The sequence below is a fragment of the Hylobates moloch genome, unplaced genomic scaffold, assembly GCF_009828535.3.
Source record: "Hylobates moloch isolate HMO894 unplaced genomic scaffold, HMol_V3 SCAFFOLD_8, whole genome shotgun sequence".
NCBI lineage: Eukaryota > Metazoa > Chordata > Mammalia > Primates > Hylobatidae > Hylobates > Hylobates moloch.
The window spans coordinates 56422225-56494313 of NW_026652283.1; the positions used below are offsets into that span (position 1 = coordinate 56422225).

A 72089-nucleotide genomic window follows, 5' to 3' on the forward strand; every position below is an offset into this window, starting at 1 on the left:
TTGAGGTTGGGAAGCATCCAGCATGGGAGAAAGATGTAGGCCAGGAGGCTAGGCCAGTCTCTCTTTTCACATTTTTCTGCCTGCTTGTATTCTAGCCATGCTGGCAGCTGATTAGATTGTGCCCAACCAGATTGAGGGTGGGTCACCCTTTCCCAGCCCACTGACTCAAATGTTAATCTCCTTTGGCAACACCCTCGCAGACACACCCAAGGATCAATACTTTGTATCCTTTAATCCAATCAAGTTGACACTCAGTATTAACCATCATGGCTATCAATAGTTCTTTTCTATCAGAGGTGATGGTAAAAGCCAGAGTGCTTAAGGGATTCATAATAAACACTTAGCTCTCTACTGGCAGTGTTAGGTCATAAACACCAGATTCCTGACTCTCACTCCATTGTTCTTCCATAGGACCGATGGGGGCCTGAGAGCAGAGACTCCAGGAAAAGGTAACATCTAATCTGTTGATATCTGTGGGAGTTGAAGAGCCCAGCTCAGGAGGATCTATCCCTCTTTTCCCTTTCTCAGAGGCAGAGTGAAAATAAAGCCTGATTGTGGGGGCAGAAATCTCCAGAAATGCTCTAAAGAGCCAAGATAGAAATGGCTGCACATGACTGTGGATGCCTTTGTCTTCACCATAAAGCAGGAATGCTTATGGCTGGAGAAGCCCAATCTGTGCTCAGAAGCCAGAGGGTTCTAGACTCTTCCATCAGACCCTCTCTTTTTATCTTCTACCAGCATTTTCCTTTTTTCCCTTTTCTCTCTTCCTTCTAACCTCCCCTCTATACACACCCTTGGTCTTTCTTGCTATTGGTTCTTAGCCCCATTTCTCCAGAGCTCTAAATTTATCTTGGGGTTTAGCTTTATCATAATCTTACATCTTTTAACTTCCACCTTTCAACCTCTTACCTTGATAGCTCTGAGCTTCTCTTTGCTTTCTCACAAGTTGTTTTACTCTGCCTTTTTCTTTTTCTGCTTTGTTTTTAAACTCTTTTTATTATTATTATACTTTAGGTTTTAGGGTACATGTGCACAACGTGCAGGTTTGTTACATATGTATCCATGTGCCATGTTGATTTCCTGCACCCATTAACTCGTCATTTAGCATTAGGTATATCTCCTAATGCTGTCCCTCCCCCCTCCCCCAACCCCACAACAGTCCCTGGAGTGTGATGTTCCCCTTCCTGTGTCCAAGAGTTCTCATTGTTCAATTCCCACCTATGAGTGAGAACATGCAGTGTTTGTTTTTTTGTCCTTGCCATAGTTTACTGAGAATGATGTTTTCCAGTTTCATCCATGTCCCTACAAAGGACATGAACTCATCATTTTTTATGGCTGCATAGTATTCCATGGTGTATATGTGCCACATTTTCTTAATCCAGTCTATTGTTGTTGGACATTTGGGTTGGTTCCAACTCTTTGCTATTGTGAATAGTGCCGCAATAAACATACGTGTGCATGTGTCTTTATAGCAGCATGATTTATAGTCCTTTGGGTATATACCCAGTAATGGGATGGCTGGGTCAAATGGTATTTCTAGTTCTAGATCCCTGAGGAATCCCCACACTGACTTCCACAATGGTTGAACTAGTTTACAGTCCCACCAACAGTGTAAAAGTGTTCCTATTTCTCCACATCCTCTCCAGCACCTGTTGTTTCCTGATTTTTTAATGATGGCCATTCTAACTGGTGTGAGATGGTATCTCACTGTGGTTTTGATTTGCATTTCTCTGACAGCCAGTGATGATAAGCATTTTTGCATGTGTTTTTTGGCTGCATAAATGTCTTCTTTTGAGAAGTGTCTGTTCATGTCCTTTGCCCACTTTTTGATGGGGTTGTTTTTTTCTTGTAAATTTGTTTGAGTTCATTGTAGATTCTGGATATTAGCCCTTTGTCAGATGAGTAGGTTGCAAAAATTTTCTCCCATTCTGTAGGTTGCCTGTTCACTCTGATGGTAGTTTCTTTTGCTGTGCAGAAGCTCTTTAACCAGGAAGAAGTTGAATCTCTGAATAGACCAATAACAGGCTCTGAAATTGTGGCAATAATCAATAGCTCACCAACCAAAAAGAGTCCAGGACCTGATAGATTCACAGCCGAATTCTACCAGAGGTACAAGGAGGAACTGGTACCATTCCTTCTGAAACTATTCCAATTGATAGAAAAAGAGGGAATCCTCCCTAACACATTTTATGAAGCCAACATCGTCCTGATACCAAAGCCTGGCAGAGACATAACCAAAAAAGTTAATTTCAGACCAATATCCTTGATGAACATTGATGCAAAAATCCTCAACAAAATACTAGCAAACCGAATCCAGCAGCACATCAAAAAGCTTATCCACCATAATCAAGTGGGCTTCATCCCTGGGATGCAAGGCTGGTTCAACATATGCAAATCAATAAATGTAATCCAGCATATAAACAGAACCAAAGACAAAAACCACATGATTATCTCAATAGATGCAGAAAAGGCCTTTGACAAAATTCAGCAACCCTTCATGCTAAAAACTCTCAATAAATTAGGTATTGATGGGACGAATGACAAAATAATAAGAGCTATCTATGACAAACCCACAGCCAATATCATACTGAATGGGCAAAAACTGGAAGCATTCCCTCTGAAAACTGGCACAAGACAGGGATGCCCTCTCTCACCACTCCTATTCAACATAGTGCTGGAAGTTCTGGCCAGAGCAATCAGGCAGGAGAAGGAAATAAAGGGTATTCAATTAGGAAAAGAGGAAGTCAAATTGTCCCTGTTTGCAGATGACATGATTGTATATCTAGAAAACCCCATTGTCTCAGCCCCAAATCTCCTTAAGCTGATTAGCAACTTCAGCAAAGTCTCAGGATACAAAATCAATGTACAAAAATCACAAGCATTCTTGTACACCATTCGCAGACAAACAGAGAGCCAAATCATGAGTGAACTCCCATTCACAATTGCTTCAAAGAGAATAAAATACCTAGGAATCCAACTTACAAGGGATGTGAAGACCTCTTCAAGGAGAACTACAAACCACTGCTCAATGAAATAAAAGAGGATACAAACAAATGGAAGAACATTCCATGCTCATGGGTTGGAAGAATCAATATCGTGAAAATGGCCATACTGCCCAAGGTAATTTATAGATTCAATGCCATCCCCATCAAGCTACCAATGACTTTCTTCACAGAATTGGAAAAAACTACTTTAAAGTTCATATGGAACCAAAAAAGAGCCTGCATCGCCAAGTCAATCCTAAGCCAAAAGAACAAAGCTGGAGGCATCACGCTACCTGACTTCAAACTATACTACAAGGCTGCAGTAACCAAAACAGCATGGTACTGGTACCACAACAGAGACATAGATCAATGGAACAGAACAGAGCCCTCAGAAATGATGCCGCATATTTACAACTATTTGATCTTTGACAAACCTGACAAAAACAATAAATGGGGAAAGGATTCCCTATTTAATAAATGGTGCTGGGAAAACTGGCTAGCCATATGTAGAAAGCTGAAACTGGATCCCTTCCTTACACCTTATACAAAAATTAATTCAAGATGGATTAAAGACTTACATGTTAGACCTAAAACCATTAAAATCCTACAAGAAAACCTAGGCAATACCATTCAGGACATAGGCGTGGGCAAGGACTTCATGTCTAAAACACCAAAAGCAATGGCAATGAAAGCCAAAATTGACAAATGGGATCTAATTAAACTAAAGAGCTTCTGTTTTTAAACTTTTAATGATGCGAAATACTAAGTCCAAATTTAATCTTTTTCCTTGTGTAACTATTTTAACTCAATTTAAAGATTTCTGGCCTTTTATTTTATTTTCCAGACTATCTGTTTAGAAATTCCTTTTGTTCTCTTTTTTCTTTTAATTTCCATGTCACCATTTGCCATGTTCTGTGATGATGAAACAAAATATCAGCCTGGGGCAAGTATGATGTTAAGAACCCACATTAACAAAAGAAAAATGAGGGGCTTTCTTATGCCAGATGCCACTCTAAATGTGTTTTACATTTCTCTCAATGGATTTTCTAGCTTAGTTGAAGATGACTTTGCAAAGAATCTCACCCTAGGAGATGGGAGACTTTTGGATAGAATCTGCTAAGAGCCATGATGTGGTTTGGCTCTGTAGCCCCACCTAAATCTCATCTTGAGTTGTTACTCCCATAATGCCCACCTGTTGTGGGAGGGACCTTGTGGGAGATAATTGAATCATGAGGGCAGTTTCCTCCATAAAGTTCTTGTGGTAGTGATTAAGTCTCATGAGATCTGATGGTTTTATCAGGGGTTTCCACCTTTGCATCTTCCTCATTTCTCTCTTTGCCTGCTGCCATCCATATAAGATGGGACTTGCTTCTCCTTGTCTTCCACCATAATTGTGAGGCTTCCCCAGCTACATGGAACTATAAGTCCAATTAAACCTCTCTCTTTTGTAAATTGCCCCGTCTTAGTTATGTATTTCTCAGCAGCATGAAAATGGTCTGATACAGTAAATCGGTACCAGTAGAGTGTGGTACTGCTGAGAAGATACCTGAAAATGTGAAAGTGACTTTGGAACTTGGTAACAGGCCAAGATTGGAATAGTTTGGAGGGCTCAGAAGAAGACAGGAAAATGTGGGAAAGTCTAGAACTTCCTAGAGTCTTGTTGAATGGCGTTGCCCAAAATGCTGGTAGTGATATGGGAAATAAGGTCCAGGCTTAGGTGGTCTCAGATGGAGATGAGAAACTTGTTGGGAACTGGAGGCAAATGTGACTCTTGTTATGTTTTAGCAAAGAGACTGGCAGCATTTTGCCTCTGCCCTGGAGATTTGTGGAACTTTGAACATTAGAGAGATGACTTAGGGTATCTGGTGGAAGAAATTTCTAAGCAGTAAAACATTCAGGAGGTGACTTGGGTGCTATTAAAAGCATTTAGTTTTAAAAGGGAAACAGAACATAAAAGTTTGAAATATTTGTAGCCTGACAATGCCATAGAAAAGAAAATCCCATTTTCTGAGAAGAAGTTCAAGCAGGCTGTAGAAATTTGCATAAGTAACAAGGAGCCAAATGTTAATCCCCAACACAATGGGTAAAATGTCTCCAGGGCATGTCAGAGGTCTTCATGGCCGCCCCTCCCATCACAGGCCCAGAGGCCTGGGAGGAAAAAGTGGTTTTGTGGGCCAGGCCCAGGGCCCCCACGCTGTGTGCAGCCTGCATACCAGGGACTTTGTGCCCTGAATCCCAGCCACTCCAGCCATGGCTGAAAGGTGCCAACATAGAACTTAGGCCATGGCTTCAGATGGTGCAATCCACAAGCCTTGTCATCTTCCATGTTGTGTTGAGCCTGCAGGTGCACAGAAGTCAAGAATTGAGATTTGGGAACCTCTGTCTAGATTTCAGAGGATGTATGGAAACTCCTGGATGCCTAGGCAGAAGTTTGCTGCAGGAGTGGAGCTGTCATGGATAACCTCTGCTAGCGTAGTCTGGAAAGGAAATGTGGGGTCAGAGCACCCCACGTGGAGCTGTGAGAAGAGGGCCTCCAGACACCAGAATGGTAGATCTACCAACAGCTTATGCCATGTTCCTGGAAAAGCTGCAAACACTCAATACCAGCCTGTGAAAGCAGCCAGGAGGGAGGCTGTACCCTGCAAAGCCACAGGGGCAGAGCTACCCAAGACCAAGGAGACTCACCTCTTGCATCAACATGACCTGGATGTGAGACATGGAGTCAAAGGAGATCATTTTGGAGCTTTAAGATTTGACTTTGGCATTGGATTTCAGACTTGGATAGGGCCTGTGGCACCTTTGTTTTCATCAATTTCTCCCATTTGGAATGACAGTATTTATCCAATGCCTGTACCCGCATTGTATATAGGAAGTAACTAGCTTCCTTTTGATTTCACAGGCTCATAGGTGGAAGGGACTTGCCTTGTCTCAGATGAGCCTTTGGACTGTGGACTTTTGAGTTAATGCTGAAATGAGTTAAGACTTTGGGGGACTGTTGGGAAGGCATGATTGGTTTTGAAATGTGAGGACATGAGATTTGGCAGGGGCCAGAGGGGAGTGATTGGTTTGGCTCTGTGTCCCCACCCATATCTCATCTTGAATTGTATTCCCATTAACTCCCACATGTTGTGGGAAGGACCTGGTGGGAGATAATTGAAACATGGGGGTGTTTTTCTCCATACTATTCTTGTGGTAGTGAATGTCTCATGAGATCTGATGGTTTTATCAGGGGTTTCCACCTTTGCATCTTCCTTATTTCTCTGTTTGCCTGCTGCCATCCATGTAAGATGAGACTTGCTCCTTCTTGCCTTCTCCTATGATTGTGAGGCTTCCCCAGCCACGTGGAACTGTAAGTCCAATTAAACCTCTTTCTTTTGTACATTGCCCAGTCTCAGGTGTGTCTTTATTAGCAGTGTGAAAACGGACTAATACAAGCCAAAATCCTGCTGTTTAGACAGCATGGTGCACTTGCTGAGTGTTAGTCATTTATAGCTCATGCTACCTGGGCACTTTTGGAAAAGTGATGTTTTAAGATCAATAGAATATTATGAACACCTCTATGCACTTAAACTAGAAAATCTAGAAGAAATGGATAAATTCCTGGATACATATACCCTCCAAAGACTGAACCAGAAAGAAATTGATTTCCCGAAGAAACCAATAACAAGCTCTGAATTTGAATCAGTAATAAATAGCCAACCAACCAAAAAAAGCCCAGGACCCAGTGGATTCACAGCCAAATTCTACCAGATGTACAAAGAAGAGATGGTACCATTCCTACTGAACTAGTCCAAAAAAAACTGAAGAGAAAGGGCTCCTCCCCAGCTCATTCTACGAGGCTAGCATTATCCTGATACCAAAACCTGGCAGGGCAGAGATATAAAAAAATAAAAGAAAAGAAAAGTAAAGTTCAGGCCAATATCCTTGATGAATATCAATGCAAAAATTCTCAAAAAGTCCTACTTGCAAACTGAATCCAGCAGCACATCAAAAAGCTAATTCACCACGATCAAGTAGGCTTCATCTCCAGGATGCGAGTGTGTTCAACAAATCAATAAATGTGATTCATCACATAAACAGAACTAAAGACAAAAACCACATGATTATTTAAATAGATGCAGAAAAGGCTTTTGATAAAATTCAACACTCCTTCATGTTAAAAACTCTCAATAAACTAGGTATTGAGAAACAAAGCTCAAAATAATAAGAACCATGTATGACAAACCCACGGCCAATATCATGCCAAATGGGCAAAAGCTGGAAGGATTCCCTTGAAAACCAGCACAAGACAAGGATGCCCTCTCTCACCACTTCTATTCGACGTAGTATTGGAAGTCCTAGCCAGAGAAATCAGGCGAGAGTAAGGAATAAAGATCATTTAAATTGGAAGAGATAAAGTCAAACTACCTCTGTTTGCAGACAACATGATTTTATATCTATAAAATCCCATAGTCTTGGCCCAAAAGCTCCTTGAGCTGATAAACAACTTCAGCAAAGCTTCAGGATACTCAATCAATGTATAAAAATCACTAGCATTCCTATAAACCAACAATAGCCAAACCGAGAGCCAAATCAGGAAGGCAATCCCATTCACAATTGCCACAAAAAGAATAAAATACCTAGGAATACAGCTAACCAGGGAGGTGAAACATCTCTAAAATGAGAATTACAAAACACAAAACACTGCTCAAAGAAATCAGAAAAGACACAAATGGAAAACATCCCATGCTCATGGATAGAAAGAATCCATATTATTAAAATGGCCATACTGCCCAAAGCAAATTACAGATTCAATGATATTCTTATCAAACTGGTAATGACATTCTTCACAGAACTAGAAAAAAATTATTTTAAAATTCATATGGAACCAAAGATGAGCCCTAACAGGCAAGGCAATCTTAAGCAAAAAGAACAAAGCTGGATGCATCATGTTAGCTGACTTCAAGCTATACTACAGGGCTACAGTAACTAAAACAGCTTGGTATTTGTACAAAAATAGACACATAGATCAATGGAACAGAAAAGAAATTACAGAAATAAGGTCACACACATATGACCACCAGATCTTCCACAGAAGCTTCTTGTGTTATCTGAAAAGGGCAGTCACCTGCTTGCATGATGTATGAGGAAGACAACTTAACTATGGAGTCCAGATTGGATTAGAGAAGGAAGTAGTTGAGCTGGGAACTGGCCACGTGCTGCCACAGTCCTCAGGAAGAGTGTAGCATCTGGCTTTGGGTGAGGAGAGAGACAGGAAATGACTAAAGAGATGATTTCAATTCTGCTTTGATGTGGTGACACTGAGTAATGAGGACAGAGAAGGGAGAAAGGCAACCATGCAGTTCTCAGCCTCACAAGACTAGTCTCCAAAAGGGGCCTCCAGCAGCTATTTAGTAGAAGTAGCACTAGCCAGGCATCTGATACATGGCTCCACTCCTGGCCGTTGGAACTTAAGAAAAATAAGTTTGCTACAACCCTAGCTTATTTATCTTAAGAAGAGGCTGTTCCAGCCTTAAATGGTCTATGATTTACAATAGTACTTTGGTGAGAAATGTATGTGTTGGGTAACATAAATTAATGATATACTAAATTATACTGTTGATGGCAATGAGGACTGAGATTTGTACACTGCTTTACACTTCGCAGAGTGTTTTTGCATGTACTGTTTAATTTGATCTTCACCCAAACCACTGAGATAAATATAAACATTTCATCCATATTTTATAAATGAGAAAACAGAGACTTCGAGCCTTATCCTAAGGCTACAGGGAAGTAAGTGGCAGAGCCAAGACTCAAACCCTCCAAAATCTTGACCTTCTCTAATATGTAGGGACTTAAAGGTCTCACTTATTTACCATCAGCTGTGAATTTTTGCTGCATGGAGGACTGCATTAGATGTTATCATTATACTATTATGATTGTCTCAGGTCACTTCTTTATTCTTTGATGCACTTGTTAATCATACATTTACTGATCAACTACTATGTGCTAGGCATTGGGAATACAGCAATGAATAGAGCTTGGTCCCTACTCAGAAGAACCCAATCTAGTGAAGGAAGCTACAATGGGAAAGTAAGTAAATATTTACAATACAGCATGCTAAGCATCCTATCTCTGAAGCATGAATGAAGAAATGCTGTGAAATGGTATATGTCTAGCTCTATTTTAGAGCTTTGTATACTCTATTTTAGAGTATATGGGATTTATGGTATTTGTCTAGCTCTATTTTATTTGGGGATAGCACCATCTCATTACATTCACAGATAAAACCTTTGACAAATGGTTCAAGACCCCTCTCCTTGGTCAAGGCTCCTCTGACTTCAGGTCACCATACCCTGTTGTTCTTAGAACCCTAACACACTCTCTCCTGTCACCATCTATGGTGTATTAATTTTGTTCATTCATTGTTTACTATATGTTTTCAGTACTTCTTTGGAGAGCATTATGGTAGATACACAGTAGTTTTATCAGGTGAGTACCATAGGTAATATTTATTATTTATTCACAGCACTACATCTGAATGTGGTAGTCAATCAATAAACATTTGTTTGATTGATTGAGGTCCCCAGATTAAGAATGCACATGGTTGAGAGGTATCAAAATGAATCTCCTAAAAGTACTTCCATTAAACCAAGAAGGTGAATTCAAGAGCAGCTACAATGCTTCCCTAGAGTGTTTCAATTTGATAAGTGTAATCCACAAGCCCACCCTTGATCCCCCTCCATCCATAGTGTCAGGGGCTGCAACAAGCACATTCAGATTATGCAAGCTCCCTGTTGTTGGGGAGAAAGGAAGACTTTGACTCTTTAATGTCATTTTGTGAAAAAGATCTTGATCCAGCAGGGAAGATGTTAAGAACCAATAAAAAGAATTTATTGTTGGTATTTTTACCTGCATCCTGTTTCTGGCTGTGCTGCCTTCTGAAGGGCCTTGGCACATATACTGCTTCTAAGTGCCAGTTTTCCCATCTGTAAAATAATCCCTGTCCTTGATTCTCAACTCACAGGGGTGTTTGGAAGCCTAGGGAGGTGATGTCTGTGCTGTTAGTGCAGGTTTCTGGACAAAAGGCATTGTATAAATACAGGATCTCATTTCTATTTATAGTGTACACAGCAGTTCAGAGGTGTTTAATGCCCTGTCCCCTTTCCTTCTTCACCCCAAAGTCTCACCTCTGCTTATACCCAGAAGTAGAACCGTTCTGATCTATCTGTAGTCAGATTAATTGAACAGGACTCTTTGAAATCTCAAGTAGTTTACGCAGCCTGCCTGTCTTTCAGGGCTCTTGCAAACTCTTCTCTTTATTGAGAAAGGGAAAAAAGACATCAGTTGGGATGGCAATTCCTTGGTTCCTTTATCAGGTCAGCTTTTTCCTGAAGGGTCTCCTTGCCCCTCAAGGCATCTCCTCATCTGAAACTCACTTCACACTGTGATGGCTGGATGCAGGGATGCTGTTGTTCTGTTGCCTTGGTAACAACTTCTGTTTGTTGATAACGAAGTTTACTGTGTGTTTGTCATTGTTTTCCCTCTGCCTCATGGTAAAAGAGGGGTGAATAAACTCTGTGGATTAGGTGAAATGAAGGGAGCCATCTGGTGAGTGACAGGGAGAGGAAAGAGGAAGAACAGAAAACCTCTAGAAAGGCCCCTGTTCGGTCTTTGGGTGCTACAGAGTAGTTACGCATTTCACAAAAGCTATTAAACCAGGAATTACTTTATCTAGAAGAACTTACAGGCAGGTAAATAAGGACCTTGACACGACAGACCAATTCCTACGAGAATCATAAGAACAGGGGACTCCAGAGAAAGTGCTGAAAATCTCTTCAGGGTAGACTAGACAACCACATTTCATATGTTTTCCTAATCCTCAATGAACTGAGATGTTATGGATCCACTGACATTTACTAAGGGCCTACTCAGAGCAAGGCTCTACGATTAACAGCACAATTTGGCAAAAACCTTCCTTAGTGTCCACATATCACATGCATCCTTAAAGCACAAGTATATTCAAATGGTTTTACTTAACATTAGCTTAGTATATATCCTTATTTTTATTTTTCTTAATTTGAAAGATTTGGCATAGTTGCGTCAAAAAAGACAACTTCCAGACTTGTGATTTTGAGAAAGAGGAGCATTCTGTTCCATTTCAACTGCTAAGCTTTGAAACCTGCATATGTAAGTTACAGTTAATTCTTTGTGTTGTCACCAAGTACAACTCTTACAACAAGAGCAAGGTGGGTTGAGTGGGGATAATTTAGTTTGAATGTCAACTACGGGTATAAAAAATGTACATTTATAGCTTTTTCACCCTTTTATTTATGCATTTATCACATAATTATTGGATTCTGAGTATTTGCCTAGTGTACAAGACACTAGGGGAATAGTAGTGAAGAAAACAATAGAACATATCTGCCTTTATAGATGCTGTAATCTCTTCCAGGCCCATAATCAATGTTGATGCTCACATATGTGCTGCTGGTAGTAGCAGAAATTTGATGTAGGATATAGAGTTGCCACCCCCAAAGTTTACCATAAAACTACACAACTTCAGAGGAGAGTCTTCAGATACCATTATCGCCAACCTCGTATTTAAAGCAAAAGTTTGTTTCAAGCATCCCTTGAGATGCTTACCACCTTCCACCTATTCCTTCATCTCTCACTTCTTATCTAGCAGCGACTCTACTTAAAGAACATTCCCCAAATCTTCTGCCCACATCTGTTATCTGTCTCCGTCTAATAGTCTCCTAGCTGGTCTCTCTGCTTCCATTCTTTTCCTCCTTCAAAATCCATTCTCTACACAGCTGACAGAGTGATCTTTTAAAAATGCAAATCAGATAATGTCTTCTCTTCTTAAAACCCTCTGAAGGTTCTCGGCTGCACTTAGATTAAAAATTTAACTTTCCACCCTCCCCATAAGCCCCTGACCTGCTTAGGTCTTCACCCACCTCTCTGACCTTGCTTGCCTGCCATCCCGGCACAGCACTCATTACTACCCGGGGCATAATTGCATGACTGATTATTTCTGTGACTTCCCCCAACCACCACACACACACACACACGCATGCACACACACACACACACAGACACACACGAAAACACACACTAAAAACTAAGCTCCTTGGCAGCCATTGCTTTGTCTGATTTATTTCTACTTATTAAAAAAAATGTCTTGCAGAGTAGGACATTCATAATTATTTGTTAATATTTTTAAAATGTAGCATTTTTAATGCCTCTTTTAATGACAAGAACTATCTGTATTATAAGGTCCCCAATGTATTAAGAGTTTATTTAGTTTTTTTCATATATTGTGCAAAATTTTCTTCCTACTTATGTGAAATTAACCCATTTCCTATCTATGTAAGCTCTTTAAATGTTGCATGGAGCTTCTATGCCTTACTACATTTTTTGTTTTCCATGCAAAACACTAACAGTTGCTTTAACCATTTGACCTGTGGAGATTTTCAAATTCTTTTCTCTTTTGTTTCCTTTTCTCTTGAAACTACCAGTTTGCCTAGTTTCGTCTTAAAATGTAGGGATTGGTTTAGTTATATATCACAGCTATCTAGGGAAGACAAGATGAGTCAATTAACAGGAAACATTTGGCTGGTGAAAAAGAAACTTGATCCGATGTTATAAAATGTCTATTGATCACTTATATGAAACTAGTTTAATGTCTGACCAATTAAACCTAAATGAAGTCTCTGCTCTGCCAAGCCAAGTACACCTTCTATTGGATTTTAAGCAATGAACAGATGTGCATATAGTGGAAGGAACTGCAACCAATCCTCTGTTCTTAACTGCTCTGAATACATGCTGGTGCTCAATAAATATGATATCAAAATAATTATAATAAAATTATGTGAAATCCAAGATGTGGTAATTAATGAAGAAGTATTTGAACTGTCAGTGGCATCTTGAGCCCTAGAGGGAAAAATAATAACCCGACAATATAAGTGAAATATGAGATCAACCAATTAATTAGCAGAATAATTTAATCTGATGCTCTGAAAGTAGGACAATTAAAATTCACTGTTACTATTTAACATTGATTAAGCAAGGTGCTAGATCCTGAACACAGTTTGAAAATAGACCTATTCCTACCTTCAGGGAACTTAAAGCTAATTTAAGCAGCTGTATATGAAAGGACAAAGGAATAGGAAGTATGGCGTTGATTTGATTTACTTACTGGAGCTCCTTCCTCTGGGGAAGGAGCAGCGGAGGGCTGTCATCACCACTGCACTCTTCCAACCTTCTCTTCTGCTCATTCACACCAGTTCCATCCTCATCTGACCTACACAGGAGATAGCAGAGGTAAAGTTAGGACAGAGAAATTATTTAAAAAAACAAAAACAAAACAAGCTTTCCAGAAAACGTGAAATCTTCTACACTTGTGCTAGTTACTGGAAAAGAGAAACCCAGATATAATTGGTGATTTGATAATTCATTAGGAATAATTTATCAGCTACTAATGAAACAACAATAACAATAAATACGAAAACAACTGAAACCATCTTGCCTTCCAGCTTACTTAAGGGAATGCATGTACCCACTCAAATTTAATGATGATACAAGAATAATTCATAAAGTAGCCCATTAACTACTCATTTAACCTTAATGAATTCTGATCTCTGAAATAAGTAATAATAGTCTAAATGCATTTATAATCTGCAAAATGTTCTTTAACTTATCATAAGCCTTCTCCTTGTGAAATACTTGAGTATTATGGTCTCCCTCGAAGACCTCTGTTCACAGTGTTGTGAACAACATTTGGTGTCATAACACTGTCCCTGAAAAGAGAATTCCCTATACCTTCCATCTTACTAGAAGGAAAACAGGAGAGGAACCTCCTTTTTTTTCTTTTCAGAACTGCGTGGATAGTGTTTGGACACTGAATTGCCTCTCTAGGAGTTCCAATAGATTATGTTGAGGTATTTATCCTGTTCTTTTCTCCTCGGCAAGCATTTGCATTCCTATGGAAGATGTTGGGGACGACTAATTCTGGCTGTACACTAAACAAAGCTGTCTGTCTCAAAAGAGACTCACCCAAGATGTAGGACTGACAACCATCACACTTTCATTAGAGCATTCATCAATGTAATAGGCCAAAATGGATGCTAATTTGCCAAAATGTGTTGTAGGCTGTGCAAACACACTTAATTATTGTGCTTTAGGACAAAAGAGCTCTGGATTCATCTACTAAAGCTATTACCAACCCACAGAACAACATTTACCAACATCTATATTCCACTTACCTGTTCATGACTCTTGAGTTAAGAAGTACAAGTTTGCCTAAACCAATCGCACTGCCCATAGCTTGAGCAGATTTCTTGATATGTATTTCCATGAAAACAGAATGGTAACACTAATGAAAGCTATGAGTAATTGAGCTCTTACTAAAGTTTACTAAAGCTCCATGCATTATTTCATTAAATCCTCACAACTTACGAGGTGGACATTACCATTAATTCACATTTTATAGAGATAAAGAAATTGAAGCCTAAAAGTTAAGTAACATGGTAATTATCAGACAAAAACGCGTAAGCCCAAGCCTATCTGGTATGTTCTCCTTTCTGGGATCCTGTGTGATTTATTTTTCCTTGGGAATAATGTGCTAGGGTATAAAGGCCATAATCATTGCTTGAACATACATGTTTTTGACAACATACATATCATTGCTCTGACTACACATCAGTATGCTTAGCCCTTGTGTCCACTGACTTAATCTCTCCTTAAATCTTTATATGCATTGTACATGATTAGTCTAACAATTTTACAACAAATTTCTGAACCTGAGGGTGCTAACATCTCCATGGTGATCACTCTTTCTCCACTGTGTCCATGGTCACATTTGCACTATGTGAAAACATCTAGTTATCTTATATTATTTTCCTCATCAGCCTAGTCTAAAATTAGCCATTTGAACCTCCACCTCTGCTCAGAAAGAATAGAGAAGAAAATCAAGGTTTGTTTTTTTTTTTTGATAGTTGCTATGTATCACTTTGTCTTGAGACTTAAAAAAATAAAGTTTTAAATTGTAGCAGATTAAGAACTCTGGACCAAATCTATTTTTTCCTCCTCAGTTTTCTACTCTTCCTTGAAATTTATTGGGGTCTCCTATTTATTTAGTGTTGCAAGTCTGGTTTAAAGTCTGGCTGCCGTATGTAACCTGTACAAAAGTCCCTCTCTACTTTAGTTCCCCAATCCAGTGACCAAGGGCCACACAGCCGTAGGAAAGCTTTTGTTTGATTTTTACCTGGCACTCATGATTTTATATTTCTTCCCACTCAGAAGGGAAAGGTCTAGTGGACAAATGACATGGAACATCAAAGTAATTATCTGAGTGTTTGGGGCTAGTGAGCTCACAGTGTACCTAGATGACAGTGAGGAAGTGATTTTGCCTAACCTGACCCAGACCCCTTTCTCTAGAATGACCCTGGTTCCTTTGTCATTCTAACTGGGGGTGTTCTGAGGGCTGGGGAGATGACATGATCCATCAGAGTTATACAACGAGTTAGCCACAAGGCTGAGATCAGAAACCTGTTCTCCTAACTTCTGCCTCATCCACCTTTTTGGCCTTCTCACCATACTCTTTATCTGAGCTAAATTCAAGAAATCCAGACTGTGAAAAATAATGACTCTGATGCTATCTTTCCCTCAACTGAACCTAAGAGAAAAGTCCTCAATGATCAAACATACCGGGCACACCCTTACCACCATGTAGGTAGCCAGATAACCAGGGAATGCTGCTGGGTCACAGGAAGGGTGAAGGTGAGTCATCATTCTGATTGACAAACAGACACTCCTCCCTGGTCTGGTGAGTTTTATAGACAGAGTGAAGCAGAGCACCAAGGTAATTACTTCAATTATGCAAATCAATGACCCAAATAGGAACTTCCTTTTGTACAGAGTCCCAGCATTCACAAGCCTGGTCAGCTGCTCAAATGACCAAATTTTACCTGGTTTCATTAACATGTAATCCTTAAAATGCATGTTCACCCAACTAATGTAATAGCTTGGTCTCTGTAAATGGAATTCTTCCCAAATGTGTAAGTGGCTCTTAGTAGTTTAAAAAGTTTTAAAGGCACAGTAAGTGCTTTATACATAGTCTGTTGACCGTTAATAGTTCTACAAAATGGAAGTCAGCAGAGAGGACCATTCAAGCGCAGATGGCACAATTACTGACTGCCAACCTGACTCTCCCTTCTGCAGGATTGCTGCCCCTTTGCCAACCCCACTGTGGTTTGAGGAAGCTGACATATATTCTTGATTATTTGGTGCAGTATTAGGAAAGGGAGATATTCCAAGCCACATCTTTATATCCAGAACAATGCATGAGGTTGAGATACTGCCTGATTATTAAAACAAAATTGAAGCTGGCCTTATATTTGCTCCTCAAATCGATAATTGGGTTCTGACTTTATTTTTGCCTCCTCACTTAGTTTCTTGTAGTATTCACCCACTACCCCAATGGCTTCTTCTTTTCCTAAATGCAATTTCATGATGAAAATTTGAAAATAATGTGAGAGCAGTTGATCGTCAGGCAAGGCAGCTGCCACTGCCTCTTTCTTCTTAGAGATATGTCAATAAAACACTATTGAACGTTTTTGTTTTAAATAGCCAGAGAGAAAGATGCATATGTAAGGAAATCGATATGTCAGATATGTAATATACAATTATTATACCATGTTTTTAATCAAATGTATATAGTTTAAATTTATATACATTGTATTTATAATGCATATTATATTTAAATATACAATACAGTATGAGGAAAACCCAACAATATATTTTAGAAAATTAAATGCTCACTTTAAAAAAGCCTATCATTTTTGTACCTATGGGATACTTCAGAAAGTTAATTTTCTCTACAAACTGCAGTAATTGTAACAAGAATATCCTAACATGACTCAGATGCTCATGAACAACTTCCGTATATTGAAAACTGGTTCTGAAATAGGATTTTAGGCTGTCATTTTCATAAATGAGATTACATTTTGTGCACATAGTTCTGTTTTTAATAATTTTTAAATATGAAATTAATATAAAAACTCCACTGAAATTTTTTTAAGGTCAAAGGCACTGCTTCTCTTCATCTGATTGCTTCACTCCATAAAATCTTCCGAACACTTCATCTAGGCATCGCATCTTCCAGCAGCCATATTACTGTTACTCTGTTAATGTATTTTATGAAGACAACAATACTAAGTATATAGATTTGCTATAGGCTGGAAGTTGCCATCTAGGAACAACTAATTGAACGGCAAGTCATATCTTGTTTCTGAAAACATCATAAATGCTATTAAAGCATTATTTCTGAGTTTGTCTGTGAGGGTGTTTCTGGAAGAGACTGGCATTTGAATCAATGAACTGAGTAAGAAAGATCCACCCTTACCCAACCTGGCAGGCACCATCCAATTAGCCCAGATGGAACAGAAAGGCAGAGAAGAGACGAATTATCTCTTTCTCTTCTGGCACTAAGACACCCTTCTTCTCCTGTCTTTGGACATCAGAACTCCAGGTTCTATGGCCTTTGGACTCTGCAATTTATATGAGCAGTGCCCCCAGTTCTCATGCTTTCAGCTTCAGACTGAGAGTTACACTGTCTTCTCATCTGGTTCTCAGGCCTTTGGACTTGGACTGAGCCGTCCTACTGGCTTCCCTGGGTCTCCAGCTTGCAGTTGGCCTTGTGAGACTTCTCAGCCTCCATAATCCTGTACGTTATTTCCCCTAATAACTAACTAACTTCCTTCCTTCCTTCTCCCCTTCCTTTCCTTCCTTCTTATCTTTCTCTTCCTCCTTCTCCTTCTTCCCTTCCTTCTTTCTTTTCTTTTCTTCCCTTCCTTCCTTTCTTCCTTCCTTCCTCCTTTCCCCCCCTTCTCTCTTCCCTCCTTCCCACCTTCCTCCTTTATCTTTCTCTCCCTCCCTCCCCCACTCTCTTTCTCTTTTTTTTCTTTCTTTCTTTCTTTCTCTTTCTTTCCTTTTCTTTCTATTGATTCTGTTTCACTGGAGAACCTTGACTAATACGGAGCCCTTGGAATAATTTTATTTTCTTCCAGCCTCCCAGATTGCCCTTTCTCAGCACGATATTTTACTTCTACCCACATGAAATTAGATGTTGCCCTCAAGAGTCTGTCTATGTCTCCTTTTCTTTTTCCTTATGTTCTTCCTTAGTAATCTTAAGCTCACTTAAGGCTATTTACTATTATCTTATGTAGAGCTTTATCCTTCTCAATCTTCAGGGCCAAACTTTCTCTAAATTCATTTTTTTTTATTTCCATGATGGGCATCTTCATGCATACCAAACTAAGCATATCAATTATTCCAGAAAAGTTTGCCACTGTTCTATGTTCCTTATTCAGGTTACTATCAGAAGATTTCTCAGACATTTAGATTTAAAACTTTTGAGTCATCCTTAACTTTTCCCCCTCGGCCTGGCACATCTAATCATTTGGTGGTCTCTTAGCTAACTCCATGTTTTCTTTCACTCCCTTCTTATCCACCCAACTAAACATTCATTCTCTTCTCACCTAGGTTATTAAAATGGTCTCCTAACCATCCTCTCTGCCTTCATGCCCACCAACGTAGATGACACACTTAAATTGCAAAATACCCATTTCTGATCATATCTCTCATTGACTAAGGTTGTTAAGGACACACATAATCTAACAACTAAGGATTTCAATGCTCAGGTTATATTTGAAGCCTCTCCTACTTACCTTTCCAATATCAAATCAAATACCCACTTTTATTTACCCTTTACCCCATTAAGCAGACTCATTTGCTGCTTCCCCTAGACATCTAGAATTTTTCTGTCTCTTTTTTGATTAGAAAGCCCTTGTTCTGCGCAACGAAACATGACCCCTCTTTTAGGATCCAACCAGAAGTCAGCCGCCTTCACACAGCCTCCCCTTGTGTTGTGCTTTTCTGTCATTTGTCTTGTTCCCTCCCCAACCTCATGTATTACTGAAAGGTAATTCTCTCTCTTCTGAATTTACACTTAATTTTTTAATTAACCAACTTCTCTGTGTTTTTCCATTTATAATCCCATGGCATTTTACCCATAGCTCTTAGGGCAATTATGCACTTTGCATTGATTCTGGAGATGTTCCTCCATAAATATCTGGTGGATGAATGAGTGCAGCCTTTATAGATTTTTTTTTCCTCTAACAAGTGTGATTTCACAGACTCTAAGTCAATTGAAAAAATATTATACGTGAAGTGAATTTATGTATGCTTGCAACAAGTTATTTTAAAGGATAATTTGAAAGGGTGCTTATTTCTGGTGTGGGATTGCAATTCTTAATATAACTATAAAAAGAAAAAATAAGCTAGTGATGGGATGGTTTTGTGATATTCTCTTACAGAATATTTTAGTCAAAATTTTGTATAATAAGGCAGAGAGTGAGCTCAGCACAATTAATAGCAACAGCATCAATAATTTAATAAGCGCTATTCACTGAGAACCAAATATGTGCCAGAAACTGTTCCATGTAATATGTACATATTATTTCTATTTTTACATTTTACAGATTTGCAAATTGAGGCTTAAAGGGATTAACTTTAATTCTCTAACTACTCAAGCTTAACATTTAAAATCCATACTTAAGTCTTATTTTTCTGGATCAGAATCTACTCACCATATTACTCCAGGAACTTCCCTTTTCTCTTGTAAATTCTGTTCCATTTTTGGCCAAACCATGGTTTGCCTCTGCTGCATTCGTGTGAAGTCATTTTTTTCCAGACATTGTAGTGGTAGTTCCCAGATGTCTAAAAAGGTGAAGTTATCAGGGCACGAGCAGCCAGGGCTTTTCTTCATGTTGATTCACCTTAGGACACAGCCCAACGATGCCTGCAACTGAAAGTCATGTGCATTAGCACAGCTCTGCCTCAACCACGAGCCCAGGACACAGAGCTGTGCACCAAGCATGATTCTTTCTGTTAATATTAATTGGCATAATTTAGCTTAACATATTAAATCTTAGAAGTGTAGTAATCGTCAAACAAAAATGTCTACACTGACCTATTAGAATGGAAACTTCCATCATAAGAGCCACTCTTTGGAGCTTTGCAAGTTCACTGGTATATAAGCTTACTTGAGGTAGTTCCCTATGGGTAATGTAGTAAGAATAAAGAACTTGGGGTTCAAATTGTGACTCTACTGCTTAGAATCGTGGCTTCTAGGTGTCTGTTTCCCTGTTTCTGTAATAGGTGGGAAGAGGGGTAAGGAAGGAGATAACATCTACTTTTAAAAATGGTATGAGGACTGTAGGAAACATATGGACCTGGTATAGACGAAATGCCCCCAAAATGGTAGTTATTACTGTTATTACTCTCACAGGAAATTCCTATCCTCTAGCAGAAGAAAGCATTCTGTATTAGTTTCCTGTGGCTTCTGTAACAAATTATAATAAACCAGGTGGCTTAAAACAACACAGTTAGCTCTTGCACACTTTTGGAGGCCAGAAGTCTGAAATCAACCTGTTGGCAGGATTGTGCCTCCTCTGGAGGCCCTGAGGGGAAATCTATTATTTTCCTCTTCCACCTTCTGGTGGCTGCTGACTTGCTTGACTTATGCCCACATCACTGCAATCACTGCGTCCAGGGGCACATTACCTCCTCCTCTTCTGTCTGTGTGCTCTTCCTCTGCCTTCCTCTTATAAGGACACCACTCACTTAGGACCTGCTCATTTAACTCAGAATGATGTCATCTCGACATCTTTAACCTAATTACCTTGGCAAAGACTCTTTTTCCAAATAAACTAGCACTCACAGATTCTGGGATTAGGATGTGAACATGTTTGTGGGAATGTGAACAACTCAACTCACTACAGGTCCTGAAGGACTAAGTTTTTTGTTGATTTTTTGAAGGCAAGTGGAATACATGTGTGGTACACAGGATGCTGCGTGGGATAATGCAGTGATGTTATTGACAACCAGGGGGCAGCATACGAGGCCAAAACAGATTCTGAGAGTGGGGAGTAAGGCTGAGGAACCCAGAGAAACAAGCTGGAACAATAGGAGATGCAGGAGGCCTGGGTCTGGGGAGACCTAGGCTCTAGGTGTGGTCTTTGCCCCAATTCACAGTGTAACAGAGGGCAAGACATCTCTATGGGCCTGTTTCCCCATATACAAAATGAGAAAGATTGGACTGGAGCAGGGATTTTAAATTGACTGCTTGCAGGCTGAACGCAATGTGCCTGTGTATATCAATTGTATCATCTAAAAATCTGAATATTTTTAAGTTGGCAGCCATCATATAAAAATTAATATAGCTTCTCTCAAAAATCATATGTAACAGGCACTGGACATGCAGTCTCCGATGCTGATGATGCGTTGTAGGAGGGTGACCCTACCATTCAGCTTGGCACGGACCCCCTTGTGTACTACCTAGCCCACCACACCCCATTGTCTTCTGACTTTGTGGTTGACTGCCAGTGCCCTTTTGTCATCCCCTCACACTGCAGATTCCCTGATGGTCAAGATATATTTTTCTGTATCCAGGTTTTTGTCAATAGTGAGATCCAGGTGGATGATTTTTCCTATACCTAGTTGGGTTCACTCAACTTATATAACCTGCATGAGGCCTCTAGAGTTTTGCCTTTGTGACCCCAAGTCAGAAGACTGAGACCACTGTTCCTCTCTAGGATGCCAATGACCTCAGTGCCAGAAGGGAACGTCAGGGGGTGGTGCTAGAGACTAGCTTGATCTATGTCTGCAAATAACTCTCCAAGTGCCCACCCAGGTATGTGAATCCACCAGGTGTGTGAATCTACGTGTCTTAGGACTACTTCACAATTCATAGGACAATGTTCTGGCAACTCTTACTGCTCCTTTCCCCAATTTTCTCCGTTCTCAGACTTCTTTCCCTCATCTCTCTGTACACATCCATGGGACTCTGCTACAGTATCTTTTACCCTTCAGCTCCTGCCATCGAGTCCCCATCCTGTGGTTTGTTTTCATTTTTTTTTGGTAGCAGTTCCTCCTTCATCCTAGACTTTCCTGCTCTCTCCTGCATGATTCATGACTTAGTTCTGCAGAGCATTTTTAGAGCCTTGTTTGCAACGGAAGAGAACTAGGGAAACTAAGCAGCATATTGTCTTCAATCTGGTCCCTCTCATAAGGGATCTAAGCTAATTCTTACGATTATAATCCTGCAGTAATGGACCATCTGAGAAGACAGTCTCTGTCTCAGTGGGAGCCTCCTATGACTTAGGAAAGAGTCACGTCCTCAGGTGTTGCCAGGGCTGAGCTTGCCTGCCCACTCTTCACAGAAGCTGCCCACACCCAGTCCCCTGATCTCAAGGTCTCATTGTTACTTGTGCTTACTCAGAGTCCCTGTCTGACACAGAAGAGTGATGCCATCTCGTCTCCCCACCTTCCCAACAATTTTTAAACCTCTAGGTGCTGCTACCAGCTTGCCCGGAAGGTGGGGTTCTAATAATGACAATTAGCTAAATATGCAAAGAAAAGAGAGGGGCAAGGTCTCTGCTAAGCAGGAGCCGCCCTGCTTTTATTTTTATTTCTGTTTGTGTGTGTGTGTGTGTTTCTAAACTTCCCAACAGCTATTAAGCTAAGAAAGTTTTAAATATACATAAAAACTACAGAAAGGCTTTCTCTCTTTTGAATCTTTAGCTCTGTGCAGTTCAAGTCAACAAACAGCTAGTGGTGTCTCCTTGGTGCCTTGGCTATGCTTGTGTTCAGTTTTGAGGCAACAAAATGTGGAGATAATGCTAGCTTTATAGTAAGGGAACACTTGATCAGCAGGGAAACAAGCACAGCTCGAAAAGGCAGAGCGGAAGGAACAGTTTGGTACGTACAGAGGAAGGTGGATTGAGAGGCAGGAAAGGATGATTGAGGCAGAAAATGATATTCTTGCTGGTTCATTTTGGAGATGATGACAATCCCAAGGCTTCTGCAGACTCCAAGGACAGGAAATACTTCTTAAAGATCCACGTGGTTCCCTCAACAATGTGTGCGCATTTCGAATTACGTCCTATTATACCTCCCATTTTTCTCCATTTTGCGTGTGAATGGATGGTGCCGCTGTTAACCCAGTTGCTCAAGCTGGAGGTACAGATTGCTCCTAATCCCCACTGCCTTCTTCTCTCCTTTGCCTTTTTTAGTCACTGGATCAGTGGCTTCTGCTTTCTCAGTGTTGACTCCATGCCCACTTCTCCCCCTCCCCTGCCCTTCCAGGTCTATTGCAGGGCTTTCCTAACTCATTTTAGCCTCTAGTCTCTTCCTGTCCCATTTCTCCTTTATTCTACCACAACTGCCAATTGGATCATGTTACTAATAGGCTTGAAATATTAAAAACAAATCTTCCAAGGCTCCTATGAAACAAAATTCCCAATCCCTAGCTGGCATGCAGCCTTGATATTTTCGTGTCATCTCTTCTCCCCTTTGATCTATACACAAAACGACCTGCACACTAGATTCTGCAGCTCCTTGCTGATGCCATACTGTTTCCACATCAGCGCCTTCACACCCCCGTGCCCTTTTCCAGACTGCCCCTTACTTCACTCCTGCACCTGCAAGCTCTGTTTGTGCCAGGAAATCTCAACTTGTCCTGAAAGTACCGGCTTACTGTGACATCTTCCCTAGGTTGCTCTCTACCTGGCTCAATGCAAAGCACACCCCTCCCCTTCCCACGTCACTCTCCGAAGACTTCATGGACCTCTGCTGGCCCTTTATCACCTGTACTCCCATCATTTGCATGCAGGTCTGATCCTACCACCACCAAGGGAATTGAAGAAAGGGTCCAGATCTCATTTATTTTCTTCTCTCTAGCCCTTAGCAGAATGTCAAGAGCGTATTAGATTTTCATTAAATACACCCATTCACTGAACAAATATTTCTACGTCATCTACTCTGTATCAGGCAGTATTTAAGGCCCTAGAGATGTAGCAGTGAAACACCATGGGGGACAGTTATCTGCCCTCATGGAGCATACATGGTGGTATGGGAGCCAGAGAGTAAACCAGATAAACAGTAAAAACATACCATGTTACCCGGTGATGAGTGCCAAGGAGAAAACCCAAGCCCACCTAGAGGACGGATGTGAAGAAATACGTGCTGAGTAAATGAGCTGTTCCTTCTCCTGGGGAATTTTATAAAATTGCAGGACAAGGGAATGGAGGGATACACTTGAGATGAATAAATTTGAGAGAAGCAAGAGATGTAGATAGTACTAATTAATGTTTGAAAAATCTGGTATTGACCCTCCAGTGAGAGGGGTTCAGAAGAACCTATGGTCTGTGAGCAATAGAGTGAGCAAATGTTTATCTATAATAAATGATTTTGCAAACTGCCTGCAATACCAAAATCTTGCAGCTTCTACCTGAATATTAGCATCTAGATCTGTGCATTTCTTTCCCTCGACGAGACTGAAGGCTTTTTTTTTTTTTTCCTGTGTTCCTCTCTCACATGAACACCTGGGTCCTCCTCATTGCAGATGCCTCGCCCTGCCGCCTGCCCTCCCCAGTAATCTGTGGTAAAGGTGGAAAGGTGATTCAGGCAACCTGGCCACTGTCATGATTCCTCCTAGCACCACACACACACACACTCTGTCACACACACAACACTCACACCCACACAGTGCACACACAGTCATTCACTCACACTACCCTCACACAATACACACACTAACTCACTCAAACAACACTCACACAACACACAACACTCACACATACTCATTCCCTCACAACACACACACAGCACATACCCAGCTCACACACATTCACACACAACACTCACACACACTCACATAGCACACACAATGTACACACACTTATTCACTCACACAACACTCACAGCACACACACAACACTCACATTCACACAACACCCACACACACACTCACATGCCACTCATGTACACATTGACTTTCACACACACCCTTATACACACAACACACTCACACTTCCTTACACTCTCCTACATGCATGCTCACTTGTTCACACACATACACACACAGACACACCCTTTCACAAACACACTAAAATCCCAGCAGCAGAGGCTCCACTCTCCTTTCTTACTTTTCATCAGACCCTGAAGAGGTTCGCTTAGGCTGCCACAGCACACAGTCCCAGCTGCCACTGTTTCTCCCCCCAGGCACTTTGGAATGGGGTAACTTAAGGCCTGTTGCTGGGTCACAGGTCAGTTTTTTTTTTTTTTTTTTTTTTTTTTTTTTTTTTTTTTTTTCCAGCCTGGGCGACAGAGCGAGACTCTGTCGCCCAGGCTGGAGTGCAGTGGCGCAATCTCGGCTCACTGCAAGCTCCGCCTCCCGGGTTCAAGCAATTCTCCTGCCTCAGCCTCTCCGAGTAGCTGGGACTACAGGCGCCCGCCACCACGCCCGGCTAAGTTTTTTGTATTTTTAGTAGAGACGGGGTTTCACCTTGGTCTCGATCTCCTGACCTCGTGATCCGCCCGCCTCGGCCTCCCAAAGTGCTGGGATTACAAGCGTGAGCCACCGCGCCCGGCCACAGGTCAGTTTTAAGGAAGTAACCTCCAGGCTGTTTCTGCTTACATTGCTGTCCAAGAACTCTAGGTTTCCTCATTCCAGTGTCTGTGGGGGTGACTGCTAGGGGCTGAATTGTATTTCCCCTGCCTGCCTCAAAAAAAAAAAAAAAAAAAAAAAAAAAAAAAGTCACACACTGAAGTCCTAACCGTCTACCAAAGAATGTTACTGTATTTGGAGACACAGTCTGTAAAGTGGTGATTAAGGTAAAGTGAAGTCATATGGATGAGCCCCAGTCCAGTATTGCTGGGGTCCTTATAAAAAGAGGAGATTAAGATATAAACAACACACAGACAGAGGGCCGACCTATGAGGATGCAGGAAGAGGGCAGCCCTCTGCAAGCCAAGGAGAGACCTTACCAGACACCAACCCTTCTGGCACCTTGACCTTGGACTTCCAGCCTTCAGAATGGTGAGAAGATAAATTTCTGTTGTTTCCCTACTTTGTTAGTGAGCCTAATACAGCTGACTAACACAGTGACATTTTCCTTTCTCATCTGCAGCCACCTGCCCTTAGTGCACTGACCTCCTCTTTCACAGTGGATGTGAGAGGCAGCCTGGATGCAGCCTCCTCACAGGAAAACAAATCTTACCTTGTAGAACTCCCACGACTTGTGATGGGTGGGGCAGCTCTCCAGCGCGACCCCACGAGGGCTTTGGAGTAAGCCTCTGTTCTCTGACACAGGTGTGGCTCTATTCTCCTCGAGTAGAACACCCATTTCCAGATCCCCCTTCATGTCCTCACCCTGCCCAGCAGGGAGGAAGCAGCCCTCTAGGAGGGCAAGAACTTCTTTGATCTGACCCTGTGGCCCTGCCTGGTATTCTCCAAAGAAACTCGCTTCATTAGACATGTTATTGACCAGTCAAGGAAGAAATTAAATTACTCCAAATCAGAAACTGAATTAATTAAAACGATTATTACTCTCATCTGTAGGACCAAAATGGGGTTGTTAAGATTGTGTTTTCCCCGCCTCTAAGAGAAAAATCTTCTTTGCTTTCCATTTTGAGACTCAATAAGTAGAAAAATAGCAGCACGCTTCTGAAAAGGGCTAGAAAATGAAAAAAGAATGATAATTCATTATTCAGTAATCAACTCCAACTGCAAAAGCAGCAGATTCTGCTGAGAACATAGGGCTGTGGAGAAAGACAAACCCAGACCCTGCCCAGCTCGCACCCTCTGGGGCAAATCCTCTCCACAGAGACCTTATTAAGAGGAGAAAGATGGGGAACCAGCATGGGGTACCACAATTTGCAGCCTCTCTACCTTTGTACAGCACATTAACATGCAGAGTCATTGTTTTGTGGGCCTTGCACCCCTCCTTTCCAAACCCCACCCTCAGATTAAGACGTATTGTATAATCATCCGCCTTAAGGTTCCAGTACGCATCCCTCTCCACTGGGGCCTCTGAATAGAGAAGCAGATAAAGTCTCTGCAAGAGAACAAACCTGTGGAGCAGCTTCTATTTGTCAGTCAGTCCTTGCTCTGTGCTTTCGTGGTAGGCAGAATTCTAAGATGGTCTGCAAGATTCCCACCTCCTGAGGCACACACACCTTCTCCCAATTATCCAGGCAAATACTAATCTAGGTGCTGCCATGAAGGAATTTTACAAATGTAATCACCTGCCAAATGAGTTGACTTTAAGGAGAATATCCTGGCTGAGCCTGACCTAATCAGGTGAGCCCTTAAATGAGAGTGGGTTCTTCCTGAAGTGTGAGAGGGATTTGACTCCAGGGACATTCTCCATTGCTGGCTTTGGAGATGGAAGATCCATTGGATGAGAGATATGGGTGACTTCTAGGGACTGATAGCAGCCCCCAGCTGTAGCTGACAAGGAAACAGAGACCTTGGCTCTCCAACCACAAAGAACTGAATTCTGCTACAATCACACGAGCTAGGAAGAAGACCTTGAGCTCCAGATGAGGAAGCAGCCAGACCAATACCTTGATTTTAGCCTTGGGTGATCCTGAGCAAAGAACTCAGTCCTAACTAATATAGCTCTCAAAGATCCCTACAGAACTCTGCTGACAGTGCTGAACCACTTACATAATCTGCTCTGCAAAGTGTTTTCAGGTGTGCATTTGTGTTCTGGCTCCCCCAGATTTGGAGCCCCTCAAAGGCAGGGACTATGGATACCTCACCTGTGAGAGGGAGTACCGTGGAGTGGTTAAACGCACTCAAGTCAAACAGAACACCTGCTCTACCAGCTACCTTGCGCAGATTCATCCCCTGAACTTCAGTTTTGCTATTTCTAACATAAGACTAATAGCATCTACATGTTGGGATTGTTGTGAAGAGTAAATAAGAAAATCCATACAAAACATTTAGTACTAGGCTAATGTGAGGTAAAGGATCATTAAATTTATGGCTATTATCATTATTTACTTTCAATCATAAGCATGCAATGAACAACTACTTTGTGACTGGCTAGGTGCTAGGGATATGATGACAAATACCACCAAACCTTGGCCTTCAAATATCTCACAATCAATTTGGCCCCTACAGTGACTCTAGGAGTATTGTTTTTGAAGAAGAAGCTTCATATTTGTGGGGTGAATAGCACTAGGGAGTAGGCTATAAGCAGATCCCGATTATGCCTAGATTTCCTAGGAGGTACCATGGAAGAGTTTATGTGCTCTTTCCACAATCCCACGCATGTCCTGGAAAATCAATCATGCTACAAGAACCAAGCCAGGATAAAGATGCACTCCCAGTCTTGTTTGAAACTATGAATTATGTAGAGGCACTTAGTAAAATTCAGATCTAGGGCTCCACCCACGACAGACAGAGGAGTGCCTGGTGTCTATTTCACATATACCTCACACTCTGATCCTGGCCAGTTTTCTATTCCTGTGTAACAAACTACCCCAAACCTTAAAGGCTCAAAGCAACAACCATTTTGTTATATCTCAAGATGCTGTGGTCAGAAATTTGGGCAGAACATAACTGGACAATTCTTCTGTTCCATGTGGTGCTGATTGAGGTCCCTCGAAGTATTCAGCTGGCAGACAAGCTGGTCTGGAAGGGTCCAAGAAGGCTTCACATTACATGTCTGTCTCCATATTGGGGATGCAACTCAAGGCTCCCAGAGACAGTATTCCAGGAAACAGGGTGGAGAAACTGCCCATTTCTCAAGGCCTGGGCCTCAAAACTGGACGAATACCACTTTCCAATATTCCACAGGACAAAGCAGTCCCAGGGCCTACCCAGAACCAAGAGGAAGGGACACAGGCTTACCCCTCAATGAGAAGAATGTGTAAAACTTCTTTAATCTGCCTATGCAGAGTTAGTAAACGATGTTTTGCTGCAGAGTATCAAATAGCTAAGGCTTCCAATCTGAACAGTCTCTGAGTGTTCTAGAACTGGGGTTAGCAAATTTTTTCTGTAAAGGGCCAGATAGTAAACATGCTCGACTTTGTGAGCCACATATAGTCTCTGCCACATTCTTGTTTTATTTATAATCCTTTTAAAAATGTGGAAACCATTCTCAGCTTGCGGGCTATATAGAAATGGCCTGTGGGCCAAATATAGCCCATGGACTGTAGTTTGCCAGCTCATATTGTAGAATAATCTTCCATGACACACAGTCTGGCCGAATTGTAGTTATAGTAGCAGCTTCTACCCAGCGTATCCCCTGAGTAGCAATAATTCAGAGAAATAGCTGGAAAGGACCTCAGAAGTCGCCTACTCTAATCCTAATGACGTGGAAACTGAGGTCCAGAGAGATTAAGAAACTTGGAAGAAGTACCATGGCTGACTAAGGGTAGACCCTCAGAGATCCCTAGGTCTTCTTTCTTCTAATCCAGTGTTATTTCCACTGCAACAGACCATATCTCAAAATGCTGTGTTTCTAGTCAGCAGAAATTGTAAGTATCTAGGAGTAAGGTAGACATAGCAGCAGTGAAATATGCTTGGACCTTTGGACCTTGGAGGGTGTTTACTCCTGGCTGGCTGTGGTCCAGGGTCTAAGTGGAGACCGATCTTGTGGCAGCGCTGCTTGGCCTGGGTCTGGTCACTGGCTGGAAAACTGGAGTGCAGGTTGTCACCCCTATCAGGATGGATCATCAGTGTGGGAAGGATGCAGAACACACACAGAAGGAAGGGAGGTGTGGGGAGGTTACATACAGATCTGCAGGAGGTGGGCTGGGCTGTCAATGCCTCCCGCTGGAGAAGAGCAATCAGGGCAGAGGGCTATAGAATCACTTGTCATCTCCTTAGTGGGAGGTGCTATTTATCAGGCTTCTCACTTTGCTGAGTTCCTCAGGAAGCCTCTTATTTACTAGTATTTGCTTGTATGTCCCATATTTTTTCATGTCTCCATGCCTTTGGATATGCGGTCCCCTCTGTATGAGATCCTCCCAGCCCCGCACGCCTTTCTGGAAAAGTTAAATGTCATCTCCTCTGAAGAATCTTCCCTCAGCTTCTCAGGAATATTAAGACACTTGTCCCTGGCTCTCACTTCTTTTTTATTGTATGTAAATAATGTCAATAATCTGGCCCCAAATCACCTAGTCTGTTTGCCACAGATAGTAACTATTTCTGTTATACATCTTTTTATTCCATAGATGTTATCTAATTGTGCTATAATTGTTTACTTTTATGTCTGTCAGGAATCATGTCTTTTTTGTTGTTATTTTTGTTTCCCAGTCTCTACTATAGAGCACAGAGTGGATGTTAAAATAAATGTTTGCTAAATGAAAGAATATATGAATTTAGGAAAGTGGGCATATCTGTAGTAATCAATAATACATTCCTCCTGGGGTCAGGGTGCTGGATGACTCTGACTGCCACATTTTCTTTATTACTGGCTCTGAAGAGTTGAGATCAGTTGAAATAGTTACCATGAGGAGCTTATGAAGTATTTTCCTTTGGGACTCAAATGTTAGAGCTATTTCTTTAAAGAGTTGGTTAGGCACAATTTTGTTCAGGTTACCTTGCAAGGTCTGTCTTGATGAGTATGATGAGTATATCCATCCCTCTTTTCCAGTGTCCTAGATTTCTGGACCAACCATATGTTCTGGCTCTTTCTAAAGGGTAACACACAAGGTCAACAGTTGGCTTTTGGTAGCCTGATTCATGGAACATTTAGAACGTTTGCTTAATATATAAATCATACTTTGGAGAAATATAATTACATACCCTAAATGGAGTCCTCAGCAGCCCAGCTACTCTTTGCGTGACCATGTTGTTTTGATTCAGAGTAACAAGACACTGGTTGATCATAATCCCTTTCCACATATCAATTTATTTTCTATCTTGACTCCTGCCTTTTGCCCATGTAACATGAAATTTTAGCAAATCCATCCTGATCCTTTTGCCATCACAATGCAAAGTAGCATGGTATTGTTGTTTTTCAACTGTTCTAGTAGACCCGACCAATTTATTTAACACTGATGTGGATTCTAGGCCCCTGGAAGAATGCCTTATTTGTCTGCTTGCCAGGAAAAAAGATACTTGCTGATTGGTCTAGCCCTTTCAGGCTGCCCATTGCTATAGCTATACTGCTGTTGTTTTGGTGACGTGATAAAAAAATAACTAGTTGGAGATAGAGTGTGGGGTTGCAGTGATATTAGACTATGCAGATAAATTTAAAATGCATGGACCTGTTCCAAATTTCACCAGCTCTCATAAACCTCCCCTTGCTGATTGGTTTCTTTGCAGGCAGGGATCATTCAGTAGGGATCATGGGTCACGGGGAGAAGACGAACACAGAGCAGAAAATAACACTTTGCATTTTTCACGTACAACGTGCTGTTATTTGTAGTTCTATAGTTTTGCTTGTTTTAGATCTAGTCTAATTTCTCCCACCCCTAGGATCTGGGGGTCAATGTGGATGATGCTTAGAGTATGATGTTAAATTAGCCAGTGCAGTTTCATTTTGGCAAATATTATGGCTGTAGAAACCTAAGAATACCCACCAAGGACAAATAAAATCACATATACTCACACAGGACTGTGGTAATAGAGACAAAATACTGGTAAATACAGAGAAGTCATTTTGATTTTCTGCTGCAGCTGTATCTCACGTTCCAATTGTGGGTACACTACTTTCTGATTTTGAACCTCAGTGTCCCTGTCTGTAAATTGGGGATAATATAACACCTTGTGTGGCCTCTTGCACATCATTTAGCTTTTATAAATGTTGATAGCCTATAGAAGTCAGGGCTGACCTGAGGCAAAATTATATTCCATGCAATGTTCTTATTTAACAGACTTAGAGGTCTACTTCCAAATTTGTCTCTGTGTTTGTGGGGGGAGAAACATGGAGATGGAGATACAGCCAGCCTCTGAATGACTGCCTATTGCCTCCTACTATGATTTGAATGTGTCCCCAGCATTCATGTGTCAGAAACCTAATGCCCAATGTGGCAGCGTTGGGAGGTGGGAACTAATGGAAGCTGTTTAGATAATGAACAGAGTAATGCCATTATGAAAAGGGCTCACAGGGGTTCTATGAGTGGGTTCCCTTTTTGGCACTCTTGCCCTTCTGCCATGGCATGGTGCAGCAAGAAGGCCCTCACCAGGTACCAGCACCTTGATCTTAAGAGTTCCCAGACTTCAAAACTGTGAGCCAATAACTTCTGTTCTTTATACATGACCTAATCTCAGGTATTCTGTTGCAGCAGCTCAACACTGACTAAGACATCTCCCACTCCCAAGCGCAGAGTGGATGTTGAAGCAAATTCCGGGGGTCCCCAGCAGGGAATTGGTATGTGACGAAAGGTGGTTGTTAGTCCCTGTATTTTGTGATACCCTATTCAGGGCTTCAAATTACTAACCTTTTCTCCCTCCACGAACTCCTCAAAATGTTGGCTCTGATTGTATTGTAGAAGAATTTAAAGAAAGATCACCAAGCTAAAATATCAGTTATGTGAAGGCTCTTTCTCCTTTCCCACTGTGCTGGTTGTGATTGTTGTTTCCAAATAGGAACAAAGAATTCTTCTGGAGGCAAGAAGCAGCTTTTTTGATGAGGGTGTACAGAAAGCCATTTTCTTAGTGGCATTTTCTTGAGGAAGTAACAGAAATTCCCACTCTAAACAACAACAAAAACAACACACACAAAAAACATGGACTCTAATCACAGAGAGAGTGCATCTGGTATATTGGTAAGCCCTTGAAATCTATTGGAGGTGGTGACAGGTAGAAGCTGAGAGGTGCAGAAACGAAAGAGAGAAAGGAGGTGAAGGGGGCAAGGAGGAAAAGGCAGGCCAAGAAAGAACTCATACAGTCAGTAGACGCCTTCAGTAAAACACTGAATCAGGGGTCAGCCAACTATAGCTCATGAGTCAAATTCAGCCCACTGCCTATGTTTGTATGGTCGATGAGCTAAGATTGGTTTTCGCTTTTAAAATGCTGAAAAAAAATCTAAAGAAGAATATGTTGTGGCATGTGAAAATTATATGAAATTCAAACGTTAGCGTCCATAAATAAAGTTTTATTGGAACACAGCCACGCCTACTGGTGATTGCCCATGGCTGCTTTCATGCTGCTGCGGCCGAGTTGAGCAATTGCAACAGAGACCATATGGCCCACGAAGCCAAAAATATTTACTGTCTGCCCCTTCCTGGCAGATTTACTCTCTGCTGACCCCTGCTCCAGATAGTGTTTTAAACACTGGCCTGTAAATTTGGGTTAGCAGTCTAAACCTCCCCAACAAGAAGCACTTAGCAATTATTTGTTATTGTGTCTGTTTTCTGATAAACCCAGGGCCACAGCTGCAAAGGCAGGTAGAGAAAGACCTTTCCCACTTTCTCTCCAGCTCTGTTTTGCCCCTCAGCCACCTGCACAACTCCACACACATCTCTCGCTGCTCTTTTTGGAAGCCAACCTACCCTAGTTGAACTCAATGTACACAAGATTTTTATTTGTACCATCACATGAGAACTACATCCCACTTTTTGAAATATCACAGAAAAAGTTATAGATGGAAATATTTGTAAAATGTGTCACACTGATTTCCATATTTTACAAAGAAACTATAAGCACAGCACAGCCATATTTGAATGATTAAATTTGTATTAATCAGTATGATATGCAATGCTATTTTATCATAACAGTGAATGTTTTATGTCATATGGTATTGACAGTCTGGCTAATTAATTACATTTGTGAAATATATTTTATATTGCTACAGTGAACATTATCATATTTCACAAACCCCTAGTGAAATATGCCACCTGAAGCACATACTAGGTATTCGCAGATGTGTGTTTTCCCCAATGGCATTTTTTATCCCATTAGCACTTGCAAAATGACTGCTGGACAAGAAACTAACTTTACCCAACCTAGAACTGTCTTTATCTCCACTGCTTTCCACCAACTAGATCTTTCCTTAATTAGATTCCTGTGTAAACTAGCCATTTTTTGAAATATATGTATATTTTTATTTTGGCAGTTTGCTTTACTTCTAAGTGACTGCCTGAGTCCTCATATATTCCCGAAGGAACTTGTTACATAATCCAAAGTCAGGTTTTAACTCAGGGGAATCTAGTTCAGTTGGAAGGACAGGAATATATTGAGAGAGAGACAGAACAATAAAGTAGTTATAAGAATGCCTCACGAACAAGCTTTCTTTGAGTGCCAGAAAGGGTGGGGGCCACTGACTTGGCCACTGAGAGTGGAGGGAGATGTGGAAGCAATGGTGGAGGCTAGGGTCTGGAGAAGGGACAGAAGCAGAGATGTTTTTCTTTTTTCTTTTTTTGAAGGAAGATGGGAGCAGGTTCAAGGCTGGGAACATGACATGGAAAATCAATGTGTTTAGAAAGAATGTGGATGGAAAGAAGAAAGAGGCTGTGGGTGAAGCCATGATCTGAGAGGGAGTGTGAGTGTTGAATAGGTGTGTGAGGCTGGTTTCTCCTGCAAGTTGCACTCTGAGAGAGCCATTGTAAGGACAGAGGAGCATGAGTAGGGAGGTGGGTGGGTGTCAGGGAAGGAGCTTGTTGAAGAGCATTTAAGAGAAGGCAAGGGATAGAGTTGGGTTTGTATGCGTGTCCTGTGTGGGTGTTGGGAGGGATGGAAAATTGAAGGACAGGGAAACTGGGAAGGCATTAATTGCTTGCTGCCTGTTCTGTAACCTGACCATAAACACAGTTTCTCCATCAGGCTTTTTAATGGACTCTAGAGGTGAACCGTGTGGCTCTGTGCCCTGTCAGGAGTGATGGTATTGAGGCGGACAGCCCTGAGGCTCTGCTTTCCCCCTGCAGTTCATCATGTCTGAGTTTACAAGGGAATTGTTTGGACAAGCCTGTTAAGTGAATGTTTTTCCAGCATTAGTAGGAGAGCTTACAGAGCTCCCATTGGATGGAAACAGCATCCAACCACCCCGAGCTATGCTGGGAGAGAAAATTTATATAATAACATTCACACAGCATCTTTCCTTTGCTTCTTTGGTTTCCTGCATTCTGATTGGTCGAAGGCATCTGTCCAAACCTCTGCTCAGGTAGAACTCAGCCTGCATCTATCTCCTAAATTGTCCCAAAGCATGAGACCTATCTGGGCACTCTAATTTGGTTCTGTTTCAGCAAGATTCACCTGTGTGTGTGTGCACGTGCATGCACAAGCATGTAGCAAGCGAAGAGGGGGGAATCCTGGTTATGAGCTCTCCCAGCAGCAATTGCTATGAGAAAGTAAGTTTTCAAGGAAAATGATCTGTATGCGTTTTTTTGCTTCTCTCTGTAGGAGCTACCCCAAGCCACAGCAATCCCAGATCCTGGAATATTACCAGTTATTCCGTTTCCAGTTTGTTTCCAGCAGAAAGCACTGGAGAAACCAAAGTCATGATAATAATGAGAATTGTCCAAGCTTGAGTTTCATAGGAAAATAGGCTAAATCTTAAATAGTTTTGGGATCTATTCGTTGGGAAGGGGAGGAAGAAGGTAATGGGGAAGGAGGTTAGCTACCCACCTAAGGCAAAAAAGTGCTGGGATTCTTTTGTGTCTCAGAGCGGTCCTCTCTGAGGCTGCCTGGCCTGAGGCATCTGTACACCTTGGCAGCAGGGAGGCCTGGAAGGTGATGCCCACGTTAGAGCTGGAGAGGAATCTTCTCTGCCAGTAGAGAAGGTGGGGCCAAGGAGGAGAGAAATTGTTGCCGTGGCCAAAAGCGTTCCTGGGTTCTGTCTGCCCCATTAACTCTGTGGAGGGAGGGACTCGGTGGCAGCCAGTGCAGGTGTGAACACTCAAGTCATCACTTGGAAAATTGGGCCCTGGAGGCAGGAGCTGCCAGCTGCTCAGTGATGGGCTCTCATGCATTCCAAGTCTGGGCTGTGCCCAGCATCACTACCCCGCTCCCCTTTCCCTTTCCCGGCAGTGTACGCGGCCCCCCACTGCCATCTCCCTCCCTCAGATTCTTTGCAGTTTCCCATGTAATTTGCTTGTAACAAGCCTCATAAAGTTTGATCGTGCTTGCTAGGACTGCAGACGCACAAGTGGAATGAGCTCATGTTTCTGGCAATGGAGCACTAGGGTTAATGCGAGTCCCAGAGGGAGCTGCTTGCCTGGGCTTTTTCAGGAATGGGAGGCAATTTCACAACCTTCAGACTTTCAAAGTGTCAGAAAAGTAAAACCTGACATGCTTTTGGTGGGCTATATATTCCTGTTCTCTGAATTCTTATGGTTGATCAGCCCCCTTTTACTAGTCCAACCCCCTCTCTCCTCTGCCCCCATCTCCTGGGATTTCCGAATTACCATAAGACAAAACGTTTATTGTCATCTCATTTCCCTGAACTGTTGGGCCCATCCAGTGTTTTACTATCTCTTCAGTCACTCTCCATTCCCCCAACCACTCCCACATCTCTTCCTATTCATCGTCAAAACCCTCCTCTTCCTTCCCTTCTAAGACTACTTCTTACCTCCTCCTTCCATGCTCCCTCCTCCTCTTCTCCCTCCTCTTTTTATTTCTCTGTCTCTCTCTCACTTCCTTTGCAGTTTTCTGAACCTCTGCCATAGGACTTATTGGCTTGATATCTCAGTGGTGCATGGACAGATGGACGGATACCACAGGAATAGGGTAGGCAGTTTCCCAAGGTGAGCTAAAAAGCTTTGTTCTTGATTCTTCCAATCCACCCAAGGCCCTTATTAATTTAACAAACATGTATGGAGCACCATTATGTACAGCCACCATGTTGAACACTAGGACTGTCTTTACTGTGTACCTTGGAACTTGCTTGGATCACCATGGCCGTTATTACTGACATTATGTTTTTACAAATAGTACCATTATTAATAACTACATTTGCAGGCTTATTAAATAACTGTCTTATATATTATTCAAATAAATGCATCTTTGTGGGATACCTTATTTGTGTCAAACGTTATGCTGAGCTTTGGGGATCTAAATTGTCTTCATAGGGCTTAAAAAAATCTCTGGAATAACCAGGCCCAGAGGTGTTCCTTGGCTAACCCAAGGTTACAGAGCTCATGATTAGAGAGCCCCAATTTTTTCAGTCAAAGCTAATGCTCTTTCTTTAGCATAGTTTCTCAAACTTATTCATTGAAATCACCCGGGAAACTAAAGTATATTGATATCTGGGTCCCACTTCTACAGACGCTGATTTCATTGATATGGGTATGGCCTGGGCTCAATTTTTTTTTTTTTTTTTTTTTTGAGACGGAGTCTCGCTCTGTCCCCCAGCCTGGAGTGTAGTGGTGCGATCTCTGCTCACTGCAAGCTCTGCCTCCCGGGTTCACGCCATCCTCCTGCCTCAGCCTCCCGAGTAGCTGGGACTACAGGTGTCCACCACCACGTGCTGCTAATTTTTTGTATTTTTAGTAGAGATGGGGTTTCACTGTATTAATCAGGATGGTCTCGATCTCCTGACCTAGTGATCCACCCGTCTTGGCCTCCCAAAGTGCTGGGATTACAGGTGTGAGCCCCTGTGCCCCGCCCGGGCTCAAGATTTTTAAGTTTCCCCAGATGATTCTAATATGCAGCAAAGAACTACCGTCTAGAGTGCTTCCTAAGCTGTGCTGTCTGGTATTATGTTCTGTTGTTTTCATGCTCTGTTTGCACAGGAATCAACCCTGTTTCCTCTGTGAGACTGTAAACCATTTGGGTACACAACTGTGTATCTTACATTTTCTATATGGCCCATAAGGCTTACACAATGCCGAATGCACCATAAAGTATTTGTTGGATTACTATGAGTATTATAACAAGTGGAAGGTGGGGTTTGGTGTCAGGGAAGGCTAGCAAAGGGGTTCCTGGCCCCTCAACCAATGGCTGTGGGCCTGTGCCATTTTTCCTAACAACTCTTGAAGACATCACCCAAGAGAATGCCTCTCCTATAAACCTCAAATAAGCTCCTTGACTTTCACTCTCTCTCAATGTTTTCCACTTTAATCCCCTACAGGATTCTTTTCCCTATGACATTTTTCTCTCCATTTTAATGACTATTTTGCAAACTGCAAACAGATACCAGGTTGGCTTTCCAAAACCCTTCCCTCCTTTCAGTGCTGAAACCTAGAAGCCAGGCTTAGCCACCAGCCTGAGCAGGATCCAGGCCTTCTGCCCTTCCACTTTGCCCAGGCAGCTGAAGCCAGGTTCTTAGCAGATTTAAAAGCCTTCAAAGGAAGATGGCCAGGCCAGTTAGGGAATGGGATTAGAGTATTTAGCTCAGATCAACACAAAGGATTATTTCTTAGCAAAGATCCTCACTTCAATGATCTTGGATCTAAAAATATATAAAGTGAAATAGCTCTACCTCCCAAAATGTAGAGATGCAGAGTTGTGAGAAGATGTGAGTGGAGAGGCTAGGATCTTTACTTTTTTTTTTTTTTTTTTTTTTTTTTTTGAGACTGAGTTTCATTCTCGTTGCCCAGGCTGGAATGCAATGGCACGATCTCGGCGCACGGCAACCTCTGCCTCTTGGATTCAAGAGATTTTTCTGCCTCAGCCTCCTGAGTAGCTGGGATTACAGGCATGTGCCACCATGCCCGGATGATTTTATATTTTTAGTAGATATGGGGTTTCTTCATGTTGGTCAGGCTGGTCTCAAACTCTCGACCTCAGGTGATCCACCTGCCTCAGCCTCCTAAAGTGCTGGGATTACAGGCATAAGCCACTGTGCCCAGGGGATCTTTACTTTTTAGAAGCAGTTTAAAATGATTCATTCATTCATCCATCCATTAATTCATCCATTTAATTAATTAGTTAACATTTATTGAGTCCTTTTGAACAAGTGCTAGAGCTAGAAATAGAGATGGATAGGGCCTAAACTTTGCCTTCAGGAGATCCCAGTTTAATAAGGGAGAAAGACATGTATATAAACAAACACATCTGTGAGTTAAGTGCTTCGATGGAGCACAGAGGGAAATTTCCTGTCCTGCTGAAGGGAAGGGAATCAGGGTAGTTAAAAAGGCTTTCTGGGAGAAAGTGAAGTGGGAAGTTAGAGTCAAAAGAGAGGTAAGCATTGGCCAGGTGAGTGTGTGCAGAGGATGGTGCAGGGCCCCTCCTCCTGTGAACACACAGAGCTGCATCTGATGCAGTGGGTTGTGGGGGGTGGGGACAGCAAGAGGACATGATGGGGAGGCTGGCCAGTAGCACCTCAGGAAAGGCCTCATGAGACACTCTTGGGAGTTGGGGCTTCAGTCTGACGACGTGTCACACCCCAGACTTAGGGAAGTGTCTGGCCAGCTTCTGCTGCCACATCACTTCTGCCACTAAGCATTTGGGGTATGAGGGTGGCACCAAAACAACGGTTCAGGCACTCAGTTGATTGTCAGGTGGCCATGCCACCATTTCCTATGAAGACACTCTGGTTGAGGGTTCAAGGACATTTCTCCCATTGTGTTGAACTTCTCTGCAATAAAAGAGAAATCATTGGCAATTTCTGATTGGGTGTTATATGCTTTTTGAGAACTGCAGTTAGGCACCAGACTACAGATACATTGATATATTTTAAACAAGGACTCACCAAGAAAAAGAAAACTCATGTTCCCAAAGGCACCTGCCATATCTGCTCTCTTTAGATGTTGGAGATTTTTGTAGATGAAATGCTCCATATCGTCATTTCTTAAAGTCCCACCCAAAACATGAGGCAGTTGTTCTCTCACTTACTCTGCAGATCCAACAAGCTATTACTCTCCACAGTCTCTTTTTAGCAGAATGAGTGCAAAAAACATGCCAGAGCTGAGACCAGAAAAGACCCCACTGAATAGGTCTTTGTTTGCTTTTTTTAAATCATCATTATGCCAGCCTCCAGAAATTCCATGAGTTCTGTTTGCTGAGGGGCCTTGAGTTCTCAATAAAGCTGAAGTTGCAGAAGCCCCAAGGGAATTCGGTGGCCCTCAGCACATACCCAGGGACAGGCCTGGCTGTCTTATTCCTGTAAATATAGATACATATATTTTTTTTAATGAGAACTCTGTTGAGCTTTCAGAGAAAGCAAGAAACTTATTTCTGTTCATTCTGGGTAAACTACTAACCTAACTTTTTCCAGATATCATCCATTGCAAGATGGTCATTTTCAATTGTAGGGGAAGAAAACTGTGCCTGAATAAGGGAAAGGATTTGGGGGTCAGAAGAATCAGGCTCATGAAAAGCAGCAGGGACTTTGCAGGTTTTATCATCACTCAACCAGGGAGGCAGGTAGAAGCATCCCCATTTCACAAATGAGGATGTAGAAACTCAGGTAATTTGAATAATTTGCCCAGGGTCATAGAGGTGGAAGGTAGCAGAACCGGGTCCTGCAGGTCTGCACACAGGGCAGGCTCCTAAGTAATATCTGTGGATTTGAAATTCCATGGGCAAATTTAGCTGGAAGAAGAGAAGACCTTCTCTGATTAATTTGGGAGAGTGATTAATGAGGGATGTAAAATTTGATAAAAAGAATGTGCCGTCAGATTTGCAAAGTGCTTTTCTACTTTGAAGAACCTTTCACAGATTTATCTAATAGGATAGAAGGACCAAGCGGAGTAGGCAGAGCAAGAGGTTTTATATAGATTTTTTTAGGCAAGTAAGCTGCAGCTTGACAAGATCCTTTAATGAATTAGTGACAGACTAGGGGAGGAGCCCAGTCTGCTGGCACCTTGGTCAGAGGCTTTAACACGACATTTGTGCTTTGCAAGCTTTCACATGCTTCAAAAATTAATGCAGATTTCCAGATAGCACCCCAGATCTACTGTATCACCATTTCTGGAAATGGGCCATGGGATCTATATTTTAAAAAAACTCTCCAGGTAATTTTTTCCTGTCATCAAAGTTTGTGAACACTTGTACTATTGTGTGTGTGTGTATGTGTGTGTGTATGTGTGTCACTTAGACTTTGTGGGTTGATAGAGCTAGTTCCCTTACACTAAGGTGAAACTTCCATAAGCGACCTCTAGTCAATTTGGTATCTTATAAGCTAAAAAAATTTGTTCTCAAAGAGAGATTAGAAAACACTCTCTTATTTTTAACAAGCCTCACTGTTAGGAAGTTATTCCTTGTATCTAACTACAGTATTTCTTGATTCCGTTTTTTTCATTGTCTTATTAGGAATAGAGAACATGTAATCACTATCCTTCATGTAATAATAGTCTCTATAATTGAAAGAAATTTATATATCTTTCTTCAGAATTCTCTACCTCACACTAAATTCTCTGTCCTTTTAGCATCAGAGTTATGAAGTATTTTTAGACTGAAGCAGTTCTGAGTTATGGACCCTGGGGACAGCATCACAGAGAAATTCTTTTAAAGAGATCCTTTTTTTCCAATGTGACATATTTGAAATAAATATTATTAAAGATTCACATTGATTTCACTTAAGAATGGAAACATATATTTTCAATTTCCTCTTGCTGCCCTACATTTCGGTTTTTTAAAAAATCTAACCTACAGTTATGAAGCACATAAAAACTAATAGGATATTTTTTAAATTCACCGATCATAATGATATTCTACTTATGCAAATCAATGAAAGCAATTGACTCCTTTTACTCATTACCCAATCAAGATTTACAGCTGCCTACTATGTTGGGGAAAAGGTTGGTTACACAATCTCACATTTTTTTCACCTGTCTGCAGCTTCCGCCCTCCACCCTGCCTTATAAGAAAGACTCAGTAGAGGGGAGAAAACTGCTTTCTCCTCCTCTGACCTTTGCTCCCCATCCCCATCAAACATTGTTTCTTTTTCCAAATCCCTGAGAGGTAATCCCAGTTTGGGCCTAAGGAGATGATTCATGTGTATATTTTCTCATGCTATAAAAGATTATAGAATGTCCATAGAAAAAAACAAAATGAAACAGTTTGGGAGATGTGAGAAGGTTAACAGAAAGAAGCAAAGTTCTCTGAACACAGTCAAGCCACTTTGGCAAGGCACTCCTCTCTTAGGACTTGGCTAATATTTTCTCCCTTGTTCTGTGACACTTCTGGTACTGTAGAGGACTGGGACTCTCAGCTCTAGAGGGAAGTTGTCACATTGTTTAAAGTTTATTAAACTTATGCAGTAGGGCTAGATTCAACATGTAATCAAATTCCAAGTTTTGAATCCAGTCAAGAAATGGATAGCTAGTCGTTGTTTATTTACTTTGGTTCTACTTTCTTTTTACTTTGTAGAAAAAAATGAAACATTTAGAAACAGCCAACAAAAACATAAAATCATTTGAGAAGGTGTTGAGGCCAGTGTACTCTTTCTTCCTAGCTTGACAAAAGGACCTTACATGAGGCAGTTATTCAGCAAAGACCTAAACCCCAGTGGAGACAGATGGAATGACATTAGCACATGGGATTGGCATGCAGAGTAAGTGCCTGTCAGCAGGAAATATGTACAGACACTGTGCTTTATGACCCACAGACACCACTCTTCCTATTGCCAGCCAGCTTCATCTGGAAAGACCGTTTTGTCTGATGTCCTAAATGTCACATACAAAAGAGCTTGTTTTGTTCCTAAAGCATCATTTCCTTACTCAAGGTTTTTGGCTGCCAATGCATAAAATCTATAAAGAAAAACAACAGGCCATGTCTGGGAAAGGCATCAATAGCAACACCTTCCTCTGGCCCTGGGGATCAAGGTAGTAGAGGAAGACAAGACAGAGATAGCCAAGCCCTTTCCCTTGCAGCCAAAAAACAAATGTGATTTGCAGATGCCTTGGCCAGTGATGGCCGTTTGGCTCAGAATTGCCTCTATTTGTTTCACAGTCAACCTCGCACATGCTCTGATGGAAACAATGAAGACTCTCTCTTCTGTCCTACCCTGACCTGAGCACATACATACTTAAGAGAGAGTCTGAGTATACATACTTGGTTAGGCAAATTAGACATTCCACTACCCCCATAGGAAGCCTCGTGAAGGGAAGATGCTCACACGCCCCTTCAACAGTCTTTATTGAGAACCAAGGTTATATTTTACAGAAAGAGCTAGATAATTCAAAAGCAGTTCTTCAAAATAAGATATAAATAAGTATCATCTTTACTCCATTTCTTCCTAGAATGCTAAATCAAATAAAGGGCAACACTAGGAAAGTCCTGGGCTTCCTTAGACTGTAAATTGATGAGATATTATTTGTGCAGGTATCCTTCCTGCTTTCTTGTATTCACAGAAATACACTTGGGAGGCCTCCCCAAATGCTGACCTCATCACAGGACATCTCCATGGGCTGCCTCACTGCCTTTTTCATGGCCTTCCTGCCTTTCTTACCCTGCCATCCTCACCTCCTGTATTCTTGTTGTCTAGGAGCTGACTCTCCCTCCTTAGACCTGATTCCTGAGCATGATTCCCATGGGGACCTGACTTTCTGCTTGGTTTTCCACCAGTGTAATTGGAATTTAGATATTGATGGCTGTCAATGGCAGTTCACGGTATCTTCCCAGATATGTATTCCTTAGAAACTTTTGTTGATGTTCACAATCTGAAGAATGTCAGTGGTGGACATGCCAAGTAAGAGGTTAGACCCAAAAGAGTCTACACGCAAGTCATGGTTGGGGGTTCTCATTTCCACAAAGACCCCTGGATCCTGAGGGCTCTTATTCAGGAGGGGGGCCCTACATGCAATTCCTTCTTTCAATCCAATTCAGCAAGTGTTTGGCTAGTGGTAACGGAAACATGAATTCAGTTTACCACTGACCTGAGTACTATAGAGGAACTAAAAATGAATGCTTCATTTTCTCCAGGGTCCCTGTTGGTACACATAAGACTTAAAGACATATGAAACAGTCATGAAGCAGCAGGACAAAGCTCATAACTGGGCACTAAACTTTAGGGCAGAGTTGACAATGCTACATGAGGTCAGGGAAGCCAATATGGATAGCTGTTCTGGAAGGGTGAGTGGGTTTGGGGTGGTCAGGGAGAAGGAGAAGGCCACTTGTGGCATGGTGACTGTGCTGGGCAGTAGAAATCAGAGCTAACCTAAAGCTGATGCTCTGAGCCATCTCTAAGTACTAAGGGAAAGGCTACCTCTTTTGAATTTTGCTTTTCCCCCTCCGAAGACCCCCAAGGTGAAGGTGTGGCAAGATGACACTTGTCCGTGCACAGCCAGTCAATATAGACTGTGCTAGTGATGTTAAAACCTGGTTCTCTAGCCACAGCGCATGCAAAAACTTGGGAAGTGAAATATTTCCAATTGATAAAGAGCCCAAGGTCACGAGTTCAATCCCGGGACAGCCAGTGAACTTTGCCTGTTTCTCACTGAGTTTGTGCTGCTAACTCTGGGCCAACTCTTCCATGTTGATCATAAAAATCCTGGATAAGAACATAAATGAAGTAGGAGAAATCTGCCACCACCATTGAAAAAATCCACAGCTGAATACTGGATATTTTGTTGGCAGTCTCAGAGGGTTTTATTTTTTGTTTGTTTTTGTTTCTTACAGAATACATCATTAAAATATACTTGAAATGGCAATATAGCATAGTGGCTGGGTGTAGGCACTAGAGGCAATTACCTGGGTTAGAAAAGTAGGGATGACGATGAAAAGAATACTTCCATAGGATTGTTGTGAAAAATATGAGGTGGCACCTTGGAAGAGTTATAAGAGTGCCTTGAAGCATATTGAGCGTGTGATAAATATCAAGTCATCATTATGATGATGGCCATTATCGATCCAGAGTGGATGTTAGAGGGCATCTAGTTGAATACCATAATTTTACAAAGATGGAAACTGAATTCTCAAGAGGTAAAATGACTTGCTGAAAGTCACGCGCAGAATGGGTACTAATACTCTGGTCTCCTGACTGTAAAAGAAATGCTTACCTTTATGTGTTTTCTTCACCCTTAACAAAGTACAATCACAGACATTATCCCCAAACTCTCCCTGTTGCACCATGTTGCCTCTCCAAATTGAATCATGAAAACATTTTTCAGGCACCCGAGTATAAGAATTTCACAGGTGAGTCCCAGAAAGAGGTGTTAGTGTAAAGAGATGAGGGAAGAGCACAGAAAGGCCACATTCCAACAGTGCGGCTGATGAATGTGAGGCCTTCAAGGCTGTGGCAAAGCTATATTCCATTATTAATTTGATGCTGTGTTAAATTGGCCATTTTATGAGCAGCAGACAGAGTTCCTTCAGGGGGACCTGCACTATCTTCCATGAGCCCAACTGTCCCAACTGGCTGTCAAGACGATGCCTGTTTCTCTTTCATGATTAGGAGCAGGAGACCATAATGAAACTAGGTTTGCTCCATTTCTTCCTTCTTGAGGAATTTAGTCTGGTCTTTGGGAAATAATATCTGCTTATCTTTAGTGACTTGAAGCCTACCTCTCCCTCTATCTTTGTCCCCTACCCAAATCAGCCCACCTTACAACGATGACTAAAGAGGTGGTGTGTCACTGTCATCCACTCAGTAGCGTGCTGTTGGCTGGTGCACCTGCCTGTCTTGCCTGAGTCTCAAACTCCTTTAGCAGTTTCGTTTTTCCTGAAGCAAGATAAAGAAAGGCATGTCTCACTAGAACTCCTCTGAGGAAGCCCACTGTGTGTTGTTTGATGTATCACTTGGGTTGGTGGGACGGGACCACAAATGTATGTTGTGTTAAATAACAGTAGCCTGATGGAGTATTCAGGTTAGGGGCAGAATTACTTGGGACAGTAAAGGAGCCAAAGACTAACTTGGGGTGTAGGATCCTGGAGGGAGACTACAGTAAAAATACAAGAAGCTACATTGGCTGCAAAACCATGAAATGCTTTGCTGTGGGATGTGCAATGTAAACTCTCTTTTCTGTTTTTCTTATGATTCTTCAGTAAATCCATTAACAAAGCATGAGCTTTTTCTTTTAAAAAACAGTGAAGAGGCCAATATTGATGTATAATCTGGTAAAGAGAAGATGAGGACATTCTACGTGGTTGGTGGGAAGCAGGCAGCAGGAGGGAGAGTGGGTAAAAAATGTGCTGCAGTATCCAGTGACCACCTGAAGAGCAGAAGGTATCTTTCTGCCAATAACTAGCTAATTCTCGGAAGGAATGGTCCGCCCTTCAAATTCCCTACTTTTATAAACATTTTTCTTTCTTCTTTTGTTTGCTAGATATGTGTTATAAAATGAATTATGTCCTCTCACCCCAATTCATAGGTTGAAGCTGTAAGCCCCAAAGTGATTATATTTGGAAATAGGACCACTAGAGAGGTAATTAGGGACAAATGAGGTCATGAGGATGAAGCTCTAATCCAATAGGACTGGTGTCCTTATAAGAAAAGGAAGAGATTCCAGATCTCTTTCTCTCTCCACTCACACACAGAGAAAAAGGCCATATGAAGACACAGCGAGAAGGCAGCTCCCTGAAAGCCACGAAGAGAGGCCTCAGCAGAAACCAACTCTGCCAGCACCTTGATATTGAACTTCCAGCCTTCAGAACTATGAGAAAATAACTTTACGTTGTTTAAGCTATCCAGCCTGTAGTATTTTGTTATAGAAGCCCAGGCTGATTAATAAAATGTGTTGCTCCATTAAAAGAGCTCTTTCTTCTTCACAGTTGGATATGACTTTATATTAATTTTTCTTGCATGTGATTTTGTCTAGAATGCTGTACCAGTCAGTGGCCCTCCTATTGTAAAAAAACAATCTCTTATATAAGCTTACTTATTTGGTAGGCTGGTTTTCAAATGTGCTATGGTTTCACCCTCTCTCAGTGTTTTTATCAGAGGAGCAGAACCAATGGGAAGTGTGTGTGTGTGTGTGTGTGTGTGTGTGTGGGTGTGTGTGCCCCAAGTCCACAGGGTAAACATTCATGAAGGAAGGATCCAGAGGGAATAGAATTGCAGCTCCAACTGTTGCATCATGGCAGATTGGCAACAATGAGGTGAGTGTAGAGGCCCCAGAATATAGAAATATTTTATAATTTCTTTCTCGTCTGTTGCTTGGAATCTTTCATACTCAGGGAGAGCTTAGTTCCTCTTTAAATCCACCTGATCAAGTCAGGTCTACCCACGATAATCTCTCTTTTGATCAACTCAAACTCAACTGATTGGGACTTTAATTGCACACACAAAATTTCTTTGTAGTGGCACCTAGAATAGCATTTGATTGAATAATTGGGAGAAGGTTGTATGTATTATAGATTGGCTGCTGTCCCTCTTTGATACTTCAATTCTCTTGAAAGAATCTCGCTGGTAGCCCACCTTAACCAGAAACATGCTAGAAAGGGGATTCTGGGGAATACAGGTTAGCTTAGCCTTGTTAACACATCAGAAAGCCATGACAGTGTTCAACACTTACATACATATATCATTCTGATTCATGCTCATGCTTTTATCCCACAAAACATATAGGGCTGATTAAAACAAGCTAACAAACAAAAAAAACCTCTTTCCTGACTTTCATGGAAAATGCTGCCAGGCTTTAGAGAAGACACATTCTCTTTTTTTTCCTTTAGTTGTCCTCCTTGGGTTTAAATCCTTCTTGTTTCACCATGTCAGTCTTTGTTTCTGTTTGCTTGAATGTCATAGGAAGGAAAGATCTTATTATTGTGGTTTGCTTGGTTGTAGCTCTTCCATTATAAACTTAGGAGGAATGATGTTTTTACCACTTAGAAGCTGTGTGAAGTTGCGCCAATCCCTTACTTCTCCAGTGCTCAAAGAATAATCACCTCTTAGGGTTGCTCTGTACGTTAAATGACCACATGTATGTAAAGCACTGTGCCTGCTGCCTGAACACTGTAGGAGTTTGAAAAGTGATACATATCATAATTATCATCATCAATATTATTATTTTCTCTAATTCTTTAAAGATAATAAAGAATAAGTTATTTACCCAGACCCAGAGCTACCCCAAAATCAGAATTTATATCAATTGATGTGCTTCTCACCCCACCAAGAGTAATCTCAAGTTTCTTGCTACTTTAAGACATTTATTCAGAGAGGCTTCTAATTGTTATTAACCCTTCATCATTTTCTCAAAGATATTGCCTACCACATTGACAGCAGCAATAATAAATATAATAACAATTCCATGAAACCTCATATGTGCTAAAGGATCCAAAGACAATCTGAACAGCAGGAAAGAAAGTTTCTTCCTGTCAATTAATGGGAAGCCAAGTCTAATTTGCCACCTGCACAGCACTTTTGAACCTGTCAGGGACAAAGGAAGCCAGTGAACCTTCATCTTGTCACTAGTCTTCTTGGGGACTGCTCTCTAAAGCAAATGAAAATAGCATTCATTAGAGTAAAAAATAGAACGCCTGTGTCAGCCCCCTATGTTCTCTTCCTAGGTAGAAACAGAGTCCATCATTGTCAGTGAGGAGGTGGCTCACAAAGCCCTCTGGACCTTTGCATTCATCTCCTGCTACTGGAGAATGAACATTTCCTTAAACTCTTTTGAAATGTTTAGAATGTTAACTCATCAGTTCCCCTGTGACTTATGAGTCAAGAGACATTAGAAACATTGGAAGAGTTCTACTGTTTCACAGCCTAACTCTGAAAATTCTGGAAAGGCTAAGATAAATTCCAGGTGAAAAAGATAAGACTTTTGAGAATTTTTTGGCTCCCCTGAATCATCTAAGATAACAATAAAAACACGTATACAATCTATAGTTACTGTACTCCTTGGTTTAAAAATTACACAAATAAAAACAAAAGAAAACAAACACACAAACCCCTTCCCAATAGTATGTACTAATACTTCAAAATTGAATTTCTTTTCAATTGGTACTTTGCTTGCAATTAGGGATGCTGCCACTAAATGGCAGTATGCAAGATAAGGCCATGAAGTTAAAAAATGTGGACGATAACTTATTCAATAATTAATTCAACATATTTAGTAGAACTACCATGTGCCAGAAACATTGAAAACAATACTACTTACACCTTGATAATTTTGCCTTAGATGAAAGTCAGCATATATTTATTGCTACTTTTATGTAGAAACGTTATACTATCAACTTCTAATTCATTGATGATGCACCTAATAAGAAAGTACTACTAGCTATTATAGAACATTTCTCACAAATTATGCTAATCTAATTCTCATCTTTTCCTCGTACCTTGATTAAAATTACCTCCTCCTTTGTTATGAACTCCAAATCCCATCTTGGCATGGCTCCACTGCACTGTCACATCACTTTGGAGCCTTTTTGGTCCAGCAGCCACTCTGGGGGTTTTCCTTCCTCTCCAGAGATCCAGAGACTTCTTTTCCTTCATCCCAATTATTATTGATCTCATGCCCTGTTTGGAGCCTTGAGCTATGGTGCAAGGCTCAGGGACATCCAAGTGTTCCCTCTGCTCCCTCCTACCCACAGTTACCCACCCCATCTCATAGTGAAGAAGAGATGCTATTAATGGATGAAAGTTAAGGGGATTTTTTTGGGTCCAGATGCTGAGATAGTCTCTTTATCTCTGTAGGGATAATATTTCCTTTGAGGCCCTCTCTTTTCCATGATTTCAGTTAAAGAGGTCTTGGACTGCTCTGAGAAGGCTGAATAAGTGGCTTGCCCAACTTCTATTGTAGGCATGGGGGTACTTAGGTTCTAATTCCTTGGAAGTTTTCCAGAGAAGAGTGGTTGAAGGTCAGAATCCTGAGTCCTGATTGTGTCTCTAGTTGTTTATTACCAAAGATCCAACTTCCTTTTGAATTAGAGGAACGGATTTCACTTGTCTTTTAAATCCCTGGGTCTCAGCTCTGTTCTTCCTGAGAGCTCTGTGTCTTCTCTCCTATAGGCTAGAATGACAGAGGTAGTAGGAAAAGTCACAAAATTGAGCCTCAAGACCACTTCCCCTGCAATTATGACAGTTTTCTCTGCCATCCATTTTTTTTCTTGAGAAATCCTTCAGATTTCTTTCTTTCTGATCAAACTTTATTTGCAATCAGTGATTCAGGTTGTCTGTAGCATCAGCTTTAGTTTATGCATATCATCAGACATACATTCTCTTTTCAAGAATTGTTTTCCATAAGCCTTGTATCTCTTACCACAGAACATTTTTAAACAATATTTATAACCAGAAGATTTAATAAGTCTTAATAGATAGGAGATTTAAAGTATTTTTGTCAGATCAAATTGTCATGTTAAGGACATTTTATTGAATCTAGGCATTTATTATAAGATAATCTCTCTACATATATTATCTCTCATATATTCATATATATACATACATATACACATATATGTTATACATATATATGCATATGTGCATATACTATACATAAATACATAATACATTATATATGTGTATGTATATATATATATTGTTTTTGCCTATTTGTAATATAGGGCATAACATAACTATGCTCAGTTCACAAGCTATCAGGATAAAGAGATTAAAATCAAGGCAAAATAGAAAAAGATAATAGAATATATTTGTCTTGACACATGTTTTCTCCAGGTGCAGGGCATAAACTCAACAAGTAGTTTAGGACTTTCCAAGCATTACTAGATATGCCATATGGGCCCTCTTGTGTTTCAAATCAGAATATTACATACGAGCACCCACTTAAGTCTCTGGGCTGCCCATGTCCATCCAAGGCAGCTGAGGGTAAAAAGAATGAGATTTTTCTGAAATCCAGGAAAGTCTACTGTTAACATGATATTGTATCTAGAATTGGTTCCTTCTGGTGGATTCTTGGTCTCACTGACTTCAAGAATGAAGCCGTGGACTCTCGCGGTGAGTGTTATGGTTCTTAAAGATGGTGTGTCCGGAATTTGTTCCTTCAGATGTTCAGATGTGTTTGGAGTTTCTTCCTTCCAGTGGGTTCGTGGTCTCGCTGACTTCAGGAGTGAAGCCGCAGACCTTCGCAGTGAGTGTTACAGCTCTTAAAGGTGGCATGTCCAGAGCTGTTTGTTTCTCCCGGTGGGTTTCTGGTCTCACTGACTTCAGGAGTGAAGTCGCAGACCTTCACAGTGAGTGTTACATCTCATAAAGGTAGTGCAGATCCAAAGAGTGAGCAGCAGCAAGATTTATTGTGAAGAGCAAAAGAACAAAGCTTCCACAGCATGGAAGGGGATCCGAGTGGGTTGCTACTGCTGGCTAGGGTAGCCAGCTTTTATTCCCTTATTTGGTGCTGCCCACATCCTGCTGATTGGTCCATTTTACAGAGAGCTGATTGGGTCATTTTACAGAGAGCTGATTGGGTCATTTTACAGAGTGCTGATTGGTGCATTTACAATCCTAGACGCAGAGTGCTGATTGGTGTGTTTTTACAGAGTGCTGATTCGTGCATTTACAATCCTTTAGCTAGACACAGCACTGATTGGTGCATTTTTACAGCATGCTCACTGGTGCATTTACAATTCTTTAGCTAGACACAGAGCGCTGATTGGTGCGTTTTCACAGAGTGCTGATTGGTGCATTTACAATCTTTTAGCTAGACACAGAGCGCTGATTGGTGCATTTTTACAGAGTGCTGATTGGTGCATTTACAATCCTCTAGCTAGACAGAAAAGTTCTCCAAGTCCCCACTTGACCCAGGAAGTCCAGCTGGCTTTACCTCTCAATTCGCCCTCTAAACAGGACACCTCAACTGCTGTTGGGAATCGGGCAATGACCACTCTAGCTACTTCCTCCTGGATGGGGTGAAGAAGGGGCCCTGTGGTTATAGTGTCCTCCAGAGCGGAACTGTTTAGGCCAGTGAACGGGCCAGTGGGTCAATCCAGGAGTCCTCAGTAGAAGTTGTGTGTTGAGCTCATTTGGGGTTCCATTTGTAAGACCATCTGTAGCTCGATGGCCTCGATCCTAGAGGAAACAAATTTGACAAGGGGGTTAAAAATATAGGGCCCAAAGGTGAGTAATAGCAAGATGGCTGTCATAGGACCTAGAAAAGGGAGAAGCCATGTCACCCAACTCCATAGGTTTGTATAAGAGTTTGAAAGGCATTGTCTGATTTCAGAAGCCCTTTCCTGTAAATGCCAGGCAGCGTCTCATACTATCCCTGACTGATTAGTGTAAAAACAACACTCTTACCCTAAGAAGGTGCAGAGTCTCCTTTCTCAGCAGTGAGGAGGTCTAGGCCTCGGCGGTTTTGGTAGCAAAGTTTACTTTTGTTGAAAACCTGTATTCCCAGCTACTCAGGAGGCTGCGTAGAATTGCTTGAACCTAAGAGGCGGAGGTTGCAGTGAGCCAAGATCATGCCACTGCACTCCAGCCTGGGTGAATGAGTGAGACTCTGTCTCAAAAAAAAAAAAAAAAAAAAAAAAAAAACCTTGTAAGTTTGGGATTTCAATTATTCTTTGCTATTAATAAGACCTCGTTCAGTCCATATTAACTTAGAATTTGTATAGATGGTTCCTTCCTGATTCTGTAAGTACTTTAAGGTTTGGCTGAGTGCAAACAGTTCGAAAGTTTGAACAGACTAATTATTAGGCAATTTTCTTAACTGCTTCTACAAGAGTTCCCTTATCACTTAATGTATACCTATTGTGTCTTTTTCCTTTAATCGCCTGGGAGGAACCATCTATTGTCCTGTCCTGACGGGAGTTCCTCCTAGGTCTGGTCGGACCTTTGTATGGTAATTAATTAAGATTTAGGTCCCCTGTTAGGAAATCTGCTGGGTTAAGAATTTTTGATAGGAAGGCTATGGGTTGTCAGTGGCCTCAGTGCTTTCAGGCTATGCCCTTGTTTACACTGACAACAAGGTGGTATTGGAGTGTTATAGGGTTACAGAGAAGACCTTCAATGATCAATTATAGGTTTTAAATTTACCCTGGCTTTTAAAGGAAAGGGTACACTGTTTTTTCTTTACTACTTCTATCTCTCTCTTTCTCTCTCTTTGACTTCTTCTTTGTCGTCTTTCTTTCTGATTCCCTCTTTGTCTATCCCTTCCTCTCTCTTTCAATTTCTGTCTCTCTCTTTCTCTCTCTCTCTGACTCCCTCTTTGTCTCTGTCTCTTCCTCTCTCTCTCTCTCTGACTTTCGGTCTCTTTCTCTCTTTCCTTTCTGCTGATCTTTCCCTGCCTCTGCCAGCTGCTTATGCTGCTGTTCTCCCCCCTTATGCTGCTGTTCTCCCCTCTCTTTCCCCTTTTTGGTGGCTTCGGCAGTGTAAGACTGCTACCTCCTTAGGTTTTTGCACTGCATGCAATAACTCCATGATTTCCTTGTGGTATTTAATGGTGGCTCCCCCAGAGGTTAGAAACTCCCTTTTTTACCATATTGCAGCATGGGCATGTAGGATTAGATAAGCATACTTGCTATCTGTATACACATTTATTCTTTTTCCCTTTCTCAGTTCTAAGGCTCAGGTAAGTGACACTAGTTCTGCTGAGTGCTGGTGCCTGGGGGAAGAGGCTTACTTTCAAGTACGGTTACATCACTAACTATGGTATAACCTGCCGTTCATATTCCATTTTCCACAAATGAACTTCCATTGGTATATAGGTCAGGATTAGCTAAGGGGACTTCTAAGAGATCATCTCGGGAAGCATAAGTCTGGACTATAATTTATTGGCAGTCATGCTCAATTGGTTCCCCATCCTCTGGGAGGAAAGTGGAAGGGTTGAGGGCTACACACATATGTATTCGAAGCACTGGTCCCTCAAGGAGTAGTGCCTGGTATCTAAGCAGGAAGTTGTCTGATAGCCATAAACTTCCTTTGGCACCTAGTATGCCATTTACATCATGAGTAGTCCAGACAGTGAGATCCTTTCCTTGTAGCCTCTGACACTAAGACAGCCACTGCCGCAACTACCCATAAACAGTGAGGCCAGCCTTTTGCTACTATATCAATTTCCTTACTTGGGTATGCCACTTGTTGTGGGGTTGTCCCATGAGTCTGAGTAAGGACCCCAAGAGCTATTCCTGCTCTCTCTGTGGTGTATAAAGAGAAGTTTCGTCCTATGGGAAGGCTTAAGGCTGGAGCTTGAGTTTGTTCCTTCCAGTGCCCAGACTTCAGGGTTGATTCCCTCCTCAAGCAGGGGACAACAAATGGGTAACTTGTTCCCCATATTCATGTAGATAATAGCTCCAGCTTTGGCTAATATATCCCTCTCTAATATATTGGGACTTTCCGGCATAACAAGAAAGGAATGTGAAAAGAGCAAAGTCTCCCAATTACAACTGAGGAGGTGGGAGAAATACCTGATTACAGGCCATCCCAGGATTCCTTGGATGGTAACACTCAGTGAGGGTGATGACATGAGCTGGTGCTTGCCCCAGGCACCCTCAGTCCTGTTGTTGGATCAGCTGGTTGGGGGCCTCAGGCCTAGAGAAGCTTTGTCCTCTGGGGCAGTGTGCCTTCCAGTGATTTCCTTGGCATAATGGACATGGGCGAGGGGGAAGCTTGTTTCTTGTTGGACAATCTTTTTTAAAGTGTCCTTGCAAAGAACACTGGTAACAAGTCCTACTGGGCGATTGGCCTACTCCATTTTCTGTTCTCTGAACAACCAAGGTTTGTTTGTCTGAGGATGACTAAGGCTGTGGCCTTTCTCTGATCTTACTTTTCCTTTTTGGCTTGTTCTTCTTGGTCCCTATTATAGAACACCAAGGTTGCCAGGTTTAATAATGCCTCCAGATTTTGTTCAGGCCTAGGGCTTGCTTTTGGAGCTTTCTCCTGATATCTGCAGCTGATTGGGTAATAAACTTATCTTTTAGGATCAATTGGCCCTCGAGTGAGTCAGGTGACAGGGGAGTATATTTTCTTAAGGCCTCCCATAGCTGCTCGAGGAAGGCAGAAAGATTTTCTTCCTTTCCCTGAGTTATAGTGGACGTCATTGAATAATTCATGGGCTTTTTCCTAATTCTCCTTAGTCCTTCTAGAACACAGGTCAGCAGATGTTTATGACTCCAGTCACCATGATCTGAGTCTAGATCCCAGTGGGGATCTATACTGGGGACGGCTTGCTGACCGGTAGGGAATTTTCCCCTTTCTTCGGCTGTCATTCTATCATGTGCTTGACTGAGATACCAGGTATCTCCAAACTCTCAGGCTGCAGCTAAAGCTGCATTCTTTTCATTGAAGGCCAGGGTTTGGTCTAATAGCATGACATCTCTCCAAGTAAGGTCAAAGGTTTGCCCTAGACCCTGTAGGACATCTATATACCTATCAGGATCATCTGAAAACTTCCCAAGATCTACTTTGATCTACTTTAAATCAGAGAGGGAGCAGGGGACATGTAGCCGGGTTGGGCCAAATACCCTTCCGCCTACAGCTTGAAGGGGACATAACCAATAGCCCAGGGGTTTTGTGGTCCTTTGGAGATTTCTTTGCTTGTTTCCTTTTGGGTGGGGGAGATTAGAGGAGGCTTATCATTAATAGGAAGGGGAGCTATAGGGAGGCTAGGATATGGGGGTAAGCTGAGAGGTCCTCCTGTGGGATGTAAATTGCAAGCTTTGCATAGTTGTATATTCTCCTTCAATGAAAAGCAAGCTTGGACATAAGGTATTTCACTCCATTTGCCTTCCCTCTTACAGAAAAGGTCAAGCTGCCAGATAGTATTGTAATTTATACTTCCCTCAGGTGGCCATTTTCCCCATCAGAGAGAGAATATTGGGCCAGGCCATAGTGCAGAAAAATATGAGCCACCTGTTTTTCAGGGTTTGTGGGTCAAATTGGTCCCAATGGCTTAGGCTGTATTTCAAGGGTGAGGCTGTTTATGCCTGGGTGTTTCCCATCTGAAAGACAAAACAGCCTGCGGTTTTGGTTTGTTTGTTTCTCCCCCTGCCCAAGAACCCACAGTGGTCCCTGGACCCCACTGATCAGAATAGTTGTGCTCACTGACTCAGCAGCAGAAACACCTCTTGCCCAAGAACCCGCAACAGTCCCTGGACCCTGCTGATTGGAATAGTTGTGCTCACCGACGCAGCAATAGAAACACTAGTTTTCCTCCTAGACCACAAGGAGGACCAAGGAATGTTGGATTTAGTGGCCTTTACCAACCCATTCTCAAAAACGTGCACTCTTGCCTGTCCTCCTAGACCACAAGGAGGACCAAGAAAAATCAGATTTAGTGGCCCTTACTGATGCATTATCAAAAACCTGTGAGAGTCCTAACCATTCTCCTGTTAGTATTGGGACTTTACCCCGTCCTATAAAGATGTTTGTCCCCAAAATGAAGTGGAGGGTCATACCCTGAGGGAGGGAAGGGAACTCCAGGGTTGGAAGAGTGACACCTTTTGTCCTCACTTGAATAGGAAGGATATCATTTCTGAGGCTCCCTATATCCTAGCTTCAGGAATAGCTTTTGTCAGGCCTGCTAGTCTGAAGAGGGATCCCAAAATTCCAGGTAAGATAGTCCCCCTCCACCCCCAACAGGGCTTTGGGCAAAAATTATGTCTTTCTGATGGGTGAGCCCAGGTGACTAAAGAAGGGAATAGAGTCCTGAAGTTTTTACTAGAAATCATTCTTATAGGAGAAACTATAAAAGCACCAAGAGAGGGAGTAGTTTTTAGAAGTGGGACTAGCCTTGGAGAAGAGAGGCAAAAGGAACTTTGTCTGACAGGCATTAGGACCCAGGAGGCAAGGGTCAGGATAGATAGGATAGATGGGTGAGTCTCGCTTGGGCGACGTGACTTTGAGAGTTCTGCTCATGGCTACAGGGTCAACTAACTTTCTGTTGGGATCCTGGACCTGAATGGCTTTCCTCTCTGTCAACCCTTGGCTCAACCCAGAAGTATAAGAAAAGTGGAAGCTGGTTCCAGGCAAAACAATGCTCCCAACTCTGAAGAGTCGGGGGTTGTTAGAGAGCCCTTTCCCAGAAAGCCTGACACCCGTGACTTTAGTCCGGCAGCCACGCTAGTTGCTTTTAACTGGCTGACAGGTGCCCAGTATTTAGCCCCCAAATTCTAAGGATAAGTAGGACAGAATAGCAAGTGAAAGGGATCTGATGGTACTCACCACTTGGTGATGGTCCCTTCATGGTTGCCAAAATGTTTCCAGAATTGGTTACTTCCAGTGGGTTCTTGGTCTCACTGACTTCAAGAATGAAGCCATGGACCCTCACAATGAATGTAACAGTTCTTAAAGATGGTGTGTCCGGAGTTTGTTCCTTCAGATGTTCAGATGTGTCTGGAGTTTCTTCCTTCCAGTGGGTTTGTGGTCTCGCTGACTTCAGGAGTGAAGCAGCAGACCTTCACAGTGAGTGTTACAGCTTTTAAATGTGGTGCATCAAGAGTTGTTTGTTTCTCCTGGTGGGTTCGTGGTCTTGCTGACTTCAGGAGTGTAGCTGCAGACCTTCGCAATGAGTGTTACATCTCATAAAGGTAGTGTGGACCCAAAAAGTGAGCAGCAGCAAGATATATTGTGAAGAAGGAAAGAACAAAGGTTCTACAGCATGGAAGGGGATCCAAGTGGGTTGCCGCTGCTGGCTCGGGTGGCCAGCTTTTATTCCCTTATTTGGCCCTGCCCACATCGTGCTGATTGGTCCATTTAACAGAGAGCTGATTGGTCCATTTTACAGAGTGCTGTTTGGTGAGTTTTTACAGAGTGCTGATTTGCGCATTTACAGTCCTTTAGCTAGACACAGAGTGCTGATTGGTGTGTTTTTACAGAGTGCTGATTGGTGCATTTATGGTCCTTTAGCTAGACACAGAGTGCTGATTGGTGCGTTTTTACAGAGAGCTGATTGGTGCATTTACAATCCTCTAGCTAGACAGAAAAGTTCTCCAAGTCCCCACTTGACCCAGGAAGTCCAGCTGGCTTTACTTCTCAATATTTCTAGACCACTCCTCTTAGGAAAGAAATATCAAAGAAAACACCCCCAATGAAGTCTATTCTAATTTGGAGCCCTGCTTTCAGTTGGATATCTAATTTTCTATTTTCAAGGGCATTTACAGCTCTGCCTTAAATAAGTTTCTCACACACACACACACACACACACACACACACATACGCACACACACTCAGCCATATATTTATATACACGAATGAGTCATGATGGGTAAATCTCTATAAACTGTACATCTCACATTAGTTTCAGAAACGTCTAAAAGTGACTGTGAACTACCTAGGAGCCTTATAGGTCACGTTTAGTTGGGTTGAACTCAAAATCTCATGAGAACAAAATCTGCTGTGATTTGCCTTGTCCTTGTTCTGACTGGAACATCTAAGGTAGAGGATCCATAGAGACTTCTAGCTCCAGAGGGAGACTTTGACCCATTTTCTACCTTCCAAATGCAGAGTTTGACTCACAAGCCCTTCAAGGGATAGCATAGAATCCTTCTAGAACTATCATTAGAAATTCGAGGGATGCCACTTAGACTGTGGATGAAGATTATTTCTAATAAAATATAAATGTAGTAGCTTCATGATTTCATATAGTGTCTTCATGACTTTTTAAAATCTTTAAAGTTATGTAGATATTAATTTTTAAATATAAAGTGCTGTGAAGCCATGAAGGAGAAGTACTAAGGAAAAAATGATCTCCAGATTGGAGGAGAAGTTGAAAGGCAGTGGTAACAGACTCTCTTGAGACAGAGTATTACAAAAGCAAGATTGAATGTAGAGTGAAAATGGGAAAGAAGGAGTGAAATAGGAAAACAATCCAAAAGGTAGATTTTAATGGAATGAAACAGCAAATAATAACCAAAATGGTGGCTGGATGCAAAACATCCCGCAGCTAAACATAGTTTGCAATGAGGACTCAGGTCACAGGTTAGAGAGAGGATGTAGATAAGGCAGAATATCCCAAGTAAGAACCAGGTACACCTACCAGGGTGGTAAGAGAAGCCCCAGTGCTATCAGCTTACTGCTGACCAGGAGTCAACTGGTGAACTAATGAAACAGAGGGAAAGGGATCTTTGAAGAAGTATCATTTGTTGAGCTATTTGCCAATATTAGCAATAGAGCTATTCCATGCTTTAAAACCTGAATTAAGCCAGTTGCTGTGACTCAGACCTGTAATCCCAGAACTTTGGAAGACCAAGGGGGGCAGTTCACTTGAGCTCAGCAGTTTGAAACCAGACTGGCCAACATGGCGAAATCCCATCTCTACAAAAAAAATACAAAAATTAGCACGGAGTTGTGGCACACCCCTGTAGTCCCAGCTACCCGTGAGGCTGAGGTAGGAGAATTGCTTGAGCCTTGGAGGAGGTTGCAGTGAGCCGAGATCACACCACTGCACTTCAGCCTAGGTGACAGAGCAAGACTCTGTCTCAAAAAAAATAATTGAATAAAATCTGAATTAAGTTTCTTTTGTAGAAAACAATAACTTCATTAATTGAGTGGATAAATATTTACTGCATACTATGTGCAAGACATTATGGTAGGTGCTGGAAATAAAATAAAGAACAGCATGAAGTCTTTGCCCCCATGTAACTTTTATTAGAGAGGGAAGATAGAATACAGTAAACTAGTAAATAGATGAGAATATGCAATTGGCCCTCATTATCTGTGTGGAATTGGTTTCAGGACCCCTTTGGACACCAAAATCTGTGGATGCTCAAGCCCCTTATATAAAATTATGTAATATCTGCATATACCTATGCACATCCTCCTGTATACTTTAAATTACCTCCATATTACTTATAATATCTAATGCAATGTAAATGTTCTGTAAATAGGTATTATACTGTATTGTTTAGGGAATAAGGACAAGGAATAATTTCTGTACACGTTCAGTAGAGATGCAACTATTCTTTAATTTTTTTCCAAATATTTCTTTTCTTTAGTAGGTTGAATTTGTGAATGCATAACCCACAGATACAGAGGGCTGACTTTAAACTGTGATTAGTGCCATAAATACGATAAACAGGGAGCTGTGATTGATTTAAAAAGCAAGCAGATATGGGCCTGTTCTAGATAGAATAATATGGAAAGGCCTCCCTGAGGTGGTAATGTTTGAGAACAAAAAAGTGAGGAACCAGTCATACAAAGTTGTAGGACTGTGGTTTAAATCAGCAAAAGCAGAGGAGATAGCAGATGTGGTGGCTCAGAGGAAGAAATAGCTTGGCATGTCCCAGAAACAGACAGCCTGGTGGGAGACACATGATACCGTTGAGGTAGAAGGGGAGAACAGGCAGTTGGAGATCAGAAAGGCAGCTCTATTATTGGAACAAAAAGAAACCTAGATTAGAGGACATGGTATAGATCTCTGGGTAAGTGGGCTTGCTAATGCACCTCAGAATTAAACTTGCCAACCCAGGCCTAATTGAAAGATACCAGCCACTCCAATGGGCTCTTCATCTAAAATTTACCCCCAAGAAAAGCAGAGAACGCATCTTCCCAATGAGCAAGTTGCCTCTCCAAAAAGAGAGAGAGAAGAAGGGGCTGATCTGCATACACTCAATTCCTTCTCCGGAACCCACCAACCAAAGAAGTCATTCCTCTTCCCCTGGGTACCAGAGGCGAAGCCAGACAGCTTACTGGAATAATGGTCCCTTCATTTGGATACTTGAAGAAAGTTTATGCACACAGGTATGTGCCTGACCTATGTGCATTGACTATCTCTTCTACCAGTACGTAAACCTCATTGGCTGCTTTTATATCTACCCATAGTGTCTGGTTCCATTACACAAATTCAATTTTTGCTCTTTTACTTGCTGATTAATAAGGTTAAGAACAGAACTATTCAACATTGGCCTTGAGAATTTGAGGCCGATGAGAAAAGTTACCTCTTCCTTATGTCATCCAAAACCTCTATTCTCCTTCCGTAAACAGTGCTGTTGCTGAGAAACAACTGGCATAGAAGGGAAAAAAAATCCTACTTAGAGTGGAAAAAGCCTTTTATCCTTTGGGAAAGCAGAATGGGCTCGGTCTGATTCACACACAGTAAAATCTGCTTCTCCTAGTTCTTCCTGTTGCATCCCTTAGGATCTATTAACAATGGGTTTCTTGGCATTTGTGGCTGGCAGAAATGAGATCACCTGGCCAGAAAAGCTCCGTCCCACTGAGGGTTGAATTCTAGCACAAGCAGGCTGAGTACCCTTCCTCTGTAACTGATTGGGCCCAGCTTCCACTTTTTAAAAATCAACTTTAAAGCTACGAGGCACACCTGCAGGAAGTGCAGGTTTGTTACATAGGTAAATGCGTGCTATGGTGGTTTGCTGTGGATCTACCCATCACCCAGGCATTAAGCCCAGCACCCATTAGCTGTTCTTCCTGATGTTCTCCCTCCCCACAACCCTCTGACAGGTCCGCGTGTGCGTTGATACCTCCCAAGTGTCCATGAGTTCTCATTACTCAGCTCCAACCTAATAAGTGAGATTCCACTTTTAAGAAGCTGTATTAGTCCAGTCAAAAATGACCCTTTAGTGTGTACTGCCTGCTGCCTTCAGTGAGACAATTATAGTTCTCTTTTTCAACATTTCAATTTTTGAAAAGGTGTACCTAGTTCAAATAATTCAAATAGTTCTATGAGGCTTACAATAAAACTCTCAGTTATCCTCAACCCTGGGTTCTTCCCAGAAGCAATCGCTTTCAATTATTTTAATTATTCTTTTGGTGGTTACCTCAATAATTTTAAATAACATGTTTACTAGTTTTTCCATTTTAGGCATAATCTATTGAGTTTTCTACTATAAAAAAAAAAAAAACATTGAGCTGATACATAAACAGACAGGCTCTTGAGATTGCTTGCACACACATCCACATTCCCTTGCCCACATTTTCCCACTATAGTTATATCACAATTTTTTATTAGATTACTCTGCATTGTTTATATTACTTTGGGGTTATAAATAACATACCTACACTGCTGAGTCATAGGTAGTACTACAACTTTTTTCCTGTACATTTTTCTTCTGGAGTTAGTAATTTAACTCCTAATTTGCCTATATACTTTTTAATTGAGTTATACATGCGACTATCTCTAATTCATCTCCAAACTAGATCTCCTCTCAACATCTTCAAAACACGTCAGGTAACCCACTGGCTCCCCTTTGTTTCTTGGCTACATCTCTCTCAAAGCCTTCATCTCTCTGGACGTTTGGTGGCTGCTCTCTAGGTCTGCTTCCCAGCTCCCTGCTTCTTGGATCTTCCTGAACTCTTATCCTTAGGGGTCCCTTACATTTGCCTCTGTGTTGGATTCCCTGATTTTCTAGATCCCATTTCTCTCTCTTTATCGATTTACTCTCAGATCTTCCAGTAGCTTTCCAAGAGGGTGCATGAGTCAGAGATACATTTTAGATAACTCTTATATCCTTAAAAAGGGTCCTTATTTTATTCTTATAAATCCTTATTTTATTCTCTCTAATCAACTGCTCATAGAAATAGTTTTCTCTCCGAACCTTAAAGTCATCTCTCCACTGTCTTCTAGTTTCCACGTATTGTTGAGAAAGTGTAATTGTTTGAATCCCAATCTTTTATTTTTGATTGTTGGTTTTTTTTTTTTGTCTTTGGAAAACATTTAGCATATTCTCAGTTTCCCAGCATTCTGAAATTTCAAAATGTTATGCCTATGAATTCTTTTTTATTAATAACACCGGACACATAGTGGGTGCTTTCATTCTAAAAACTCAGGTCTTTCAGTTCTGTGAAATTGTCTAATTACTTCTGTAGTAGTTTCCTCCTCTTCATAATATCTTTTCTTTTCTGAAACACCTATTTTTTTTGGATGGACCCACTGGGTTGATCCTGTAGATTTTTGCACAAGGGAGTGGTGTTTGTTTTTATATATTCCCTCCTATTCTCACTCTTTCTTTCTCTGTGTGTTTTGCTTTCTGAAATACTTCCTTAACTTTATTTTTCAAGAATGAATGTTTTATTTCTGCAATTGTAGTTTTAATTCCCAGTAACTCTTTCTTGTTTTCTAAATGTTCCTTTTTATGGCCTCTTATTTGCATTAGAGCAGCATAGTTTGCATGGTGGTTGAGATTATAAACCGAAGAAGCAGATTGCCTGGGTACGAACTGCAGCTCAACTGCTTAACCAGCTGTGTGACATTTGACAACATACTTACATGCTATGTGGCTCAGTTTCTTCAACTGTAAAATGGGGATAATAATACCATCCACTTCATGTAGGGTTATTGTGAAGAACTCAGTAAGCCGCTATGAAGGCACTTGGAGCAGTGTCTAGCCCACAGAAAGTGCTCTGTACACGTCAACTGTTGTTATTATACATGCAGTAGCTCCTTTCCTCTTTCTGAATATAGTAATCACAGGATTTTTTTAAAATGCTTTTCTCCTTCCTTCTTCATCTCTGCACCTTTTTCCTGTTTGTAGTTAGCTATTTGTTTGGGTCTCTTTCTTTCATGTTAGAGGCATTCCTGAAACATTTCATGATATTTTAACAGTGAAGAGTTAAAATGCTGATTGGATGCTCTGCGTGTTTGCATTGGTTTGCCGGCAGGTGGGCTTCTCTGTAGGTAATCTGCTGGACATTTCATTATATAGCCCCCAAGTCTAGGAGGTCTTGGGCTGTTTAATCTCTTGCCTGAGGGTGTAAACCTGGCAGCCAGAGTTCTTGGAACAGAGCTGGGTAAGGGGACCCAGGTCTTCTGGTTCACTATGCCAACTTCCACTTATCCCCACTGCTTTCAGCAGATGCTACAGCCTCTGCTGAGCCTTATGTCAGGGAGCCTGAAGTACCTCTTCAGAGTCTTCCATTAGGGTTGGAGCTGACAATTGCCTAGTTTTGCAGTATAGCAGAGGGGAATCTGAGAACCTATCTGCTTCATATATAGACATTTCACAAATACTCCTAAGTTCATTATCACTTGCTCATCTGCTTCTAGCTCTAAAATTCTGTGGCTATTTTCCTCTTTCATTTTTTCTTTATCTTTATAAATGTATGTAGCTTTAAAAAATCTCTTTTTTGTCATGTTTTTGGAGTTTGGGAAGGATACATAAATGCACAGGTATGTCTAAAAATCTGCCACTCTTTACAATGAACACATTTCAGTGCATTTCTAGTGATTTTGGGTTCTGTGCAATGAACCATGAATAATGAGGACCACAGTCCACATAATTAATAAATAGAAGATGCTATGGCAGAGTCATCAGTCAGGGAGCTGAGCTCTGAGTCTTGGGAAGGCACTGCCCTGACCTGCCAATAGGCCCTCAGGATGGGATAGCATCTCATGTATGGACTGGTTGGCATGGCTCGGGTGGGCAGTGTGTTTTCCCAGGACTGCCACTCACTGGCTTTATAACTTTGGATAGTTAGAGACTCTGACTTCCATTACCTCCCTTGTGAAAATAAACACATCTCTACTTCTCAGTTTTGTTTGAGGCTTAGCTATTATATAAACTGTAAATTTCTGTATGAATATTGGGAACCATTCTATTTTAGTTGATCCCCCATCTTAGCTTCCAAATATATCAATCTGTGCCCATTTATTTCACAGCACAAACCACACTAGAGTTAAATTTATATTCTTCTGTTCTTCTTTACATTAGACAAAGCTGCTTCTAGGCAAGTGTCTTGCTCATTATTTACTTAGCTCAATATCTTTGAATTCTAGCGCTGGACATGGTACATAGTAGGTGTTTAGTAAAATGTTGGCTGAATGAAGAGGAGACAAGAGTTATATGTTCCCAGAATTGAACCCACGGTCTTGACCTCTTTAGTCCTAATTTCTAGCCAACTACATACTATTAAGAGAACTCGCTTTCATGACAGAAGATCCATTCTTCATAGCCTCTGGGCAGCCATTGGCCTAGTGATTGCTGCTGGCCTGAAATACCTGGGGGCAGACCTGAAGAATAATAACCCTGCTAAGACCAGCTGCACATCCTATTTCCCATCTCTTGAGCCATATGTTTAGCAACTTATATTTAATAAATATAGCCGCAGAATTTGATTATAGTGAGCCTGGTGATAGTTAAACTCTATTGCCAAGGAAATAGAGTTAGAATCCTGAATTGTTTTTATGTATTGCAATGGGCAATTGGAATGCCTCTTCCATATGGCACTGACTCTGTCTGGACCGCACAGCCCATTCCCCGTCAGATGGTTCCATTTTGGGTCAGCGATGATTGCAGAGAACAATGTGTAGAGGCAGGGGATCCCCAGGGGGGTCCATTTGATTTCAATTCTTTCCCCTCGATTGCTGTCCCACTGCAGACCAAGGGACTTTGGCACAGTTGGGCTTGCATCCTTACATTTTTAATGGGCACATTGGTATTTACAACTCTGGCTCTATCCAGGGCTTTGGAAAGGCAGAGACAATGGTTGGAAGAGAATAAATGCCTCATATAAAGGTTAGTGGAGATTGTTTTCATGCTTCCAAGGCGGGGGTGGGTTCTTTTATCTGCACCAGTTCACCTGCTTCCAGCTGTCACAGTTCTGCGGAGCATCCACAAACTGCCGAATGCTCAGCCAGAGGGGAGGGGGTTGCCTGCTGCTCAGTCTTCAGAGTGACATTTTCCCTTCTCCGAACACCCTGCCAATCCCCAGAATGAATTTACCTTCTTTTTTGAGGCTGCCTGGGGAGTGCTTGCTATCCTTTGCCCTGGTGGGAGGAGGTGGCACCCTCTTCCATCATTGAATAGCAATTGTAGAAACTTCCTTAAAGATATTTCCTTCTGGCTCACCTGTTCAGCTTATTAATAAAGCAACTCTGTAGCTTCACGGGGGAAAGTAGCTTGGTATGAGCCTGTGGTCGCCCTTAGAAAAAAAGGGCTCCATTCAGATCCCATGAAGAGACACACACCTCTCTCAGTGCCCCTTGCTAAAGCTTTTGTGAATGCTCTTAGAGTCTATTACGGGGAGGCTGGCTTTGGCATATTATGAATATCAATAGAGTTCACATCACCATTCTCCCTACCATAAAGAAGCATTCATACAATATTCACCAGTGTGGCAGAGACAATAAGTCGGCTCCCCTCCCCAGCCCCTTTCCCTCCTTGTCAAGACGAATCAGCTCAGTGAGGAGCGTGGGCAGTCTAGCTTCAAGTAATTACTCTGAAACATGGACTCTTGAGCTGGCAGTCACTTTTCTGTGTGTGTCTGTCACATATCCTTCATGAGTTCCTTCTTCTCTAAATGTTCTTTTCATCTTGCAGTTATCTTTTTCTCTCTCTTGCTCTTTTTCTGTGCTTTTTCTAAGAATTCACAGCCAGGCTAACCCTTCAAGGGACTTTTGAAATGTCACTGTGACCCCCTGCTCAATAGCCAGGACCACTGAGTCCTTTTCTCTCCATAGAAAGACTAAATACCTTCCAGCTGGAGTTTACAAATGTCTCAAAGTCATAGAACCTTCTTAGTTAAAAATAAAATTAAGCCTCTTTGCTTGAGCGGTAAAGTCTTAATGGCCTACATAAGGCAAATGGCAATAAAGCAGAACAAGTACTGCTTTATAGCCAACCATTCATGTGAAAGAGGTATGTAAAATAATGATAATAGTCATAACAAGAAGTAGATATTAGGGAAGGAAGGCTAAAAATGGGGGATGCAATGAAATGATCTTTCCCATTAATGTGATTCCCTGTGTAACTCCTGCGAAACAAGTGTGATGCATTTCCTGCCTGTGTGGGGAAACCTGCACTAACCCTGTGCCCTCTTTTTTGATGTGGTCCTTAATTGTGCACAGCTGCATGGTGAGGATGAAGCTGTCATCTTGACTCAGATGAAGGGAAGAAGTTGGCCTCTTTGCCTTCTATTATGTTTGTCTTTTGCACTAATACCAGAGTCACCCAGCTATAGTTGGACACAATTATTCTACAGAGGCTCAAAAGGCCATTGTCCATATCTTGGTCATTTGAGAAAAACCATCTGAGACAAAGATTTCTTGCACAGTTGGGTCTTGCTCTCTGGAGAGAAGCCTAGAGTCACTGCAATGTGCTCTGGGGTGAGGGGGTTTAGAGATGTTTTGGGACTACATGGTAGTGGCCAGGGGTAGCCAAAGCAGCATCCCTATACTCTCCCCAAATCAAAACCACTGCAAAAAAGTTCTTTGGCATCAGAATTATCTAGTTTTATGTTATTTTGCATCTTTATATCCCTTTTGGGTTTTCTCTTTTGTTACCCCCAGCATTCAGGAAATCTTATTTAAATATTCCCCCTGGTCTCAGCTGTGCTATATGGGGTTGGCAGAACAGAGTCCTGACTCATGTTTGTTCAGAACTCTAAATAGGAGTATCTCTGTCCCCAGACCGGCAGTGGTAGCCCCAGTAATTAGCAAAAGATTTCCCTCAGGCAGCATTTTCGAAAGTGGGTTGTATATTATGTGTGTTCTGTTGGGCTGTTATTAAGCCTTATGGGGCAAAGCAGGCCATGGTCCAATAAGTTTGGGGAATATTGGGTTAAGCAATTTAAACAGGTTTATTCCCAGTAATACTTCTCAAGGCCTTTGTATTAGTTTTCTGCGGCCACCATAATAAGCTCCCACAAAGTTGGTGGCTTAAAGCAGCATAAATTTATTCTCTCACAGTTCTGGAGGTCAGAAGCCTGAAAGCAGCGTCACAGGGCTGAAATCAAGGTGTTGGCAGGGCTGTGCGTCTTCTGGGAGGGCTAGGGAAGACTACGCTTCTTGCCCCTTCCAGCTTCTGGTGGTTGTCAGCATTTCTTGACTTGTGAGCACATCCTTCCAGTCTGCAAGGCCAGGATCTTCAAATCTCTGTCCACTGTATCTTCATGTCACCTTCTGCAGTGTGTATGTGAAATCTCTGCCTCCCTCTTGTAATGACACACGTGATGGCATTTACGGCCCAACTCAATAATACCAGATAAGCTCCTCCTTTCAAGACCCTGAATGTCATAATATCTTTTGCCATCTAAGGTAACATTCAGAGATTCCAGGGATTTAGAAGTGTATATATCTTTTCACAGGGCCACTGTTCAACCCACCCCAGCCTTTAATACATTCTGAGTACTGTGGATCTCTAGGATGAGCTGAGAGTCACAGAGTGTTTCTCGAACCTCAATGACAAAGCAACTCTCCTTTCACGTACTTTTTGCTGGATTTGTATTCTGAGGAACACACTTTGGAAAATCTTAGCAAGAGAAGATGAGTCTTGGAGAAAAGTCAAAGCCAATCAGTCCAGCTGCCCTTCTCTCTGTGGATCTGGATTTTATTTGACTAAGGCAGATGGCACTTTCCTTGATTCAGGAGATGATATCATCACACAGATAAACTAAGAAAAAATATCAGCAATTTCACAGGGACACCTAAGCCAGACTCCACAGGTGAAGAATCTCTAGGGAATGGTAAAAAAAATAGCATTATATTACAATTTCAAAACCTGGATTGGATTCCTGGTCCCCCTACATATAAGCTACGTGATCCCAGGAAGGTATACATATAAGCTACATGATCCCAGGAAGGTATTTCAACTTTCCTAAGCCTCTGTTTTCTCTTCTATGAAGTAAGGATAATAACCACACCTACCTGGTTGTGTCATGTGAATACCATCTGCAAAAGTGCTTTATTCAAAGAAAACTTTATACAATCTAAGAAATTATTTTTATTGTGTGAAAAATAACTTTTTTTTTTTTAAAAAGTTCATGTCTTACAGGATTGTCTTGATGATGGGGGGTAGATCTCTGTTCCTCTTCTCTGGAGATCAAGTTGTTCTTTCTCAGCAAAAGCCCAGAGCAATGCAACTGTGCATTCTCATCCGCTGTTACATTTCCAATTCTTTGAACCTAGTGTGTGTTCTATAAATGTGAAAGGAATGAACTGTCCTTGCCTATATCTCTTCTCCCTTTTATCAGTTCCACAGAATCATAGAAAGTGTGGGCTGGAAGGGCCCTTGTGATATTGTCTGGAATAATAGCTCCCAAATGCTAATTTAGGGACCTGCAAATCCTGGCCTACATGAGAAGAAGATGGCAGCCCATTAAATACAGTTGCCAGCATCACCCTGGGGATTCTAATTCAGTGAGTTTGAGATGGGACCTGGGAATCTGCATTTTAAGAAGTTCCCTGGGTGATGTGATAGAGCAGTTTCATACACTGATCTAACTTTTCCCACCATCTTCATATAGAACCATTCCTAAAATATCACACTAAGCAATCTATTTTAAAGATTTTCCAGAAATTCTTGCAATGTCCTTCACTAGAGGTGTGCTGTGTACCAAGTGGTCATGTGAGACAGCCACAGGCCCCTTTTGGCTCATTCAATCATTCATTTTCTCATCCATCAATTCGTACAGACATTGTGTACCTACTACTTACTCTATGGCATTTCCTCTCAAGAGGTCCCTTGTCATCACAAACTCCATGATTTAAAGCCTCTTTCTCCTTTTTTGCCTTGAGTAAGTAGAGATATAGGAGGGCTTGTCCTTCTGCTTTACTGTTGGATTTTCTCTCTTTTAGGGATTACCTCTAAAGTCAGGAGGAAGCATTTCTTCCCCTAAATGATGAATCATTGAATGCCTCAGAATTATGGATCATTTCTTAGGGAGGTTCCTGAGAAACACAGTCCTCTAAAGTATAAGGTAACATAATCTCCATTTCTCCAATTAAAAATAATCTAGATAAGTCAGGAGCCTTGAATGATTTTTCCGATGGCAGAATCAGGACACGTAAGGCCTAGTTTTCCTAGCTCCTATCCCCTTTCATTTCTTAAGGTAATATTTATTGAGAATTTTTGATTCTAAAATAATGTACATGAGACCAATGTTCTCCAATTTCAAAAATACAAACCTTCAAATATTCGTCTGGCTGGGTTAAAGAATGGTCCTTTTCTTCTGCAGAACTCATAATTACTTATTGACATCTTCTGACGCTCACCAGCCTATGCTTATAAATAAGTATCGCGTGCCCCAAACTGAGCTAGCTAATACCTATTAAGTGGTGGATGAGTAAAATGTTAACTATATTTTCCTAGGCTGCAATGGGACCTCAAGTTGTTTGTTTGTTTGTTTGTTTGTTTGTTTTCAGAGCCTCTCCAGCACTGGAGGGTAAAAGTGCTTGCCTCTGAGCCCTGCTTCTCCTGTCTTTACTTTGCCTCTGTTCCAGGGATGCTCTGATCATTTGTCACCAGCAGTCACCAACATTGGCAGGGAGGCAGGTCCTCAGGCAGCTCTGAAAGCTGGCATGGGATCTCCTGGAGTAAGGGTGCAGCAGCTGGGAGCCTCACTGTCCCTTTTCCTTTGGTTACTGGACTCAAACTTCGCAGGGCCCAAGGGTGGTGCTGTCCTCCTGTGGCGAGTCACATCCTCTGTGTCAGAGGAGCATGCCAATCGCAGAATTTCTATCTTCCACTTTTAACAAAGGTCTACCATGTCTCATTATGTTCTTCCACTTAAAAGTCTCTGGATGAAAGTGCTGTCTTTTTTTGCTCACATTTATCCAGTAGTCAACAGAAGGGATGTGTAGGCATCAGAGAAGGTATCAGAGCCAATAGCTGGGGACTCAAGTCTGGGGATAGATTATGGCCATAGGATTGTGGTGGTCTTCATAAGGGCAATGGGAAACTACAGATTTGCTGTATTTTCCAAGATGAACAGAATTAGATGCTGGTGGCCCCAAGGAAAGGGCAAGATGACTTACCTTTTTTGGTATGTGTGTCTGACAAGTAGAAAAGGCTCTTGATTTGATGAAATTGGTGTTTTTTTTTTTTTCTTTTCTTCCCCTCTTTCTTTCAAATTGTTGATATTTTCATTTACGATTAATATCATGAATTTTCATTTCATTTACTGGGAAGGTCATTATTCAAAATAGTCCCTTATGCTATTAGCAGTAAAATCTGAAGTTCAGAGGATCTAAAGAAATTAACCGTTTGAAGGTCAATAGATAGTATGAATTATGAAATTTAGAAAATCCCCACCTTTTCCTCTCTCTTCTCCTACTCCTTCACTTCAACCAGTAGTCCAAATCACTTGAAAAGTGAGAAAACTATTTTGTGTACAAATGCACAATGCTTAGGTCTCCTTATCGATTCAAATAGCTTACCTGCCTCTTCTCTTCCACCCCAGCCCACCGCCACTCCCCATCACCATCCTTATCCCAAGAGAGCCTAGATTGGGAAACTCTCACTGTATTTGTAAAACTGTGAACACAGGCCTAGCCCAGCAGATCTGACACTTGTTGTTTGTCCCCTGACATTATAAAGGACATTTGTGTATTTCCTGAGGAGAGTCACAGGAAGCCACCAACGTCAGCCACTGTGGCTACCCTTCTGGGATATAACTGGAATGGAAAGACATGCCTCATTGTGTCTCAGCTTTGGATTTATTTTGATGTCAGGAAATGGAGAGTAGAAAGGGAAAGTGTAGGGCAAAAGGAAGACATATGAGTGGTTAATGGAGGCTGAAGGGGCAGATTGAGAGAGAATACACTCACAATAGACAGACGATGGATTGATAGATTGCACCTGGAGATGTAAATAGGATAGTTTATTTAAGCTGCTTAGAGTCTCTTCTTCTTATCCATCCATCTATTTATCTATCTGCCTTAAGCAGGGACTGATAGGGGAATAGACAGATAACATGTGAAGGATGGATTAGCAGCAGACTGGGAGCCTCGTGGCATCTCAGATTCCAGGAGAGCAAAGGGACCTGAGGATAAGCATTGGGAGGACAGATTACAGAGCTTCCCTAGAGGATTTCCTGCCCCTTCTGCACCCCAAATAAAACAAGACCAGTGTCCAGACAGAGAAGGTTACTGGGGCATCAGAGAGCCCATTCCCACACACCCCTGCTGCCATCCCTCCTCTAACAACTTGCAGCTGTTCTCTTCTTCGACCCCAGAAAGTGGACAGCTGCCAATCTGAGAGGGAGGTTGAAAGCAGGGCTTGGTGCTAGCATATATTTTTATCCCAAAGCCTTGCTTTAAATTCCAGTCAGGCTTCCAGTCTTGCAACAACAACAGGGGAAAGGAAGAAGAGGAAAAAAAAAGGAAGGAAAGCTAACCGTGCTCCGGCTGTTCGGGAAAGCTGTCAGCTGTCAGGTCTGCTTAACTGACAACCTGTTCTCCAGAGCCCCAGGGGGCCTGGGAAGGGGAGGAAGAGGTGAGGGCTGGTCTGTGGTGGGGGGCCTTTGCCAGCCTGCACACAACTACATAGTGAGTTTCCTCCACACCCACAAGCTCAAGCCTGTCAGGGCAAGTCCCAGGGCTAAGCAGCAAGCCTGGGGGTGCGGCGCAGGGTATGCGGTAGGACCCACTCTATTCCACAAGTCATCATGGAGCAGAGGGGCCACAGGGTACAAGGCTGCTGTGCTATGGGTAAATCAGGCCATTGCAGGACACCCTCCGTTGTTGGGACAGGAGAGGTTCCTTACAGCTAGGGAAATGAGGAAAAAGAAGAGGAAGATTTCCAGAGGCTTCCAGAGCTCAGTCCAGACTCAGAGGTGCAAGGGAATCCTTCCTTTGACCTCTGCCACCTTGGGACTGGGAACAGCCTTGAGGCTAGCTAACAGGCACTCCAAGGACTAGCTGGCCCTTTCTACCTCTCATCTACACACACTGGCTTCCATGATCTCTTGGCTTTTCCAAGAGAAAGGAAAAGTCCTTTCT

At 41.8% G+C, this 72089-nt stretch overlaps 1 protein-coding gene across 1 annotated transcript; it reads right to left on the bottom strand.

The window, feature by feature from the left end:
* Positions 1 to 10251: 10251 nt before the first annotated feature.
* On the bottom strand, positions 10252 to 25073 carry LOC116472292 (uncharacterized). The gene is made up of 4 exons (XM_032159086.1): positions 25016 to 25073; positions 19616 to 19833; positions 13165 to 13269; positions 10252 to 10541 (listed from the first exon to the last, which is right to left on the bottom strand). Exons 2-4 carry the CDS (start codon positions 19792 to 19794, stop codon positions 10496 to 10498), a joined length of 330 nt encoding a protein of 109 aa, XP_032014977.1. The 5' UTR covers positions 19795 to 19833; positions 25016 to 25073; the 3' UTR covers positions 10252 to 10495.
* Positions 25074 to 72089: the final 47016 nt, after the last annotated feature.

What these genes read in the sequence shown, in the direction of transcription:
- LOC116472292 (XM_032159086.1), bottom strand. Translation starts at nt 19,794, where the DNA reads ATGAAGAAAAGCCCTGGCTGCTCGTGCCCTGATAACTTCACCTTTTTA. An exon ending in GAAGTTCCTGGAGTAATATG is followed by an intron (nt 13,270 to 19,615) that starts GTGAGTAGATTC and finishes TCTCCTGTGTAG; the next exon opens with GTCAGATGAGGATGGAACTG. An exon ending in CCCCAGAGGAAGGAGCTCCA is followed by an intron (nt 10,542 to 13,164) that starts GTAAGTAAATCA and finishes CCTAATCCACAG; the next exon opens with AGTTTATTCACCCCTCTTTT.